The 58,597-nt window shown below is 37.1% G+C and overlaps 2 protein-coding genes and 1 long non-coding RNA gene across 5 annotated transcripts in view; 1 reads left to right on the forward strand and 2 right to left on the reverse strand.

The window, feature by feature from the left end:
• Positions 1-1,783: 1,783 nt before the first annotated feature.
• LOC121407592 lies at positions 1,784-20,562 on the reverse strand. 2 transcript variants are annotated; one of them, XR_005968932.1, is made up of 3 exons: positions 20,442-20,562; positions 11,443-11,644; positions 1,784-2,160 (listed from the first exon to the last, which is right to left on the reverse strand). It is a non-coding gene; the product is annotated as an uncharacterized LOC121407592 (long non-coding RNA). The 2 variants fall into 2 exon arrangements; XR_005968933.1 differs by having other exon boundaries at positions 11,439-11,644.
• Positions 20,563-38,347: 17,785 nt separating this feature from the next.
• On the forward strand, positions 38,348-40,697 carry LOC121407593 (alpha-(1,3)-fucosyltransferase 7-like). Its single transcript, XM_041598740.1, has one exon. It carries the CDS (start codon positions 38,860-38,862, stop codon positions 40,120-40,122), a length of 1,263 nt encoding a protein of 420 aa, XP_041454674.1. The 5' UTR covers positions 38,348-38,859; the 3' UTR covers positions 40,123-40,697.
• A 13,100-nt stretch (positions 40,698-53,797) lies between these two features.
• LOC121407594 (sialate O-acetylesterase-like) overlaps positions 53,798-58,597 on the reverse strand; it is a 14,408-nt gene continuing 9,608 nt past the window's right edge. For both annotated transcript variants that reach the window (XM_041598741.1, XM_041598742.1), the window contains exons 7-10: positions 58,463-58,593; positions 57,100-57,260; positions 54,880-55,075; positions 53,798-54,511 (exon numbers count right to left, since the gene is read on the reverse strand). In XM_041598741.1, coding sequence (XP_041454675.1) covers positions 54,221-54,511; positions 54,880-55,075; positions 57,100-57,260; positions 58,463-58,593 — 779 coding nt within the window. In that variant the 3' untranslated portion in view covers positions 53,798-54,220. The remainder of the gene's footprint in view (positions 54,512-54,879; positions 55,076-57,099; positions 57,261-58,462; positions 58,594-58,597) is intronic.

Here is a 58,597-nt window from a genome sequence, read left to right on the forward strand (position 1 = left end):
ATGTTTTGCCCCCTCCCCCTGCATTTTTTTTTCTGCAGACATCCATGTCCAGTCCAAACTCTCTATCTCTTTCTCAAATACCTTGGACTGATGGGGAGGGGGCATAGGCGGCGGAAGCGGGGGGGACGGGGGGGACGTGTCCCCCCCTAAATTTGAGGAGGGGGGACGGTCCCCCCCCTAAATTTGTTGTTGATGACCTTTTTTTTTTTTTTTTTTTTTTGCTTGTCAATTTTTTTACTACGTCCCCCCTAAAATTTTTGGGTGGAGAACCTTTTTTTTTTTTGCTTGTCAAATTTTTTTTGGTTGTCCCCTCCTAAAATTTTTGGCTTCCGCCGCCAATGGGAGGGGGGGGGGGTTGCTTTGGATATGAGAGTGACTGAACAGTTGAAAATCAGTGAAATATTTGGCTTTTTTTCTTTTGTTAGTATTATCTGTGCGAGTGTATCTTACAAACAGTTTATACCAATTTCATTATATAAGACATACAAGTATTCTGAGAAATACCAACAGAAACACGTGGAATGCCTTTGGCCTTCTCTCGCCTGCATTACGCGATTCGATATAGCAGTAGTACTGACTTTGAAAACAGCTAGTACATAATTATTCACAAAAGAATACTATGTCCATTGACCCAAGATGATTTTTGACCATGATCATATGACCTAAGACATGTGCAAAACAATTATTTATACTTGATTACCTTATGTCTATGTTTCATGAACTACATGTGTAGATCCATACACTTTCTAAGTTAAAATGCAAATTCAACAAATATACCCAACACAGCAAATTTCATTGACCCTAAATGACCTTTGATTTTGGTCATGTGTCCAGAAACAAGCACAAAATATTCAGGAATACATGGTTACTCTAATGTCCCATGAACTAGATCTATAAACTTTAAAGTTATGACAATTCCACCAATACCCCCCCCCCCCCCTCCACATTATCAAAGTTCATTGTCCCTACATGACCTTTGACCTAGATCATGTTATATGAAACTTGCACAAGATGTTCAGGGATACTTAATTGATCTTAGTCTAAGTTACATGAACTAGATCTCTAAAATGACAGTTATGACAATTCCTCAAGTACGCCAACATGGTCAAAGTTCGTTGACCAAAGTGACCTTTGACCTTGGTCAAGTGACCTGAAATTCAGGCAGGATCTTCAGTTATACACTATCACCCTTATGTCCAAGTTTCATGAACTAGGTCCATACACTCTAGAAGTTATGATATTTCAAATACTTAACCTTGGTTAAGATTTTGATATTGATTCCCCCAACATAGTCCAAGTTCATTGACCCTAAATGACCTTTGACCTTGGTCATGTGACCTGACACTCAGGCAGGATGTTCAGTAAGACTTGATTACCTTTACATGTATGTCCGAGTTTCATGTGCTAAGTCTATATATTTTCTACGTTATGATGACTTATGATTTCAAAACTCTAACCTTGGTAAAGATTTTAATGTTGACGACTCCGCCGTCATTGGAAAAGCGACGCCTATAGTCTCACTCTGCTATGCCGGCGAGGCAAAACCCCAGATTCTTCCTTATTGTCCAAATCCTTAAAAAAAATTATGGTAATTATGGCTCTTTCTATATTACCGTCATTCTTAATTCATCTTTTTTTTCTATATCAACAGCTCATTCTTAATTGTCACCTTGCTCTATCCTGTTCTATTCTTCAGTCAGCTTGCCATCATTCCTTCTTTTCACAAACTTTTTTATCTTCTGCCATTCTAAGTCAGAATGAATATACTGTAAGACATCATTCGCAACACATTCCTATTTAATGAATTCACTTTTGTTACATGCCCAGTGATAAACTATTTCAAATAATCAGAATGCACACAGTGTAAATTATTTGTTGTAAAGTTGTGCAAATTATGTTTGTCCAAACTTAACAGCAAGTACATGTGATCTACACTACAGGATTTCTGTGTGGTCTTCGGCCTCTTCTCCAAGTTTTTAATAACAGTCCATTATTGGTGTTAACTTCCACTTTACTCCTCTTGGACTTTCTGGTATTGAGTAGTAGTGGTCCTCGAGAAATGAAGGTGCTGAAGACTTTGGTACAGGTGTCTTTGCAGTATCTGGGAGGGTGTTTGCAAAATCGAAATTCTTTCCAGGAATTCCTTGGTTTGGGTCATTTCTGTACGAGACAAATTAGAAAAAAGAAACATTTAAGAAAAAAAAGATATCAAACAAAAGGGAAGGTGGTTATTTTCAAGATGGCGTCCAAGATGGCGTCCAAGATGGCCGTCACTCAGTATCCACCATAGAATCCCATTTAGTTCGATTTTCATGGTCTATGGGGTAAACAAAATTGTTGATACAGGCTAGAGTGAATCATACATGTAATCCTTCCAATGTGATTGGCAAATCCAAGATGGCGCCCAAAATGGCTACCATAGGTTAAAAATCCACAATTCATCTAATTTGCTTTTATTTGGTTCTTATTCAATGGTTTTAAGGGTGAAGTAGTACATTGGAACAAGTTACAAGGTCTGGTGTGTCCAAAAATCCAAGATGGTGTCCAAAATCCAAAGATGATCGATGGCTTCCCAAAATGGAGTTTAAAATGGCTGTTGAAAAATAAATTGGACATAGTTCTTTCATATCCACCTGGGACATAATGATTTTGGTTTCTAGACCAGGTTTCCAATGGTCAAATAAGACATTGGGATAAGTTACAAGGACAGTCGGTTCAAAAATCCAAGATGACTTCCAAAAATGGATTATAAATATTGCTGTTGCTACTTTAAAACAAGTGGAATGCCTCTAGCCGTCTCACCTGCATCACGCGATTCAACATAGCAGCAGTGCTGACTTTGAAAACTACTTAACTCGCACAAGAAGTTCAGTGATACTTGGTTACTCTTATTTCCACATTTTATGAACTAGACCAATACACTTACAGAGATAGGATGGTAATTCAACAAATACCCCAAGGTTGCCAAAATTCACTGACCTAACATGACCTTTGACCTTGATCATGTGACCTGAAACTTGCACAGGATATTCAGTGATACTTGATTACTCTTATGTCCAAGTTTCAAAAGTCAGATCAATAAACTTGCAAAGTTATGATGGTAATTCAACAGATACCCCCATTATGGCCAAAGTTCATTGACCTTTGACCTTGTTAATGTGACCTAAAATGCGCACAGGATGTTCAGTGATACTTGATTACTCTTATGTCCAAGTTTTATGAACTAGACCAACATACTTTCAAAGTTATGATGGTAATTCAACAAATACCCCCAATTCGGCCAAAGTTTATTGACCCTAAATGACATTTGACCTTGATCATGTAACCTGAAACTTGCACAGGATGTTGAGTGATACTTAATTACTATTATGTCCACGTTTCATGTATCAGATCCAAAAACTTTTAAAGTTTTGATTGTAATTCAACAGATGCCCCCAACTCGGCCAAAGTTCATTGACCTTAAATGACCTTTGACCTTGGTCATGAGACGTGAAACTCATGCAGGATGTTTGGCGATACTTGATTAACCTTATGTCCAAGTTTAATGATCTAGGTCCATATATTTCCTAAGTTATGATGACATTTCAAAAACTTAACCTCAGGTTAAGATTTTGATGTTGATTCCTCCACATGGTCTAAGTTCATTGACCCTAAATGACCTTTGACCTTGGTCATGTGACATGAAATTCTAATAGGATGTTCAGTAATACTTGATCAACCTTATGGCCAAGTTTCATGAACTAGGTCCATATACTTTCTAAGTTATGATGCCATTTCAAAAACTTAACCTCAGGTTAAGATTTGATATAGATGCCGCCGCCGCCGTCGGAAAAGCGGCGCCTACAGTCTCACTCTGCTATTATGCAGGTGAGACAAAAACGACAGTTTGCTCAATATCTAGAAATATGATTTTTCTGTGTCTATAACATGGTTAGATGGGTCAAATAATACATTGGGACAAGATACAAGGAAAGTCAGTGGTCTGTAATGTGCAAAAATCTGAGATGGATCCCAAAAATTAATTCTGAAACTGCTACTATTACTGAAAGCAGACATAGCTCATTTCATTTTGCCCTGGGAGTTGTGACTGTGATGTCTAAACCACTGGTTTCAATGGTCAAATAAAGTAATAGGATAAGTTACAAAGACAGTCAGTGGTCTGGTATGTCCAAAAATAGAAGATGGCTTCCAAAAACCGATCCTACAAAAAAGGCTGCTGATATTTAAAGCGGACATAGCTCATTTCATTTTGGCCTGGGATATGTGATTTTGTCTAAACCACTGGTTTCAAGGGTCAATTAATACATTAGGGCAAGTTACAAGTACATTTTGTGGCCTGGGTTGTCAAAAAATCTAAATTGGCTTAAACAAATTATTCTAAATTGACTGTTGTTACTTAAAGCAGACATTCATATCGGCCTGGGAGATGCGATTTTAGTGTCTGATTTCAAGGTTCAAAATAATACATTAGGACAAGTTATAAGAACATAATCTGGTCTGGTATGACCAAAAATCCAATATGGCTTCTAAAAATTGATTCTAAAGTGGCTGCTGATACTTAAATGTGACATAGCTCATTTTATATCCACCGGTGATGTATGATTTTGGTGTCTAAACTATGGTTTCAAGGGTCAAATTATATAGGACAAGTTACAATGACACTCATTGGTCTAGTATGTTCAAAATTCCAAGATGGCTTCTAAAAATGGAGTGCAAAATGTCTGATGTTACCTTTTTTTTTAAGAAAAGGACATAGTTTGTTCAATATCTGTCTGGGGAATATGAGTTTGGTGTCTAAACTATGGTTTAAAGGGTCAAGTAATACACCAGGGTTAGTTACAAGACCAGTCAGTTGTCTGTATGTTAAAATCCAAGACGACTTCAAAAAAAAAAATTGGTGTAAATTGACTGTTTTTACTTAAAAGTATAAATAGTTTATTAGAATTACACCTCGGAGGTATGATTTTGCCGTCTACACTAGAATTTTAAGGGTCAATTCGTGCATTGCGTTAAGATGAAAGGACAGTAAGGTGTCAGGTATGTCCAAAAAAGAAGATGGCTTTTAAATAGGGGTATTAAATGACTGTTGTTACTTAAAAATGAATAAAGAACATTACAAATACACCTTGAGTGTATTATATTCGTGTCTACGCTAGGGTTTTAAGGGTTGAAAATACTTTGGGACTGGTTACCATGAATGCAGTTATCTACATGTACTTTCCTTCTAAAAGTTGGCTTCAAAAATGGGTTCTAGATGAAAAAATTAAAATCCATAATTTATTGTTCAAAATAGACATGAAATGAAATACTCAGAAAATTTGCTTTGCCCAATTGATCATGGGCCCGGCAGCCACTATCCCTTTAATCGTTGAACGCCAAACAGGGTAGCTTGAACCCCCGACCTCCCAGTTGTGAAATAGGCGCTCTACCAACTGAGCCAACACACTGGTGTTGATGCTCATCAGGGCCGTCACCAGCTTTTTTCTAGGGGGGGGTGCTTTTTATGAAAAAAAAACAAAAACACAAAAACAACGTATTAACTCAATTTCATGCAGTTATATAGCCCGCCGGCCCGAATGGATATAGAAAGTACATACTGGTCAACATGCCTATTGTTCCTCAATGCAGTTTCGGTGTCTGTGTGTCTTTTTCTTTTTTTGGGGGGGGGTTCTGAAGGGGGGTGCGTTCGCACCCTCCGCACCCCCCCTGGCGACGGCCCTGCTCATAGTTCATACAATATCCACCTGTGAGAAATAATCTTGGTGCCTGCACTTATATGCATGGGGATAAGTTGTTTCATGAGTTGGTAAACATACCCATTTTGATGAAAGCTTAGAATCCACCATGAGTTTTGAAACAAATGGAATGCCTTTGGCGGTCTCAACTGCATCACGCGATTCTATATAGAAGCAGTGCCGACTTTGAAAACTACTATAACTCGCACAAGATGTTCAGTGATACTTGGTCACTATTATTTCCACGTTTTATGAACTAGACCAATACACTTAGAGATAGGATGGTAATTCAACAAATACCCCCAACGTGTCCAAAGTTCATTGACCTCACATAACCTTTGACCTTGAACATGTGACCTGAAACTTGCACAGGATATTCAGTGATACTGGATTACTCTTATGTCCAAGTTTCAAAAGTCAGATCCATAAACTTTCAAAGTTATGATGGTAATTCAACAGATACCCCCATTATGGCCAAGGTTCATTGACCTTTGACCTTGGTCATGTGACCTAAAATGCGCACAGGATGTTCAGTGATACTTGATTACTCTTATGTCCAAGTTTTATGAACTAGACAAACATACTTTCAAAGTTATGATGGTAATTCAACAAATACCCCCAATTTGGCCAAAGTTCAATGATCCTAAATGACCTTTGACCTTGATCATGTGACCTGAAACTTGCACAGGATGTTCAGTGATACTTGATCACTATTATGTCCACTTTTCATGTATCAGATCCAAAAACTTTTAAAGTTTTGATTGTAATTCAACAGATGCCCCCAAATCGGCCAAAGTTCATTGACCCTAAATGACCTTTGACCTTGGTCATGTGACGTGAAACTCGTGCAGGATGTTTGGATGTCCAAGTTTAATGAACTAGGTCCATATATTTTCTAAGTTATGATGTCATTTCAAAAATTTAACCTTAGGTTAAGATTTGATGTTGACGCCGTCGCCGCTGCCGTCGGAATAGCGGCGCCTTTAGTCTCACTCTGTTATGCAGGTGAGACAAAAATGAAATATTTACCATCCTTGTTACTTGTCCAAATATATTATTTGACCCTTTATACCAAATTTAGACACCAACATTATTTCTTATAGATAGATTATGTACAACTCTGACCATTGAGAGATATGAGTCGTTTTAGATGTCTTTTTGAAAACCATCTTAGATTTTTTATGCAAACTGGACAACTGCATATCAATGTGACCAGTCTAAACGCATAATTTTAAACATGAAACTTTAGTGTGGACACCGAAATCATATCTCCTTGGTGGATTTAAATGGACTATATCCTTTTTTTAAGTAACAGTAGTCATTTTAGACTCTGATTTTTGGAAGTCATCTCAGATTTTCGACATACTGGATGACCACAGACTGTCCTTGTACCTAATTTTCTGACTTTTAATACCATGGTAAAGACATAAAACCTTGGAGGATATTACATGACCTATGTCCATTTGTAAATGCCAGCGGCTAATATTATCTTTAAGGCCACCATGGAGTTAAAGACATAATTGTCCATCCATCATCCTTGTAACATATTCTTATGTATTGTTTATGTTTAACCCTATCTAGGCCGGGGTATTTTGGGAGTTCATATGGCCGGGGGGGGGGGGGGCCATGATCTCGGCCGTGGACCGTGCGATCGCGCCGAAAATTGGCACGCGGGGTTGCCTGGGACATAATCCCGGGGGGCACTTACATTGACGAGTGGATACCATGCACGACCAAAAAAACACGTAAAAAGGATGTCTTTTTCACGATAGGGCACGTTACGTACGTAACGTGATAAGGGTGTCAAAAACACAAAAATAATGAAAAAAGGGTATCTATTTCGCTAGGAAATTTACGTGTTTAGGGTCGAATTTGCGGGGATGATAAAACAAAATTAATTTGTTTTATAAAGGATATCCTTTTTGCTCCAACACTTCGTGTTTAGAGTCCGATTTGCGCGAGGTGTAGAAGTAAAGCCGAAGACCGAAGGACCTGTAACAATAAGACATTCCTGTACTTGTTTAGGGGTTCATTTCAGGGAATATTTGCCAAGAGTATCGTTTTGTTTCCAATACTTGTTAAGAGTAGGGTTTCACACGCCAATACTTGTTAAGGGGTGCATTTTCAGAATATGGAAATTACATGTTTAGGGTGCTTTTCGAGACCCCATGGTCGTGCATGGTATCCTCTCGTGAATGGAAGTGGCCCCCTCAGGGACATAATCTACTAGATTGTCTAGTAATTTATTTCATCCGAATCGCTATTAAGCGATAATGCTAATTTATGCGTAATTAGTATGCGAAATCATACTTTTTCCTCTAACTCCTTAAATAAAGCTCCAAATTTACTAATTTTTGGTATAGACACTCTTTGTGGTGTTCTTAGCAAGTGTACATGGAAACAAGTGGAATGCCTCTGGCCGTCTCACCTGCATCACGTGGTTCAATATAGCAGCAGTGCTGACTTTGAATACTACTCTAACTCGCACAAGATGTTCAGTGATACATGGTTACCCTTATGTCCACTTTTTATGAACTAGACCAATAAACTTACAGAGATATGATGGTTATTCAACAAAAAACCCCAACATGGCCAAAGTTGAGTGACCTTACATGACCTTTGACCTTGATCATGTGACCTGAAACTCGAACAGGATGTTCAGTGATACCTGATTACTCTTATGTACAAGTTTCATGAATCAGGTCCATAAACTTTCAAATTTATGATGGTAATTCAACAGATACACCCAATTCGGCCAAAGTTAATTGACCTTTGACCTTGGTCATGTGACCTGAAACGCACACAGGATGTTCAGTGATACTTGATTACTCTAATGTCCAAGTTTAATGAACTAGACCAATAAACTTTTAAAGTTATGATGGTAATTCAACAGATACCCCCGATTCGGCCAAAGTTCATTGACCCTAAATGACCTTTGACCTTAATCATGAGACCTGAAACTTGCTCAAAACTTTCAGTGATGCTTGATTACTATTATGTCTAAGTTTCATGAATCAGATCCATAAACTTTCAAAGTTATGATGGGAATTCAACAGATATCCCCAATTCGGCCAAAGTTCATTGACCCTAAATGACCTTTGACCTTGGTCATGTGACGTGAAACTCATGCAGGATGTTCAGTGATACTTGATTAACCTTATGTCCAAGTTTCATGAACTAGGTCCATATATTTTCTAAGTTATGATGACATTTCAAAAAATTAACCTCAGGTTAAGATTTCGATGTTGATTCCTCCAACATGGTCTAAGTTCATTGACCCTAAATGACCTTTGACCTTGGTCATGTGACATGAAACTCTAATAGGATGTTCAGTAATACTTGATCAACCTTATGGCCAAGTTTCATGAACTAGGTCCATATACTTTCTAAGTTATGACGTCATTTCAAAAACTTAACCTCAGGTTAAGATTTGATGTTGACGCCGCCGCCGCCGTCGGAAAAGCGGCGCCTATAGTCTCACTTTGCTTCGCAGGTGAGACAAAAATTGCGATATCAAATAATTTTCTTATGTATTTTATTGTTTTTTGCAATTTCTTATGTATTTTTCTTTTTGACCTTTCGTTTTTCATTGTTTTTTCAATGAAATTTATTGGGGACTCTTCTGTGATCATAAAAAGCAGAAAATAAATACATTTAGACCAGCAAAACTAAAAATAATCATACATTTATGAATTTTGCTTGAAAACACAATTTGCATTGACTTTGTACACGAAATCACGTTTTTGAGCAATTTTTGGTCCGACATGCACTTACAAAATGTTACGTAATTTCGGAACCACGTACCCGGGTGACTTAAAGTTGGTCTCAAAAGTTGCGCAAGACTTGAAAGTAAAAAGTCAGCGAGCGGCACGGTCAAAAAATTTTGCACAGCGAAAATATTGCGCGATTTGTTGAGGGGGAGGGGCCTCCGAGACCCCCCCCCCCGCCTAGATAGGGATAACCCATTTAACAATGGTATAGGCACAAAAATCATATTCCGGATATTGAACAAACTATGACATTGGGTTTTTTTTAAGTAGCAACAGCATTTCTTACTCCTTGGATTTTTGAACATACCTGACCACTGAGTGTTGTCCCAATGTATTATTTGACCATTGAAACCATGATCTAGACAACAAAATCATATTCGCGCCTAATACTAATTTGTTATTATTATTAGCTCACAAGCTTCAGATGAAAATTTTACAATTTTTAGAACTTTTTAAACTCAAACACAATTGAATAGGTTTACAGGATTTTGTTAGTCATGATTTTAATGCATGTATTTCACATTGTAACAACTAAAGGGAAACTGTGTTTTATGCCAACATTTTACTCATTTTTATTAAGATTTCTTATGTGGTGGAAGATGTGTTATTTTACAAACTGCGTCATTCTCCAAATTTTAAGCGTTCTCAGAATTGAGCAGGACGGTTTCTTGGGACGGGCGACCACTCAGCCCCCCCCCCCCTTGGTTCTTCTTCTTTTTTTTTATCTGTATGCTTAATGAGTGCAAGGTGTCAGGGGTGACTGCTGGGTTGGTGGGTGCAGTTGTTTGCTTTAACGTGCTTATGGTTGTTTGGATGTTTGGATGAATGAGGAGTGTGCTATGAATGTAAATGTTTTTTTTTTTTTTTGTAAGAGATTGTTTGTCGGCCCTATTAATGTAGTGAGGTTAGCTGACCCTAAGTTCCGCCTGAGCGATGGATTTGAATAACCAATTCCATTGCCCAGGTTGAATGGTGTTGTAGAGGATTGGCATTCCCTGGCTGGAGCTGTGCATTGAACTTGACTGCTCGCTCGTCCCCAGACACACTCCTGTCTTTAGTTCTTTTGTTACTTGCTTAAATCTACGTTTTTATTGTTTGAATTTGAGTGGCGATGTTTGTCAATAAGCATTCTTCCACCACCACCATCTTTCAGTCTTCTATTTGTTCTTTTGTTAAGTTGCATTATATTTTCTTAATCATTTCAAGTTTTGATGTTTTTAAATCAGCTATTTATACATGTATATACCTGTAAATTGTACACAATACAGCCTTTTGGCTGCAACGTGCAATGATTTCGAATAAAATCTTTTCAATTCAATTCATCTCACATGTAGATATGATATCAGCTATGTCCATTTTAATCATACAGCCATTTTAAACTCAATTTTTGGAAGATATCTTGGATTTTTGGACACACAAGACCACTGACTGTCCTTGTAACTTGTCCCGATGTACTACTTCAATACTTAAACCATTGCACAGAATTGAATTTAGAATTAAAGCCACTGAAGTAATAGATGAATTAGATTTTTTAGCCTACGGCAGCCATTTTGGGCGCCATCTTGGATTTCCTGGTACCTTGGAGTGCTAATATTCACTCTAACTTCTATCAATAAATTTGTTTACCCACTGGACCATGGAATATGAACATAAATAGGATTCTAGAGTGGATAATGAGAGAACTATATCCATTTTCAGTGAATGGCGGCCACCTTGGACACCCTCTTGAAAATAAGTACTTTCCCAGATGTAGATTTTGGTAGATTTTTAGTACTTTATTCCTGAGGTCAAATACTGCCAGAAACAGTTGAAAAATCATTTGTTGCAATTTGTTCCAAGTCAAACCATATATTGACCCGTTTACAAATCAAAGGGAGATAATATGGAGTACCGGGTATATTTCTTTATAACACATAATATGGATCTACTGTACCTACTTAAGACGAGGCGGGAAATCAAATATGGTTGGGGCAGCATCCTGTCTAAGACGAATCGTTTGCCCAGTCCAGTCAAAGCAAGCATCTTCAAAATAATCAGAACAGAGTACAGAGCTCTTGGAGGAATTCAATGAAGCTTGCTTCATATTGACCATCCATACTATGTTACAGTACCGGTACAGTCCAAAAGCTGAATGGAAATCTGCAGAAAATGTAAACACATGTCATAAAATCAATTACTCATGAGAAAACTCTAGGCCTACTCAGCAGTGGCCCATTTCTCAACAACTGGACAAGTTAGTCATATATCTTTATCTACCAAACACAGAGATAGTTCCAATCTTACCCAGAAGGATTAACTTGAATCCATTGATATCATTATATCAATACTATCAGTAGAAGGTACATAAGCCTAAGTCACATAATAGCATATAATTTTCAAAAAGTAAACTTATGATAAAACTTACAATTATTGTGATGAATCTGGAAATACATCCAATCAAAATAATAGCAGAGGCAAAATAGAAGGGGGTGAATATAAAAATAGTATTTCTATTTGAAAAAAATCAATTCATTTGATCACCTCCTAGTGTTTTATCATGTTGACCTGAGCATCCATGATTACAACTCATGCAGAAATTGTAACAAGCAGAACCAAACAGAATCAGTTTGCCACACTCAAATTAATTTGCATTGTTTATTTGTTACATGGGTCAGTCCATGTCATATCAACCAATGCTTGTCACCCAACCCACTTCGATTTTCTTTAAACTCGCACAAAATGTTGCCCCAAGTGTCTGACGGAAAAATCTGAAATATTTTGCCCCAAGGTCAAATGGTTGCTAAGATACGGCCTCCCATAGCAACCAATGCGCGCACAACAAAATTATTTTAAATAAAATTGCCTATTTTTGATTGACTACTGCAGCAAAGTTTGATTGATAGCAGTCTTTATTTTCAGTAAATTGGAAGAACTTTTTGGTCTAAACATGCAGAGTATACTGTAGCGCGGACCTGTCAACCGGATTTTGCACACGAGGTCACCGAAAATGGCGTTAAGCATCCGTGTCAATGATTTCAGAAGCATGTTTGGAGGCTCATAAATCCAAAACTAAATTAGCTTAGAACCAAATATTGTGCACATTAATGTACTTTCAGATACTCAACAGATTTACAAAAAATTGACCAAAGAGTATGTGTCGTTTTCCTGTAGGGCGCCGTCAAAGTTGGATATTTTCAAAAGATGCCAAGTTCAAGGTCACGGATCGCCTCCCGTCCCATCGAGGAGGGGGACCAATTTCTGTGTTTTGATAGACATTTACCCATATTTTCAAGTGTTACTTGAGAAATTTTGCTAACGGAATGTTTAGGGGCTGATTTGCGCATTCCAAAATGGTCGTAAACACCCTAAAATTGATGTTAATGACAATGCTTTTCCACAATTTTCAAATTGTGATAACTCAAAGATGAAGAGCCCAAAGACATTGATATCTTCTGTGACGATAGTCTGTAATTAGTATTAAAAGAATATATCTTCAGAAATAGTTTTTATTGTTGGCAAGGACCTTGAAAACACACCTAAAATTCAATAAAAACAGTAAATTTGCTAATTTTCCAGAATCATAATGGCATTCAAATGGTGTTTACATTGACTTTCAAATGGGTGTCATTTCAATACAAAGGGTGAGCTTAAGCCAAAACTTGAAAGACATGTTCAACTTTTGGTCTACTTTGGGCAACAACATATCATTTGACCTTGAAATTATTCCAAATATAGCCATTTGTTGCTCATAAGTAGCATATTCAAATCGCGCGTGTACTTTGTACTTTGCAACACATTTCAAAATGGATTTTCTCATAGAGAGAATACCTGATCAGGCTGATATTTGCAGTATAAGTAGTCTGTAATGGGTTCTTGGAGGATCTACAGATTAAGTACCTATTCTCTCATGACAATGACCTTGAAAATACAGCTGAAAATAATCAATAAATCATACAATTTTCATAAATAATCAAGTGTTTTTTATCAACTTTTCATTGTGTGTTATTCCATCTTGGATTGTGAGTTCATGCTGATAATTGCAAATCCTGTTCCACTTTTGGTCTACTTTCAGCTACATAAAATATTTGAACTCAAGACCATATCATTTGACCTTGAAATTATTCTAAATATAGCTATATGTTGCTTTATAAGTAGCATATTCAAATCGTGCGTGTACATTGTACTTTGCAACCTATTTCAAAATGGATTTTCTCATAGAGAGAATACATGATCAGGCTGATATTTGCAGTATTAGTAGTCTGTAATTAGTGCTTGGAAAATCTACAGTTTAAGTAACTATTCTATCAAGACATGAGTGGGTTAAAAACACTTGATTACTAATGAAAATAGTATGATTTATTGATTTTCACGATTATCAGCTGTATTTTCAAGGTCATTGTCATGAGAGAATAGGTACTTAATCTGTAGGTCCTCCAAGAACTCATTACCAACTACTTATACTGCAAATATCAGCCTGATCAGGTATTCTCTCTATGAGAAAATCCATTTTGAAATGTGTTGCAAAGTACAATGAACACGCGCGATTTGAATATGCTACTTATGAGCAACAAATGGCTATATTTGGAATAATTTCAAGGTCAAATGATATGGTTTTGAGATCAAATATTTTATGTTGCTCAAAGTAGACCAAAAGTTGAACATGTCTTTCAAGTTTTGGCTTAAGCTCACCCTTTGTATTGAAATGACACCTATTTGAAAGTCAATGTAAACACCATTTGAATGCCATTATGATTCTGGAAAATTAGCATATTTACTGTTTTTATTGAATTTTAGGTGTGTTTTCAAGGTCATTGCCAACAATAAAAACTATTTCTGTAGATATATTTTAATACTAATCACAGACTACCACCACAGAATATATCAATGTCTTTGGGCTCTTCATCTTTGAGTTATCACAATTTGAAAAGTGTTGAAAAGCATGTATGTGTCATCAATATCAATTTTAGGGTGTTTACGACCATTTTGGAATGCGCAAATCAGCCCCTAAACATTCCGGTAGCAAAATTTCTCAAGTAACACTTGAAAATATGGGTAAATGTCTACCAAAACACAGAAATTGGTCCCCCTCCTCGATGGGACGGGAGGTGATCCGTGACCTTGAACTTGGCATCTTTTGATAAAAATCCAACTTTGAGGGCGCCCTACAGGAAAATGACACGTACTCTTGGGTCAATTTTTTGTAATTCTGTCGAGTATCTGAAAGTACATTAATGTGCATAATATTTGGTTCTAAGCTAATTCAGTTTTGGATTTATGAGCCTCCAAACATGCTTCTGAAATCATTGACACGGATGCTTAACGCCATTTTCGGAGACCTCGTGTGCGAAATCCGGTTGACAGGTCCGTGCTACAGTATACTCTGCATGTTTAGACCAAAAAGTTCTTCCAATTTACTGAAAATGAAGACTGTAATCAATCAAACTTTGCTGCAGTAGTCAATCAAAAATAGGCAATTTTATTTAAAATAATTTTGTTGTGCGCGCATTGGTTGCTATGGGAGGCCGTATCTTAGCAACCGACCTTCTGGCAAAATATTTCAGATTTTTCCGTCAGACACTTGGGGCAACATTTGGTGCGAGTTTAAAGAAAATCGAAGAGGGTCGGGTGACAAATTGTCTGAAAATTGGTTGATTTGACGTGGATTGACCCACATACCTATCCCACTTATTATTACAAAAAATGCTTAGAATGACCATTTTTCGGGTCGGAATCTCAACAATTTTTAGCTCGCGCTTTGCGTTCTCACTATTGAAATATGTACTGTCCTCTAGAGTAAACAGTCCTTAACAGGTCCCTTTTCGATAATGCTCGAACACTTACTTAAAACAATTCTGCTCATGCTTGGCATTTTTAGTAATTATCTAGTTACATATGCATCTTGTTCAGGATCACAAACAGTACCCAGAATGTTGAATTTTCAGGACAAAATACATGAAATTCAAAAAAGAAAGAAAAAAATATTGGCTCGCACTTTATATAGGGCCTATGAGATTATTTCATATTGATGTTATTTTATAAGAATAATGCTAAGAAGTGACTGATCAGGGAAAATACAGATAATTTTGGGCCCCTTCCCGGGCCATCATCCCCTATTGGCGAAAGTCGGATCCACCCTTGTGACACACACACACAGAAGAAATGGTGCCCCCTGGCCCTGCCACTGAAAAAGCAAGGATCCCCAGTGCCCCCCCCCCCCGGAAAAATATCCTAGCTACGCCACTAGACTGATTTCTTCATCCCAAACCATTACAAGATTATTTCTATCCAGGATGTAAATCAATTCTAGAGAGGCATCATTCTGGGAGTCTTACCTCTGGCCGGGCAGCGAATATTTTTTCTGCATATGGAAACGCTATGGAATATGAATAATTCATACGTTGATTTAAAAAAAATGAAGTGCGCAGGCGCATGGACTTGGCAATAGTTCTCTAGCTTTATCAATTTGTACATGAACAAATGGACGAGCACACTCTTGTACATAAATTAATGGACTCCATCGCATCCTCCCCGCTTTCTCAAAGTTTTGATTTCTCTCCCTTCCTCTCTCTAATAGCTGGCTTGGTCACATTTGTCCTACGGCCGGCCTACGGCAGTACGGTGAGTCGAAAGCAGCAGTTTCTTTAATTAGGTGATCTGTCAATCGACAATAATAATGCCGTTTTTACATTATATATTAAGATCTAGGCCGGAATATCTTCAGCCTGTATAATTCATTACCATTTCAGATGTGCAGAAAAGACAAATCACCCTCCCCGGCCCCATGCTGTACTGACAACAGTACCGTACGCTGCCCAATTCTCGCTCACCCTCACAAGCGCGATGCGCACGCTGCTTATTTTGATTATCATTTTAAATTCGTCCCAAATTCCTTATTGTTTTGTATACTCGCATAATTAAGCACCCAAGAGGAGACCATTACATGAAAAAACAAAGTGTGTAAAAATAAAATTAATCCCTTCATAAATCATCGCGAAATATTGCGTTAAAGTGTAAAGTAACCCGATAACTGTTTGAACTTCGATCAATTGCACCGAAACTGCACCAGATTAAGGTTTTTTCAATCACTTTAAAAACTCCTAAAAACACGTGAAAATTGTTATATTTTTATATGATGAATGAAAATGTGTGATTCGCAGGTGAGAGAGAACCTAGATATGTCAACATGACAAATTCTAAGGAATGAATATTTTCTGTGTGAATGAATTAGCGAGGGCATACCTTGAAATAGAAGCCTGCCCTAACTCCGCTCACCCTGATTGTATATGATAATCATGATTATATAACGGAATCGTCATAGTTTTCAAGTAGACATTTCTTTAGAATCTGATATTTTTGTGTCATTTCCTTTATTTTGAGGGTGCTGAACCAATCCGCTTGTTGCCAGTTTTATACATGCCTCCTTCCGCCGTTGCCATGGCAACGGATTAATATGTTTAAAAAATAACATATTGAGCCTATATGGTATATTCCCCTGTCAATATTTAAATGGTCCAATCATCATTCTTAGCCTTCCAAAATCAATTTCTAGATATATGCCTATCAAGTCATCAAAGTATTAGTTGCAAAAGATCCATTGCCATGGTAACGGCTTATCTTTCTCGCAGAAAAATACAATTGTCTTAATGTCTGCAGAGACAGGGCGCCGCCGTCCGACGTCGACGCGAGGGCGGCGTCGTAAACATTGAAATCTTAAAACAGGATAAGGTTTTCAAATTCATAAGTTTGTAGTAGGCCTATTGATTTCTGTAGCTATCATGAAACTTACTATAGAAATAAGGGAGTCAGTGAAAATCCTATAGTGATCGAGTTCCGGTCATGCCACGGTCAAAGGTAATTTAAGGTCAATGAACTTTGGCCCTGTACGTACGTTGGGGGCATTTATTGAATTGTCATCATAAATCAACATTATGGTGGGAAAAGATGAATGGTGGAAAATGCAAAAATCTACATTCGACCAACTCCTTTAAATTAAATTTCGAACACAACAGAGTGTTCTGCATGGATAAGTTCATTTGAATGCATGGTAATGGTAAGTTGCCATGGTAACACCTGATTACTCTACTAATTCAACTCGTGAATCTAATATGAGATGAAAATTAAATGTAAACAATGTAGGAATGTCTGAATTTATTTCAGGTCATAATTCAGTATAGGCCTAGCTAGGGCATATTATAACTGCATATACGTGAATAATAAAGTAAGTCTTAAAAAAAGAGATCGAGTGTCATATAAATTCAGTCATGAACAAAATTCACAACGAGAGTATTATATTCAGAGAAAAAACGAGACATGTTAAGCACTGATGTTTTAACTTGCAAACCGAGAATGACTTGACAACAAGACATGAATAATGAAACAAACGGGCAATGCGTGCGCGAAGCGCGAGCTGAATAGTTATTTTGTTCTAAATGAAATGTATTTGTCGGTCCCCCAACTCTCATTTCGTCCTGCCTTCTTCCTTTCATTTTCCTTCCTATTATTTTTTTTTTCATTTTATTATTTTCCTATTTCGGCCTCGATTGATATCCCTTCCGTTGTTGTCTTTCTTGCGACGCGGCCATTTTGTCTTCTTTATACTCTTACATTTTCCTCTCTCACTTCTCCTTCAATTTTTTCTCCCCCTCTCTCTTCCGCTTTTCCTTTAGCTGAGGGTGACGGCAAATAAAAGCCCCTCGGTCGTCAACGATTTATCATGGAGCAGGCAGATAAGCTGACGTTTACAGAAATGTTGAAGGATAATCAAAAGAATTTGTCAATTATTTCAACACTGTTCACCAGAGGTATCTCGAGATTTAATTGTAATCATTGCCCGGGCCCAAAGTGTTTTGGAAAAGGTTTTACCAAAATTATCTTGCTCTATATTGCTAAAAAATGAGACTTCGATGTAGTCAATTTCAATGTCTATAAAGGCTATATTATCGATCGTTATGCTGTTTTTATGTGGCCTATTCATATTTTGATGATTATGATTACTTACTCTGAGTATGAAATTTAGGGATAATTTAATTGGAATTAAACAAGGATTTGATACACGTCACATCAAATAGATGTGCAATTAGGCCTTTGTGATAGCTTATGAGCCTAATGATACGTATATTTCATGTTATAGGCCCATTATCTGTAGGCCTATTCGATTCATATAAATAAAATAAAGAATTTAAAATGATTTTTTATAAGGAAAGGTTTCCCGCTAATATGCCTATAGAAGCCAACTCGGTCAGTAGTTTCCTGATTGTTTTGAATAGATGAAACTTTGTCATGTTTCTGGAGATTTCGTTTTTTTTTTTTAATTTAAATTGACCAATATATTTTGAACAAATCGAATTTTTTTGAGTGTCTTTTTCTCTCTCCGATCTACATTGACGGGAGTTTGAATGTGAACTTAAACCAGCGAGTTGATTAAATATTTATTGTTGTTTTTCAAGATGAGCTTTTTTTAATGAAGGTCAGTATTAGGGAATCCTCCCCCCAATATATATATATATATATATATATATATATATATATATATATATGTTATACAATAAAAGTTTTCATATATAAGCAAAATATCGTAAAAATATATAATACAACAATAAAAAAGTGCTATTCTTGTAATTGGTTCTAAAATAATGACAAAGAGTTGTGGATATGAGGGAGCTAAACGTAAAAGCAAAGCAAGGTGGTTGAAGCCGGCTCCAAATGAAGAATATGCAGTGAGAGTCCCATAAAATATCAATACCACAATATAAAAAAAGAGTAAACGAAAAGTAAACAAAAAAGGGGGATACACGAATCATAAATAATGAGTCAAGACAGTGTTAAAGCAACAAATTGGAATTAGAACCTAAAGGAGAATGCAAATAACTATTTCTAACAGTAAAAAAAATAATGGAAATCAATGGTAAACAGTATATCAGGGGGCAATGAGCAGAAGGGACGAAATGGGGAGGGGGGGACTCAAGTTGATTTCTTTTAATGGTGAATGTGCTAAAAAAGCTATGATAGCGTTTTATTTATAAGTTGTAAATTATCAATAATACGTTAACTTGACTATATTCTATTATATATATTGTTCTTTAAAGCTTTTTGTTCATGCTGACTCTTTTTATCCGCTTCCGATTTTATGTAAGAACTGGAAAGGGTCAAATGGTCTTTATTGACTACAGTAATTTATTTGATCCTATCAGTCCAGTGGGTGCTCAATCTATACTCTGATATGCCTACAATTATGTTCCACTGAATTTCATGTACTTTTCATTTCCGAAATAAATATAGATAATAATTATACACTCATAAAATTCATGAATAGATTAGAATCATATTCATATAATTAGACAATTTGTAATCAGTGAAAAAAATTTCGGGAAATTTTTTTTAAAAAATATATTTCATAAAAAAATACGGAGTAGTAGGCGTAGATCAGTAACAAAAAAGCAACAAAACCGTAAAAATAATTGCACTTGGTGAAAGGAACATTTTATACAGTGTATTGTACTATAAAACTTGTCAATAATATAGTTAATCACAACAAAATTACACACTTTTTCGGCTCAGAAGTGCAAGTAAAAAAGGTAGAAAAAAGAATAAAAATGCGCGTGCGAAGTGAGCGGGGTTAGGGCAGTGGTGAGCGGCAATGGGGCAGGCGCAAGGGGTGACGAGAACGGCGAATTACACAGCGGTGCTTTGAAGACATATAATTATTATCCTATGAAACGATATTAAAGTATTTTTTCTTTCAGATGACATATAGAAGTAAGGGTATCGTAGCTAATTGAATGAAACATAAAGGACAATACGTAAACTGAGCGACGATTGGGCAGCGTACGGTACATAAACTTGAATACACGGGACTAGCATTGTTTTTGCAAATGCAAGTTTGGTAACGATTAACGAATTCGCGAATTTCCCTTTTTTAACGTAATTTTTGAGTCGAAAACATTTAAGCTGAACTTACGAAATCAATGTCCATCCCAATCCTAGCGATTAGAGCAGTTGTATGCAGCTCATGTAGGCATGAATAATGTGAAATCTAAGCTAAGACAAGTTCACCAACTCGTAAACAACTACGTGACCGGCCCGACCGGCCGCCGGCCGGAGCTTTAGTAGCTGCAGGCGCTGGCAATCAGCGACCCATAGCAGACAGAGGAGACAAAATTTTTTTGTGTGTTTTGACACAAAATCATTTCGTCGACGGAATGATTTCGCAACGGAACGAAATGAATAGACAGAGACAAAATTTTTTTGTGTTTTGACACAAAATCATTTCGTCGACAGGATATCGCATCTGAACGAAATGAATAGACAGAGGAGACGAAATTTTTTTGTGTTTTGGCACAAAATCATTTTGTCCACGGAATAGATATCGCATCGGAACGAAATGAATAGACAGGGGAGACGAAAATTTTTTTTGTGTTTTGACACAAAATCATTTCGTCGACAGAATAAATTTTGCATCGGGACGAAATGAATTTTGTGGACGAAATTGATTAAGGGTGACACAGAATAAATTTCGTATACGAAATCACACTGCATCATGACGAAATGATTTTCGTTTGAGTGAAAAAACAAAGTGTGCATACAGAATTTTCCATTGGACACTTAGGGCGCCATTTCGTTAGATCAAAATTCATTTTGTACATACGAAATAAATTTTGTGGACGCAATTACATTTCGTCTCAACGAAAATTGATTTCGTCGGACGAAATTAATTTTATGTGACAAAAAATAAATTTCGTATACGAAATAAAACAGCGTCATGACAAAATGATTTTCATATGAACAAAAACAAATTTTGTGTACGGAATGGCGTGAATTGGACGGAATTAAACATCGGACATTTGGTGCGCCATTTCGTTTGATCAAAATTCATTTCGTATGGCACGCCAAATAAAGTTTGTGGACGTAATTACATTTTGTCTAGACAAAATTTATTTCGTGCATTTCGTCGAGACGAAATTAATTTTATGTGACAAAAAATAAATTTCGTATACAAAATAAAACAGCGTCATGACGAAATGATTTTCGTCTGAATAAAAACATATTTTGTGTACGAAATGACTTGATTTGGACGAAATATACTGGCGGACACTTGGCGCCCCATAGTTCCCTCCACGTTTCTCTTTCTTTTTCTCCTTTTCTCCTGTTTTTTTTGCCACTAGCCGATGGGGGGGGGGGCACGTGCCCCTTGTGTCCCCCCCCCGTAGTTACGCCACAGTATGGAGGACAAAATCAAATAATCGGTAAACGGGTGTAGATTTCAAGTATAAAGATATTTCAAGGTTTTCTATCACGCAAAATTTATCGCGCTCAATTTTACAAGAATTTGGTCATGATCGACAAATTCCTACGTTTGGTATTATTGCCAATACAGGAGAGTTTGGTTATGGATTATAATGATTCCAGTAACTTTTACACATGATTACAACTTTTGATTATAAATCAATCCAAACATTTAGATTAAATTACACTAGTGTATTTTTTTGTTTTGTTTATCAGCGTTATAAGTTTTTTCGCAGATGTACTCGATCTCGTGTAGAGAGATGAACCGCCACACGGACGAAATTGACTCGTAACTGCAGGGGCGGATCCAGCTTTCGCAAATAGGGGGGGGGGGATTTTTTTCACCCACATTTTCCCCGATCGGCAGCTCAAAGTTGAACTCTGTTTGTTTCTTTGAAGGGGTAGTCCTAGTAGTCACTTCTTTGAATTATTTAATAATCTCATAAGCCTATTTAAGTATTGCGAGCCCGATTTTCGTGGAAATTTCAAGTACTTTGTCCTGGAAATTGAATAGTGTGGGCAATGTTTGTGATTCTGAACAAGATGCATGTGTAACTAGTGATTACTGCGAGCGCGAAGTGCAAGTAGAAATTTTTAATATGCTTTCTGACCTGATCGAAAAGTTACCTGTTAAGCACTGTTTTGAGTTAGCCATGAGGGCGAAATTTTTTTCAACAACTGAATAATACTTTGCCTGAGCTTGAAAAAAATTGCAATTCCCACCTAAAAAAAGACATTCTAAGCACTTTTTGTAAACATGAGCGGGATATATATAACTAAGCAATTTACGCGAGCGCGAAACGTGAACGAAAAAAAGAGATTTCAGGGGAGCGTTTCATGAAGGGTTTTTGTCCGACAAGTTCTGTTTTATCCGACAATTACCATAGTAACAGTACCTCTTAGCCAATCAGAATCAAGGAAAGATGTCAGGTCTGACAACTTGTCGGAGAAAAATGTTGATGAAACGCTCCCCAGACCTAACAAACGGGACATTCTACTCGCGTTTTTGTAAATCATGAAGAGGATGAGTAATTTGGTATCTTCCTACATTAATAATGCGAGGGCGAAGCGCGAGCAGAATTGTTTTGATATTCTGATCTGAAACTTAATTATTTAAGCACGTCTTGGAGACCTAACTGCGATCTCAGTAATCATGCGTGCGCCGTTTTTTTTATTTTATAGATTTAGACAATAATGATAATATTGATTATCTATGTTCACTTTGCAAAGCAATCATTAGCTAAAAAACATAAAAATAAAATCATGAAAATAAATAAAGCGAGTGCTCACCTGCATAGCAAAGTGAGACTATAGGCGCCGTTTTTCCGACGGCGGCGGCTTCAACACCAAATCTTAACGGAAGGTTAAGTTTTTGAAATGACAGTATAACTTAGAAAGTGTATAAACCTCGTTTATGAAACTTGGCCATAAAGTTAATCAAGTATTATCAAACATCCTGCCTGAGTTTCATGTCACATGCCCAAGGTCAAAGGTCATTAAGGGGCAATAAACTAAGACCATGTTGGGGAATCAACATCAAAATCTTAACCGAAGGTTAAGTTATTGAAATGACAACATAATTTAGAAAGTATATGAACCTAGTTCATGAAACTTGGGCATATAAGGTTAATCAAGTATTACTGAACATCCTGCATGAGTTTCATGTCACATGACCAAGGCCAAAGGTCATTTAGGGTCAAAGATCTTTGGCGAAATTGGGGTATCTGTTGAATTACCATCATAACTTTGAAAGTTTATGGATCTGATTTATGAATCTTGGACATAAGAGTAATCAAGTATCACTGAATATCCTGTGCAAGTTTTAGTTCACATGATCGGAAACGATGTTGGTCCTGGGTATAGGAGAGTCACAACTTATGCACTTTAAAACCAATACATTTAGGGTTATGAACTTTGGCCAAATGAATTACCATCATAACCTTGAAAGTATATTGGTCTAGATCATAAAACTTGGACATACGAGTAATCAAGTATCACTGGACATCCTGTGCACATTTCAGGTCACATGACCAAGGTCAAAGGCCCATGAACTTTGGCCATAAGGGGGGTATCTGTTGAATTACTATTAACTTTGAAAGTTTATAGATTTGACTCATGAAAATTGGACTTAAGAGTAACCAAGTATTACTGAACATCGTGTGCGAGTTTCAGGTAAAGTACAAAGGTCATGTAAGGTCAATGAACTTTGGCCATGCTAGGGGTATTTGTTGAATTACCATCATATCTTTGTAAGTGTATAAGTCAGCACTGCTGCTATATTGAATCGCGTGATGCAGGGGAGACCGCCAGACCGCCACTTTTTAGTGGAATCAAAGGATTTCTTTCATACTTTTGGTGAATTTCGTGAAAATTTTCATCAAAAAAGGTAAGTTTTCAAATTTTCTGGGGGCATGCAAAGCCCCCCCCCCTGCTGCTTACGGCCATGCATGAATCAAGTGAGTATTGTGATTTTCGATTTGCCATGGACATCCATTAACAAGATTTTCTTTATAAACAGATCAATTTACATGAGAGTGCATGGTGAAGATGTGCTGATTGTTACAGCTTCTGGCATAACATAAATAATACGAAAGGATGATCTGACTGTGGCATTGGACTTGCAGACAAGATTATTAGTCTGCAGTCACAGACCCTGAATTGAAACTTTAATCAAGAAGTAAGTCTCGACGCAAAGACCAGCACATATAAAACTTGTTGTTCAATCATGTCAATTCTTGAGCGAGAAGGCTTTCAGAACAAAATACATTATATGATGCACAAGACATTACAGGATGCACATTCAGACTCTTAACTCAAGTGAAGGGTTTGCACAACAGTCTAGATGATTATTGGGAATAAAACGAATACTAGCAAGAAGTTCAAAATGGGCCATTTGACTCGTTCGGAGGTCGAATTGTTAAAAAAGTAAGTTTCCTAATATCTTCGTTCTTTCTTAAAATCTAAATCTATTAATGCCGATAAGCAATATCGTCACCTTCTCATTATTTTTGTCCTTACAAACTTCAAGTTACATTTTTTCTTGGGGGGGGGGGGTTACATTGTCAAACGTGTATAGTTTCGTCGAAAGAAAAACGACCAGTCACAAAGTTACACGCATAATTAGTGGACATCCGCCTCCTCGAAAATCAACTCCAAGCTTGTCGACATTTGTCGACCTCAAAACAAATCTGACGAAAAGTGAAAATAAAAAAAAAGAAAGGTCGATATATATGTTTATGGAATTTACTTTGTCAGTCCTAACTGTCCCTAAGCATTTCTTTTGATACTATAGATGATAACGAGACATGATAACGATAATTATCCATTTTTACCAGAGGGAAGTCCATTGAAGCAGCAGTTCGAAGGCATTCACGGTGTAATTACCTTAAGTGTCGATGGTTTATCATCAACTTATCAGCCTATATTCGTCATCCTCCTCTTTATCCTCCTCATGGAAGAACAACAAGATAAAGACAGCTCTACAAGAACCACTCAAGTCTTCTCTGACTACGCTGAAAGTACCAGTAAAGTCTGTCTCTCTCTTGACCTAGAAGCTATTTCTCACGATCATCAAGTTGGACCTACTGCAAGAAGTAGAATGATCTTCGGTGATCGGAACCATTGGACCACTGATCTAGTATCAAGGCGGAGAATCTCACACGAAACTAGTGCTTACCGTGTCGTTATGTCATCGTCATGATAAGGCAGTTCCTACCCTGGAAACATTCTGCAAAGACATTCTTCGTTATGCTTTACGTTCCTCGAAATATATTCATTACTTTATTAGTGATATCTGCACTTGTGGGAATGGTTTGGTTGACTATGAGGGTAAAGAAATTGCATGAATGGGACTGGTGCTGTGGCCCGGACTTTGTAAGCACTGTTAAAACAAAATATGCCAGATCAAGTTCCGTGATTCAACCGTTGCCGTCGATATTGGTGCCCTTTATGAAAAGCTGATGCCAGGTTCACTGAGTGAATAACTACTTGTCAACATTACAAGAGTAAGCAATGTAACGCTGAACATTGCGTACATATTTTCAGGTCTGGTTCTCCTATCCATTCCACCCATTATGATGTCAGATATGATGTGTTTTTATAAACCAACACTTCACTACATAACCCGACAGCCCGGCCACACTAACAAGGAGCTGATCACGAAGTTCTTGGTTGATTTTACCCCGCCTTATTCTCTGTATCTTTAACTCCATCCCTACATTTAAGGATGCTCACTTGGTTTCAGTGCCCAAGATATTGTGGTCTTTTGTCCTGCTTATCCAAGTGGCTATTTGGACATCCATCCACAAGCTTTCGCGACCATTTGTAATGCTTGTTAATAATAGGTTCTCTTGAATAACACTTAACACTGATGTGCTTCATGGTATTACTGATATTTCACAATCACAACCAGTTTATTTCGAACTTCTGGTTATGCTGGCACCTTTTTTAAATGAAATGTGGTTCCAGTTTCTCCCAGAACACGTCAAATCCCTGATGAAAGACACAAACACGGGTCAGTCTACCATGTGTCTAAAAACCATCATTCGACGTTCAAATCGGATCCCTTTAAGGAATTTTGAACAGAAGAAATTTTTGCCAAAACCTATCTGAATTATCATTATTCAGTAATAATATTGGGATGGAGCCCGTACAAAGCGAAGATTTTAGCAACAGAAAGAGCCATAATTTGACTTCAAGTTGCCATCGCCATCATGGCAAGACGCCAGAAACAGCGAGAGTTTTATCAATAACCTTGCTGTTATGTGTCATATACTTTGGAATAAGCAATCACCTGCTATAGCTGGAAACAATGACTTTTAATGCATCATGGCATCAACACCCAATGGTTGATAAAAATTGAGATTTTCGTGCCAGCGTTGTTATGGCGATTCTAAAACAGGCAAACTTATACAGGGCAGTCGAATATAAGACATGATGAAGGCCCTGACCGTAACCCATCAGAGATAAATAACATAATGCTTTTAATTTCTCTCTCTGGAGCATGTCTGTTTGATATGTTCTGTTTCGTGTCCTCTTTAGGGAACCTCGTGTCGGGTCCTGGACTATTATCCCATGATGAGATGGTTCTTAACCTGGTAAGCGTCTTCAGCTATGTCTTCGGTCTTCTTTGTAAATGCATCCAATCTACCTTTATCTTGAGGGTAGAGCATCAGCAACCCAAAGACTACCAGGAAATGAGATGGACATCCCTATGCTTATTGGCTGTAGGAGTGGTCAATGCTACACAGTGGTTATTGGATAGTTTGACTCATGAAGAAGAGTGGCCTGTCTTGAGTATGTTCTTTGAAGGAAATGTAGGACTGGTCATCTGGAAGATGTACAATTTCTTAATTTGTACGAACTCCATATTGTTATCATGGCATATGAAATTTATCAACACAAACGATGATAAATATCATGTATCCAATTGTCATAATATATAATCATGGTGCATTGTCAAGTGATATTTTGTGTTTAGGTGTATTATGATAGGGGTCATGTAACATAATTATTCATATAAGGCCTAATATACTCAAGGTTGTTCTTGAAAATCTAAAACTTCCTAGAGGCTTGATATAGTTACTCTTATAACATTTTTTTCTCTAGATTTTGTTTTACTTATGGAAAAATGTATATTGTACCTACCTACCTATATAACTGGGCCATAACAGAGCACGGCTTTACTCCTTCATTCTACCTCTCTCCTTGATCATCACAATCCTTATCTGAAAATCTCTATGAAATTTAGCAAATTTTAATATATATTGGAGAAACCAAATCAGCATAACATCTGAACATTGTAAATTCATCAAAATCGGGGAAAACAAAACAAAAAATTGTGACTTTTTGCTTTATTTCACAAAAATGCAAATTAAAGAGTTTATTTCATCACAGATTCGATACATAGACCCACATCATTGTCAAGTCGATCTCGACAAATAAAATGATTGAAGTTATAACCATACATTCGATCTCTGATATAGAATCAGGGACAACTCTGGAATAGTCACTGAGCTCAAGGGCCGTCGCCAGGGGGGGTGCGGAGGGTGCGAACGCACCCCCCTTCAGAACCAAAAAAAAAAAAAAAAAAAAAAAAACCGGAGGGGGGGGGGTAGGGATACTTGAGGGCTCTTTTGAAAAAGATCTGGCCGGCGGGCTATATAACTGCATGAAATTGAATTAATACGTTGTTTTTTGTGTTTTTTTTTTCATAAAAAGCACCCCCCCCTAGAAAAAAGCTGGTGACGGCCCTGCATATATTGTTCTTTTTTATGCATGAAAACTTTGGGATGTAATCACTCCAGTAAGGACTACATTTCATCTGCTTATATCACAGACCTACAGGACAAGGGTCCAAAATTTACAGAATAATTATGATATAATTTGAAATGTGAAAAAATCAAATCTAATCACTGCACAATGAGACTAGTATCTCTCATTTCATGAGAACAGAACCAGTGAGTCAATATTTGTTTGGGTAAAGATTTCCATAAACTTCCCCTTTTGCTTTTACAGAACAAAGAAAAGGGGAATTTCTGTTGGAATTGAGGTTTGTATACAAATCTTTTGTTTGGACATTTTAGTGAATCACGGACATTACGAAACCCACGTCACTTTGTGATGCCATTGACGTCATTACATGACTGTCTAAACAGAGAAGAGGTCCAGTTCAATGTTACACGTTGTTATTTTTAATACGCAAAGACAGTCGCGAATCCATTCCATGATTTTCATAAAACATTTCCATGCCTGCATTTCAGCATAAAGTAGGTCCATGATTTCAGCAAAGAATATAGCTCGAGATAATAAAACCAGTTGTATATTGTGTTCATTTTGATGTAACATCGAGTTCATAAATATGGCTGCAGCCTTGAAAAGAAGTGACATCCCGAAAGAACATCGTGATTATCATTCTGTTGGCTATTCCAGACGCAAAAACGTGAATGACACGGAAATCTATTTCATTTCCAGGAGCAGAAGTGAACAAGACCGTGACCATTTACTCGACCATGAAGAACAGGAGAGCGACCAAGTTGGGTTTAGACGCAGGACGAACATGCATACTTCTATGGTCATGTTATGTTTATGTGTGTCAATGGGTATTCTTGTTATCTGCGTCCCATTTCTACCAAGGAGAAACACTAATGGATCATTCGACCCAACGCCGTTCATCTGTCGTTCAGTTATCTTGGGAGTAATCGCTATACTATCCTTGATCGTTATAATAGTAATGGTGGTGAGAAGAGAAAGGCTACATGAAAACGGATTCGTTATTTGGCCTCGCCATTGTGAACACTGTACATTTGCCATGTCAATGATAGGAGGCAACGACAGGTCACAATCTTCTGCAAATCGTGTTCCGATGCATAAAGAAACATACAAAGCGTCCAAATTCAAGTCGACCTTGTACATTACTTATATCTTTTCCGGTATGTCCATCTGTTTTATCATCTTGACATCCGCCATTCCATTAATTTGTTTCAGGAACGATTCACCAAGCACTTCTTCTCAGACCGTCCCTGAGCTCATTGCAGGAGCTCTTCTTGTCACCTGTTTGGGTTTGGCCGTGTACTTTGTCGGTTTTAGATTCATTCCCGTCTATTCGGACGCATATCTTGTAGCTGTCCCAAAGCTTCGTTGGGCCATGGTTCTCCCCGTTGGAGGTGCACTTTGGATGGCGATGCTGAAACTCGTGAGACCATTCGCTATTTTCGCAAACGGTGACAACCGGATGGCCTATCCGTGTGCTTTGAATACGACTCTGGGTGAATTCTTGAAAGGTGTACATGATATATCCCAACCGTTTTACGTGGAGCTAGCGTTTATGATTGCATGGCAGCTGGTGGCAATGTGGTTCAGTTTTCTACCAGTGCATTGTCTGGATGTTTTTAAACAGATCAAAAGAGATCACTTTAACGATACAGCAAAGGGAATGTTGAAAGTTCATCCAGGTATTATTAACTTTTCAAGTATCTTCCAGTGTATAACCAAAAGGACCAACGATTCCAGGAACATTACTCCTCTCCATCAAAGATATTCTACAAGGTTTGACATTAGCCATATAGATGATAGGTCTACCCTTTATAATGAGGAGAATGCATTCGATACTGTTTTGTCACATAGAATCTTTCAAACAGACCCCGATGCCCGTGATAGAGCCAATCAAAATACAATCAATGATATATCCGAAACTTTCAACCTATCACAACAAGATACTTGTCTTAAAAGAACTCGTCAAAGAAATGGCAACAATTATTTTGAAATGTCTCTAGCTTTTTCTTTGGTTATTAGCGGAGTTTACTTCGGGGTTAGTAACTTCCTTACCACCCGAAATGATGAATACTTGGAAAGCTTTTTACGTGGACTGTCTGTTCATTACTTCTTAAAAATCCTGTATTTTCTACCCATCTTGATCGTACTAACAATCAATAAAAGTTTCACTCGAAGTTGATCACAACGAAACCAAAACACAATCGCTTTTCAGCCCCTCTCATGATGGTAACTACATGATCATTCTTACATTGACGGGAGCTTGCTTGTTTGATATGACTTTCCTTGTAGCATCAATTGGCAATCTTTCCACATTTTCATCACTTTCTGGTGATGATATTATCCTCAATGTTGCCAGCTTAGTCTCCAGTCTGATCGAAATACTACGAAAAAGCTCTGAAACAATCTTTCTTCTGGGTACCCAGCATCAGTACGATGTGACAACACACGATACAGTCTGGACCTTACTGTGTCTGTCCTATATTGGGGTTGCAAATGCAACGCAATGGCTTTGGGACAGCCTCATCCATGAAACAGGTTCCGAACTGGCATGGCCAGTCCTGTTAATGTTTTTCAATGGAAATATTGGCCAGGTTATCGGGATGTTTTTAGTGCCTTTTGTTCATCTTTACGGGATCCACACAGCCACGCTGGCCTTCGAAATCGTTAGGAGAATTCTATAACGTTATAAAGTCATTCTTTCCAAAGGGTTCCGTAGACATTTTTAATCGCCTTCTGTATTGTTTCTTTTATTTCTGAAACTGTAACAATATCTTTGTTTGAATTAGTATTGAAAATGGTCGTATACGAAATCTGATATTTTCCAATTTATGTGTGGTGTTTGAACACATTCCGCTATTGTTTTGATTTGGAATTTATACACAGTAAAAAAATACCATGCACGTTGTTTAATCCTGTCACTCTAACTACAAGTTGTTTAATTTGTTTGTGTTATTGTTAGAAAAAAAAATGTTTAAAAAGTTTTTAACAGTTGTTTTAAAAGTTTAAACAGTAGTTGTTAGAGAGACGGGGTTAAACAACGTGCTTAGAAATTTAAATATTGTTTTTACAGTGTATAACAATGTTATGTGAGTGAGTGCTAGCATGGGTGTGTGCGCGTGTGTAATTGATTTTTTTTTTACAGATGCTGTATATCAAAAATAAGATAATAGTACATGCAGTTCATAAATATAGATATTTGCTGGGTCATAATGGACATTGCTATACGTAATTTAATCATGAGAAAGATAAGGTCTAGTATATCTATGTAGATTATGAATTATAATTATAAGTTCTGTTTATCTTGTATGTATTATTATGAGTTGTAAATGAAAACATTACATAAAACTTAGGCCTATTGAATTTTCCTGTAAAGCTCTCATACAGTACTTTTCGACTTATGTGCCAAAATGAATTATATGTTAGTTTATGTTTTGTGGGCTTTGCATGCTCAAACAGCATGAAAACGTTATATCATTTAATATTGTGTGATCGACATCGGGATTTTGAAAGGGAGCAACGACTAGGCTGAGGAGTGTTTCGTGATCGGACGCATTATCCGACAAGTCCTGTTTTATCCGACAATTACCAGAGTGCTTCTCAGCCAATCAAAATCAAGGAAAGTTTATGATCTGACAACTTTTGGACAATACAGTGCTTCCCAGAAAAAACGAAACCGAGGTTTAGTGAAGATTTATCATAACTTAATCATAAATACGATAGACAAATAACTACCAATGTAAAGCTGAGAATCGATCTCCTCTTTCATCTGATATTCCTTAGATTAAGTAAAAGGTCAAGAAGTAAAGAAGTTATGATCCTTCGAAACAGTGCTTGTATTTCCATAATTTCATCAAAAAACGTGTTTTCACCGGTTTCCCACAAAAGCTATCGCACGGTAACAAAAGACTTAAATTTAATGCATGGCTGATCGTCAAAAAAAAAACGGATTGCCGAGTGAGTTTGAACGCAAGCCCGTAATACCTCATTTTATGAAATTATTGAATGTCAAGCCTTATTTCAAATAACCAGAATTTTTTTTTCTTGACCAATTTCTGCGATTGAGGTATTAAAGAGCAGATATTGAACTTTTAAAAAATGTGGTTTTCTTTTTAAAACCCAGATACAGCCCGCCAAGTGACTTTTTGGTATCCCCTTTTCAAATAGTTTTTGCTCACTCATGCGTGCATGACAAGTAATTTCAGATGAAAGAGGAGATTCTAAGCTTTAAAATTGTAGGTCATTTGTCTATTGTTTTTGTAATTAAGTTATAATAAATCATCGATAGATCTCGGTTTCGTTTTTTGTGGGACGCACTGTATAATGTTGATGAAACGCGCCACGAGTGATCTGTTTCAGCAACATTTTGTTGTCCAAAAAGTTGTCAGCTTTTTAGTGCTGCAAACAATCAAAGTGTTTGAACATAGAGCTATTCTGTAATATCCATGGTTTGAATGTGTTCATTTATCGCACAAAATTGGATCAGGTGGTATGGTCATTAAATTAATGAAATTGTTGTACTTCCAACGATAATTCATAATAAGAATACGCAACACTTTATACAGCGCTTATTAATGTTTCTAATACCCCTTTTCCACTAGGGCCAGGACAGCGTCAGGACAAGGCGCGGAATGTAATAATTGCAATCCGCGACCCTTCCGCAACCTGTCCGGACATTCCTGGGGGTGTCCGCACGCTGTCCTAAACCCTTCCTGGTGTTCGGGAAATCAAAATTTGTCCGCATCCAAATTTTGGTCTAGACCAAAATTTGGACGCGGATATTGAATTCCTGACACCTTCGGGACCCTGTCCTGACGATGTCCTGATGATGTCCTGCCCTTCCTAAACCCTTCCGCGTCTTCCGGAAACGATCCGCAATCAGGTCAGCTTCAAGAAAGAAAGAAGAAACCGTGCGGAATGTTTCAGGAACGTGCGGATTGGAATAAGAAGGCAAGCGGACAGTTTCAGGAACGCGCGGACAGGAATAAGAGGGCAAGCGGACTGTTTCAGGAACGTTCGGACTGGAATAGGAAGGCAAGCGGAGTGATTCAGGAATGTGTGGATCCAATGCTAATATGTATGGAACGAGAAAACAAGTAGCAAAAGCCATTTGTGGTTAGTGCACTAGATGGCGCAACGGGATAATACAAGACAAGAAAATTACAAAAAGTAACGAAGTGCGGGGTCAAGGGGCCTAATTAGTATATCACACTAAACAAACCTGAGAACTTAAAGGAGAATGAAACCATTGGAACAAGATAGCTTGTGTGAAAACAGAAAATTAAAAGAAACAGATCAAAGAAAGTTTGAGAAAAATCGGACAAATAATGAGAAAGTTATGAGCATTTGAATATTGCGATCACTAATGCTATGGAGATAGCAAATTGGCAATGCGACAAAGATGTGTGATGTCACTTGTGAACAACTCTCCCCATTACTTTAGTATATATTTCACTTGAATTGCCTCTATTATCACATCTATCATGTATTCATGTGTTCTGTCTACATGAGGGCATGTAATACATATTTCTTAAGAATACATCATGGATAAAGAGTTTGTATCATCATAAGAAAAAGCAAAAAGAGACATTTTGAGGGTATTTTATAGTCCACCAAAGGGAAAGTTGTTCATCAGTGACATCACACATCCTTGTCGCATTGCCAATGTGAGGATCTCCATAGTGATTGCAATATTCAAATGCTCATAACTTTCTCACTATTTGTCCGATTTTTCTCAAACTTTCTTTATTCTTATTCTTTGATTTTTTTTGTTTCTACACAAGGCTATTTGTTCCGAAGGTTTCATTCCCCTTTAATATTTCAAGCAGTGTTTTAACCATATTACGCGAGCGCGAAGCAAGAGTTTATTTTTTATTTGTTTATTTATTTTATTTTATTATTATCATTTTTTTTTTTGGGGGGGGGGTTCAGACTTGAAGGAGGAATATTTCAAGCATTTTCTACTGATCCGAAAGTGGACTTTTCAAATATTTCTTGCAATAGTTAAGCTGGCAGTGATGCGAGCAGATTATTTTGTTCTGTACTAAACATAAAAAGATGTTTCATGCAACGTTTCATGAACTAGATTATTTTAATGTACTCGACTGCAAAATGGGACCGTATAGGCAGCGCTTGACTTTATGAATAGGACAAATATCATAACAAAACTAATAATACAGATATAGATTTCAAATTGAAATTCAAGTTTATGTACTTTGTTTGATCATGAATGAGATGTCATTAATAAGAAATAATAATAATAAATAATAGCAAGTTTATAAATATCACTTTTCTCAGAACGCCTCAAAACGATTTACAGCAGGGGCAAAACGATTTACCTCAAGATTCATTTCAATCCTGCATGAAAAGTGCACAATTTCCACACCCTGGGAAGCATTCCTTGCATTCATCGCAACCTCTAAGTGGCGCTGGCAAATTCAATAACAATAATAACTTGTAATGGTAATGGTACCCATGTAGCACCTGGGCGGAGAGTGGCAAGGTGTGCAATACATCTTGCCAAAGTACGGTTTATAGACCGCGGTGGGAATCGAACACACGGCTCTCCGTTTACAAGGCGGGAGTCAGAACCACTGCACCACGACTCTTTACAAACAAATAGGCCTTCCTGAAAAAAAGTCTTGCACAGAACATGTTTCTCATAAACATAGAATATGAGCGCGAAGCGCGAAATTACTTCTTTCAAACATCAAGGACGAAAAAGAAAAGACGAAAAGACCTTTTTCGTAAAAAATGAACATGAGTGCGAAGCTCAAGTTTATATTTTTATCATTACATATATTTTGAGTTGGGACCGGGACATTTTAGGGACATTTTTGTCTTCATATGACAATGATGACTATCTTCCTAAGCGAGAGATGAAACTTATCGATATTCCATTCTGAAAAATCGGACAATGATTATTAGGAAATCATGAACATATTATTATCTTATTTATTAATCTAATAAGCCCAATGGGGGCGCAAAATTGATATTAAGGTCAGAAAACTGGACATTTCGTAATGATGAATAGGATATATGAGTTAATACATTTAAAAAAATAATGCGAGCGCAAATTGCAAGCCGAAAATTTTGATAAACTGTCATGAAAGAGGAATTTAAAATAATTTGTTACACTTGATACAGTTATACATAACTCCCCAATCAAAATGCAAGCGCGCAGCTTCAGCTGATAGTATTCAGACCAGCCTAAAAAGGGATATTTTTCACAAAAAATAAAGGAATACACAAATAGAATAGTTATTTGACAAATCAAATAATGCTAGCGCGTAGCGTGAGTGGAAATTGTTTATATATAGTTATTTTACGGTAAACTATAAAATCTATTTGTAAATCAAACGAACTGAAAACTTAATGTCCGAGAAATGTTTCGTATATTTACTTCAAAACTTGAAGTTTTAAGCTCAATATAAGTCTATTGAGCAAGTTATGTATCTCAGAGATTTGGCAATGCGAGCACAAAGCGTGAGCGAAAATTTAACATAGTGACATGAGATCCCCCCCCCATCTTATTTAATTCACTCATCTTTTTCCTCTCGTTTTTCTTCTTCATTTTCTCTTCTCTATTCCCTTCTGGTTCTTTTCCCTCTCTTTCTACTTTTTCTTTTTTGCTCGTTCGAAAAAAGTATGGAGGGGGGCATTTGATATCAAATGCCCCCCCTTTTCAAATGGTGAGGGAACGCATCGTCCCTGTCTCCCTGGGATTTCCACCAACATGACCAATGTATACAATTTGATTTTGAATTAAAAAAAATCCTGCATAGTCTTTGTAGTAAAAAAAAAACCCCAAATAACACCCCTAAATTCATTAAAAAATATATGAACGATAATTTTCATGGAGTATTCTCAAGTTGTCCGATTGTCCTAGTCCTTGAATTTACCACTCGTGACGTTGTCCTAACTGTCTCCGGTTCTGTCCTAATACGATCTGCATGCTGTCCGAATCGAACGCCGATAAATTTATTTAGATAATCTTGTCCTAGGCCCGGGGGGCCACTTACATTGACGAGTGGATACCATCCGCGACCAAAAAAAACACGTAAAAAGGATGTCCTTTTCACGATAGGGTACGTTACGTACGTAACGTGATAAGGGTGTCAAAAACACAAAAATAATGAAAAAAGGGGTATCTATTTCGCTAGGAAAATTGCGTGTTTAGGGTCGAATTTGCGGGGATGATAAAACAAAACTAAAATGTTTTATAAAGGATGTCCTTTTTGCCCCAACACTACGTGTTTAGAGTCCTATTTGTGCGAGGTGTAGAAGGTGGGGTCGTACTAAACCAAATAAGGTAAAGCCGACGACCGAAGGACCCGTAACAATAAAACATTCCTGTACTTGTTAAGGGGCTCATTTCAGGGAATATTTGCCAAGAGTATCGTTTTGTTTCCAATACTTGTTAAGGGTAGGATTTCACAAGCCAATACTTGTTAAGGGGTGCACTACAGAATATGGAAATTACGTGTTTAGGGTGCTTTTCGAGATCCCATGGTCGCGCATGGTATCCACTCGTGAATGGAAGTGCCCCCCCCCCCCTAGGACAGTTCCAGGAATGTCCTACGACAATACGCAGACAGTCCTGGTCGTGTCCTAGGACAATATCATTTGCATAATCTTTTACGGAAGTTGGTTACATGCCGAAATGACAAAAGTAGCTTCCGCAACCCTTCCTGGTCTTGTCCGCGCCCTGGTGGAAAAAAGCGGGAGGCTCCAATGACAATCGGGAATTCCCCGTGGATTTTTTTTTTGTTCGATCGTGACTGTATTACTGTATTTTGAGAAGTTGTTTATAGTGATGACTGTAAATTCAACTGAGGAATAAATTCAAGAATGACTGTACAATAATTACCCTCACATCGCATTAGACTTTATAATCTCTAACGCTTTTTATGTGTAAATAGAATTATGTGGTAAATTAATGACGTTATATTATTATGCAATCGATATCATGCGGACTCCGGCTCCCTGAATAATTATTACACGTTTCGTTTCAACAGTCCTAAGCTGCCAAAACCTGTAACTGGGGTCCTATAAATACCAAAGTATAGCTAGGATTAGTAAAGCATTAAGATATTCAAGCTCTTTTTGTATGCATGCATTTATCTCCTTTGAGAGTTAAAAGAAATAATAAATTCAACACGGAGCATAATAATCCGGTACCAGACGTACCATTGATCAAAGTGAGCTCGGATTTTACAAGAAACTGGCGTATATAGGTTCCTGTTCTTCCGGAACGAGGTCAGAAGGGTTCACAGAAAATTTCCGTTGTGGTAGGATGCTCGGTTAAGAAATGAAACTTATCCATAGGCCTATTCGACATGGCAAGACGTTCACTAGTGGAATGGAAAAAAAATGAATAGAGGGTTTTCACCCCCCCCCCAAAAAAAAGGGGATTTCGTTCACGAATAAAAATGACCTGCGAAATCCAAATTCTTGGGATTACGAATGTGGTTTTGTAAAGAAAGGAAATAAATCTGTTATTCTTTCTAATATTTTGAACAACTACTAGGCTAAATTAAACACAGGACTCGTCCGTGTATAATACTAGGCAGACATGGGTATTTTCCAAAATGGGGTCGCAATAGCACTCCAAATAAAAGGGGACAAAATAAATTATACACGTACCTCGATTATATGGATGAAGGTCTATTGGGACACAAAATCCTGACATCGAGGCACAAACTTGACCCTCAAAAAAAAGGAAAAGTTAGATCTCTATGTGCTATCCCTTTTATGAACAGAAATAACCTTGGCTAGTTTGAGAGAAAAAGGGAACACATCAATATTGAATGGAAAGATTACAGATATCTAGTAAAGGATCGAGTTAGGATTGAGCCAATTAATTGCCTTAACAATGCTGAACTTATTCAATCATTATTTTTTAAGAGACTTAACAATGTTTAATCGGGAAATTATGAATTTTATTAAGTAAACAATCAACAAACCAAGCATGTAACACAAACATATCCAAATGAACACAGCAATATGGCACAATACAAACGTATATGCGAGGAAACATTGTTGAGTATATTCACCTCATAATATACTAAAAAAATGTTTTCTACTATGAATATATTATGTAGATATAGATTGGGTATACCGAGATCACGACCAACATCATCAAAACTGCTCGATGCAATGGAAGAGAAGGGCGACATGGACCCCCCCCCCCTCTCCTCGCTATGAACACTATAAACATAACGCCACAGAGTCCCGGCACAGAGTATATCAAATATTCACACGAATAATATAATGGAAATGGTTGCATCGCAATTATGCTCTGTACAGTGCTGCTATTGATCATTGTCACTCATGGGTTGTAATGGCCCCCTACATCGCTTGCGATATCATAGAGAAGGATGTATATTATTTCATAATTGTGATACAATCAACCCCGGCCATCAACATCACAGCACGTGTGCGGAGTATATAACAAAACGATATTTCTCTCCGTTGCGGATCAGTGGTGGTGAGCGTTGAGACGCCACTGTTGGTTGTGTGTAACACACATTCGTGTGGTTAACGAATATACTGCAGTGAAACCATAGAGATATATACCAAGTGAAAGCATAATAGTAATGGCTTCCCGGCGATACTCTTCATATCTACAGTTGATGCCAATCATGCCATCATTCAGTGTGGTCGACGAACTGGATTATTCTATACATATCCCAGATACATTTAATTCAGAATGGCCGTTGAATAACACGCAGTAGTCGGCTCTTCAAATATGTGAACGTAATTATGTGGGTTCATTTTAGAATAATCTATGGTGATTGTACCTTCTTCATTAGCAACGAGTCATGGAGATAAAGAAGGCACTGATCGTTGGATTATCATTAACTCTTACATTGGTTATATGCCTTTATCTTGCTTTCGCCGAGAATCGTCAGTATATCCGACATGTTTCATCAATTATGCCAAACTTCAACATTGTGAGGAAAGCCTTTCGCATAGAAAGCAAGCCACTTAAAAATGGAGGCGAGGGTTCTTTACTAATGAAAGGGGCAACAGGGAATTTGAGCCACAGTCAGAGTGAGACTGCTTGTTATCGTCAAGTACAGGTGTGGGACGGCAGCAAACTAGCCCAAACACCGAGAAAATCTCAATGTCCTGGCCTCAAATGTGGAATAAGCTTTGTCAAGGATAGAAGTTACGTGACTATGATGAAGAGCGATGCCGTAGTTTTCTTTCATTTATCTCGATGGAGTTGGGCAGAAGTGCTCAATAGACGGCCATTGAATCAAGCCTGGGTTTTCTATTCCTTGGAGAGTCCTCCATTGACTGGTAGAAATGCATTGCCACCAAGAATACTAGACCATATTTTCAACTATACGATGTCATACAGGCCGTCTTCAACGATTCCCTCTCCTTATGGTATATATGACGATACCCTGCCACAAATACCTCAGGACCAAAATAAAAATTGGGCCGAAGGGAAAACTAGATTAGTGGCCTGGGCTTCATCCAAATGCTTTGGACACGGTGGGATCCAGTCTTGGAGGAGAAGAAACTTTGTAAAGACACTTTCAAAGCACGTAAGTGTCGATATGTATGGCCAATGTGGGGACCAAGTTTGCCCGAGATATTCACAGGGGTGCTGGACCCAAATCAAAGCTCACAAGTTTTATCTGGCATTGGAGAACAACGAATGCCGAGAATACATCACGGAGAAGTTCTGGGTAAACGCCCTCCGTAACGACATCGTACCCATCGTCTACGGACCCCCGAGGGAAGATTACGAGCGAGTTGCGCCACCAAATTCGTTTATACATCTCCAGGACTTCAGGAATATGAGTGAACTTGTGGATTATATTAATCTTCTTGATGCTAATGATACCTTGTACAATCAGTATTTTGAATGGAAGAAACGGGGCTCAGTAAAGTTTGTTGGAGAATACAAAATCTTGCAAGCGCAGTTCATGTGTAAAGTGGTCTCTAAATTGTTGGATGACGAAAATACGTTAAATGGTAATTACCATGCACCAAGAGATGCGAATCCTTCAATACATGACTATTGGTCAACTTCATGTCCCAAACCAAAAGGATTTCCTCATGATTTCTAGAAAGATGTCAATACTAAAGTTATTTTTTTCTTCTACAACTATATATACAAATGATTGGTAATAGAAATACAAAAAATTATAATTCTGTCCCGAGTATCATTAACGTAGTATACAACACTGAAATTGAGTTTAAATCAATTGAATTTGACAACAATCAGTTGGATCAATTTTGTTGTTGTTTATTATTCAAAATAATCAAACATTGATATGTATGGAGGCTGCATATATAAATCAGTGGGGGTATCCAAACCGGAGTATGAGAAAAAACGTGAAGGAGATGGGAAAATCTGCATAATCGACTTTCAAAGAAACCTCGCATACAACTGATCGAAGTTTCTCTTTTTACAGGGCTTTAATTATTGTCAACACCCTCTTCACGGATTTATCTAATTTTTATACTTCTTATGTTTAAACTGTCTTTGTTTGTTTGTTTTATTTCCGTATATAAAATACAAAGTACATATACAAATTCCTATAACATCAAATGATAAGGTCAAGGAAGAAAGTATGGTTTTGCCAGTTAACTTGCAAAAAAGGCTATGATTACCGTAATGTACAGGTAGTTGACCATCAAAGATAAAAGTGAAAATCATTAAAAACAAAGAAAAAAATATAACCTACACCTACCCCCTTCCCCGGTACAAATCAGTGATTAAATTTCAATTAGCGCTGATATAATATCAAAAAGGTATTTTTAAAAGAATTGTAAGTGGTGACATTACACACGTACTAGGGGATTCTGTTAAATTCAGAGGCAGCTCTGTAAGAGAAAGATATTTTACATCAGGTTCTAGGTTTAGGCAATCATATGATATTTTCATTTCTAAGAGGGTAGCTTTTGAATGAAACATATTTTTCGTATATTCAGTTGTCATGTTGTTATTAATCTTATACATGAATAATATCAAGTGAGTATATTGTCTCTTTTGAATAGTGTCCCAACCCAGAATAGAATGAATTTGAGAGGTAGAAGTGAATGAAAAGGGGTAAATTTTCAAGATCATTCTTCCAGCTCTATTTTGATTTTTTTTAAGTTGGTCAACCAGAAATTTGTTTGCAGATTGATAATGTCACCATAATCAAAATGAGGTAAAATTATTGAGTTATGTATTAACTTTAATTCTGACAAATTTACAAAATGCTTTAGCAATATAACCAATCATTCTCCCCAGTTTTTTTACATGAATAATTTATGTGATAGTTCCGCTTCATGTTTGCATTGTCGGATTCAGTTGGTCGCTACGCTCCTCGACATATCTTTTGTGAAGTCGACACTATTCAGTCACCTTACACCTCACCTATACAGTATCATCAGTTTTCATTTTTGGTCCCAAGTTTCGCAGCTGAAATACCAACCATTCTTGCCCATGTGCTGAGATTACTCGCATAAAAATAAATGATACCTATTTCAGGAGATTTTAGTATTCTTTTATTTGCTTCTTCCAGTGAAATTTAACATTAACTGGCTTCATAAATTTCATAACTTCATAAATGATACATCATATGTAATCAATTAAGTAAAATAATCAAACAATCAATTCCAGTAGTACTTTATAAACATATAAATAAATTTATATGTTAATCTATTCATTTTCCAATTCACTGAAATAAATCATTAGATGACTAATAATCCGTCATCCTGGTATCCATTACCCCCGACCCCCTTCCCATTTAAAGTATAGCTCAAAGGCATAAATCAATTGGACGAGCTTGATTTAATATAATGTAGTTTAATTATTGTATTGTTAATCAATGACACCCCCAATTTTAAGATCAAGGTGGACCTACACCACGGCTACTCATGCTATTACTACTACTTCTACTACTACCTTTTCTAGGGGATCCAAACTTTATAAACAATGCATTTAAGTAGATCCCTCCAGTGGTATCATCAGTCAAACATTTTGAGGGAGCACCCAGTATGGCGTGAAGGACAAACGTTCTAACAAGTTGCGAGTGAGAGATGTTTGCAAGCATAAATTTTGACCTTTCAAAAATGAAATTTTGTGATAGCTTTTGAAGTAATGATATCATACTATCACACTTTTCTTACAATTTATCATTCTTTCTTCCTCTTTCCTTCCTAATTGGTCCTGGAAGTTTTGCCGGCCAGTGCTCCCTCCCCACACACAAAAAAGAGTTATACCTAGAATGTACCTCCACAATTGTCATTTTGTTTTAATATTATTCTCTTTACCTATTTATAATATATTTATCATATAATTTATTTCTATTTTGTATCGCGCGGATCGAGGACCATTTTTTTCGTACTGCTGAATGCTTTTTTGTGTGTTCATTATGTCTCATTTTACCATGAACTCTCTTAAAGAGGATTCGTCAAGTGTTGGTGAAAATGTGTCGGACAAAGATCGTCAAAATCAACCAATTTATTGGTTATGATCTTCCAGCATAACTATGGTTGATATTGACACTTTTTATCGGTCAAACAAAATCCAACGGATTGGTCACTTTGACCAATTCATTTTCAGTGTGTGTCTGTGTATATATTGTCTTGATTTTATACATTGAAACTGAAAATAAATGCTACTTCCACGACTTTTTCTTATCCTGCATACTTCTGTTATCACCATGACTTTAATACCGGTTTCATTCTAGTATCAATCATGACCAGTATGGCATGTTCCACCCATCACTTTCTTGAAGTAAAATGTAAAACAAAGTATAGCATAAAATATTGAAATTACGTTCAAACGTGTGTGTAAAACAACCATTATCTCTCCGGTAAAATTATTATTCAAGTGTCAAAATACACTTCAAATGTTATAAGTCTAATATATATACAGTGCGTCCCAGAATAAACGAAACCGATATTTAGCGATCATTTATCATAACTTAATCATAAATATAATAGACAAATGCCTACCAATTTAAAGCTTAGAATCTCCTCTTTCATCTGATATTACTAAGGTTATTTCTTATTCACGCATGAGTGAGCAAAAACAATTTGAAGAAAGGATACCAAAAACTCATTTGGCGGGGGTATCTGGGTTTCAAAAAGAAAACCACATTTCTGAAAAGTTCAATATCTGCTCTTTAATTTGGTACCTCAATTACAGAAAATGGTCATGAAATAAAAAAGTTCTGGTCATTTGAAATAAGGCTTGTATTTCCATAATTTCATGAGATAAACGTGTTTTCACCGGTTTCCCACAGAAGCTTTCGCATGGTGAACAAAAGATTTAATGCATGGCTGATCGTCAACAAAACGGAGTGTTGAGTGAGTTTGAAAGCCAGCCTGGAGAACCTCTTCATTTTATGAAATTATTGAAATTCAAGCCTTATTTCAAATGACCAGAACTTTGTTATTTCTTGACCATTTTCTGTAATTTAGGTATCAAATTAAAGAGGAGATATTGAACTTTTCAAAAATGTGGTTTTCTTTTTGAAACCCAGATACCCCCCGCCAAATGAGTTTTTGATATCCTTTCTTCAAATTGTATTTGCTCACTCATGCGTGAATGAAAAATAATCTAAGTAATATCAGATGAAAGAGGAGATTCTAAGCTTTAAATTGGTAGGTCATTTGTCTATTTTCCTTATGAATAAGTTATGATAAATGATCGCTAAATCTCGGTTTCGTTTTTTCTGGGACGCACTGTATATATATTGTGAAAGAAATGGATAAAGAGAATAAAAAAATGAGTTATGAGTTGTTCTCTTCATCCATTTCTTTCACAAAATATTTAAATAAAAGAGTTGCCAAAGCTATTGTACATGTATAATTTCACAAATTTATATATATATATTTGATATGATTCTATCTTATTTCATCTATTTTTAGGAGAGTGGGAAAGCGGTATGGATTCCTAAATGTTATATTTTGTGTTGCACCTCTTTCCCTCCGAAAACAACCCAAATATATCAATCTACGGGTATTTGCCTAAGGTTGAAAGGTTGTCTGAACTAAATCTCATCCCAACCACTCCACTCAGTCAGACAAGAGGCCAAATTATGTATGAATCTGAATTCTCGACCTCTTCATTATTATTTTTCACTTCGTGTGTATTTACGAATTTCAGATGCCATGATGGCAATATGGAGTTCGTACAAATGAAGGAATGGTACAAATATCATCCCGATGACGAGTCCTACATTTCCTTCAAAGAACATACTCAAGACAGGCCACTCTTCTTCATGAGTCAAACTATCCAATAACCACTGTGTAGCATTGACCATTCCTACAGCCAGTAAGCATAGGGATGTCCATCTCATTTCCTGGTAGTCGTTGAGTTGCTGATGCTCTACCTTTAAGATAAAGGTAGATTGGATGCATTTACATAGAAGGCCGAAGATACAGCTGAAGACGCTTACCAGGTTAAGGACCATCTCATCATGGGATAATAGTCCAGGACCTGACACGAGGTTCCCTAAAGATGAAGAGAAACAAAACATATCAAACAGACATGCTCCAGAGAGAGAAATTAAAAGCATTATGTTATTCATCTCTGATGGGTTGTGGATAGAATCTACACAATGCCTTTCCTCGATTCGATTGTCTTTTTTAGTCACTTTGGCATGTTTAATAATCACTAGCAACAGGGGTGTGAAGAAGGCAATTTTCAGCAACCATTGAGTGTAGATGCTATGATGCGTATCGTTTTGAGCTGAGAGGTAATGGCATATGCCAAAGTACATGGTACACATCAACAAAGTCATTGACAGAACCTTCTCAGTTTCCTCTCTCAGAGTTTTGTCGCTACCACGATAACTACTAGTCAAACAACTGTTTGTACGTGAATCATCACTCCGAGCATTCATGGAAGTGACACACTCCATCTCAATATCATTTTCGAGTAGTAAAGAACGCTCCGATTCACATTGTGAAAGATATCTTCTATTCAAAGTTTTGTCGGTGAAGTCTCTCAAAGTGATCCAATTGGACTGTGGAGTAATGCATTTGAAATATCCAGCGGAACGACCGATATCATTCATCATGGATTCGAAACGCTTCGGAATATTCTGGGACAAGATCTCGATCATCAAAAGTGTTACCATTACCGGAAGCTCAGCTGTAAATGGTTCCAAGATGTCTGTGATACCATGAAGCACCTCGCCTAAAGTGGAATTCATCGGACAAGGGTAGGGTGTGCGGTTCTCACCATTCGCAAGAATTGTAAATGGTCGCAAAAGCTTCTGGATGGATGTCCAAATAGCAACTTGGGTTAGCAGGACAAATGGCCACCAGATCTTAGGAGTCGAAACGAAGTGGACATCCTTAAAAGTGGGGATGAAATAAAATGTAAAAGTATAGACGGACGCGTTAAATGTCAATATATTAAGTAATCGCATGATCAATTCCTCGTTTGTCTGTGCTGTGAGGTTATGTGGTGAGTGTTCGTTAAAACATAACATGGTGACAGTCAATTCAGGTATAAAGGATATGAGAGTCAAACCACAAAATATGTAAGTTATGTTTAGTGTCACATTGCTGACCATATTGTTGTCAATCATTTCTTTCATCGAGGAAATGTGAATCATATTTCGTGAAGCAGCATTAACTGTCGGATAGGGGAATTTGACCTGAAGAAAGACGTCCGAACAGTGCTTACATCGTCGAGGCCAGATCATCATTCCCAATTCATGCAATTTCCCTACTCTCATAGTCAACCAAATCACGCCTATAAATGACGATATCATTAGTAAAGTCATGATGACGTTCCGAACTATGTAGAGTATGGCGGTGAAGGTCTTCGCAGAATTTTTCTTAGGTAGGAATGGGACGTACATGACGATGAGTCCTGTAGCTGCCATGACATACATAACGACACGGTAAGCACTTCCCTGGGAGATTCTCTGCCTTGATACTAGATCAGTGCTCCAATGGTTCCGATCACCACAGGACGTTCTGGTTCCTGCATCAGGTTCAACTTGATGATCCTGAAGATCAATTACCTCTGGATGGAGAGAAAGACGGTCATGACTGATAATTTCAGCATCTTCAGAGAAGTATTTGGTGGTTCGCGATGAGCTGTTTTGGTCTAATTGTCTTTCGATCTCTGTGAGCATGGTGATCTTAATTTGACGAGGACGATGGAGACGTAAGACTCAGATTGACTTAATTGATGTTCTTATCTTGAATACATGCATCGTTCCATAGAAATAACCGATGGCAACCTAACTGTTGTATTAAAAGGAAATAAAATAATTTATCAGAACCATTTTGTTACATTGTTAATGTTTCACGCGAAAAAGCTAGATATATACAGACAGACATATACATCAATGGGACGCGGGGGAGATCCGTCCGAATGCGAACTCTTACCCCGGCCCTCCCTCTTGCTGATCTCCCGGGGGGGCACTCGACAAAAAAGTGGTGGGGGTGTACGTGCCGCGGGCGAGTCAAAAAACGGGGGCCTTGGAGCGGGCTAATTGTAAAAGGAGGGTCCTTGGAACGGGCTTCGGAACTACAAATGTTTGTGAAAACGGGGGTCCTTGGAACGAGTCGCCTGCATGTGAGTGCGTACATGCATCCCTATGGAACGGGCATACGTGCATGCAGCTACCCCGGCGGCACTGGCGCCGGGTGCGCTAGCACATAGAGGCAATGGTCGGACAGGCGCTCAGCGGCCGCTTTTCACCAAAATATTATGACTAATTACATAGCAGATCAATGCGATCGGAACGGCGTAACGGAAAATTATCGAAGCTTTGGAGCGGATTTCGTTCTTTCTTTCTCACGAGAAGAAAATGTTCAACAATATACTCATTTAAAGCCACTATTAAAAGAAAAACCATTGAATCATATGCACCCCCCTCTTCAAGTTAATTATTCAACTGCCCTTTACTGCACCCGCACCTGCACCTGCATTGCACCCACTTGATCAATGAAGAAAGAAATTTATGTACCATTTTACGAGGCCGCCATCATTTTCAAGCTTAACCGCTCACGATGGCGGTCTCCTGCATTCGTTTAAACTGTTATTTTCTTTTCATTGAATATTGCTACTTTTTAATATTAATTTTTCATTGCTTTGTTATGACTATTTCTTAAATTGTTTTGTAAAACTTAATTGTATCACCAAGATGTTATGTTGAATATTTATGCTGAGTGCAGAAATAAGTTCAAATCAAAAAAAAAAAAATAATAATAATATGCCTTGGAGCGGCTTTCTTTGTTCTTTTTCTCAATAAGCTTAAAATGCTATGCCTTGGAAGTTGGAACGGAAATTTGAGTGTATAAAAATGGGGGTCCCCAGTGGCACATACCCACTATGCATTATATACTGAGTGCCCCCGCCCCCCAGGCTATGATCTTGAAAGGAACATTTTCTGTCTGATGGGATTATTCTCAATTTTACCCAGCTCATAGCAATAATGTCTACACAATATCTCCTCGAAAAGGGTGGGAGTTAGTATACTAGTTGGTGTAAGATTATGTTCCACGCACAAGAAAAAGCTTTATAATAAAACTAAACAAAATAAATCATCGTAGACTCGTTACTCGTTTTTTAACCGTCAGTCTACAAACACAATAGAAATAAACGATGCTTAGAAGATGTTAGATTACTTACCTTGTGAATCGGGAGATTGAATGAAGGCTCATCCACAGTATTCATGAGGATCGAATGTACATTATTATACGTAATTTGATCTATCCACACAATACTAGCAGGAAGTAATTACTCGAAATTCATTCATTCAATTCAATTTTTTGAATGGTCAAAGCGAAGCTGGATCGATGGTACATATTATAATTTTTAAAGCACAACATAAACCCCTCAAAAAAAAGTTTTGCAACTCAGTTTTGGGGATGATATCTTTTTGGTTAATGAAGTATAAAAGATGAAACTGGTATCATTGGAAAGCTAAATTATTCTTCTTTACAATGACATGCCATTTGCTGTGATTATGTAATCATGGAATATGCAATCACCCCGAACATCGAGAAAAGTCAGAAGTGAAATGTTGCAAAATGCATTGATTTCTAACAAGAGTCTCCATTTCTATAGAATTTCTACCATGCAGCTAGGCGACAGTGAATGCGCTCGGTCCATCCTCGAAACAATTGGAAATTCGCTATTGCAAACGACGCAATTTGCAATATTTCATGTCTAACATTGCTGCGTATTATCATGTCTGTGTATTTCATTATAACACTAGCATTACAAATGACACATGATTGTAAAGAAGAATAATCATGCTTTCTGGAAATATCACTTTTACACATGATGATGGCACATTAAGAAATTTATTAGCACTCAAACTTGCAGTTTGAGTTGCAGAACTCAAACATGACGTGGCAACGAATTTTGTAACATTTCATTTTTTACATTGCTGCATATTTATCACGTCTGTGTATTTCATGATAACACTAGCATTACAAATGAAGCATGATCGTAAAGAGGAATAATCATACTTTCCAATGATACCACTTTCATTATGATGATGGCACACTAAGAAATTTATTAGCACTCAAAATTGAGTTGCAGAACTTATTTTGAGGGATAGGCTGAGATCACAAGACGTTAATGGTTTAACCTGAATCTAAAGTGCTCTGTAATCTTTTAATGATAGACATGTTTATTATGAGTGAACCATAAAGGAATTTCCCATCAGATTTTCATTTCAGTTTCATTTTCATTTCATTTATTTCAATTTCAACAAAATATAAATCAAATAAATACAATCATAGCAAGTCAACATCATAAAAAATATACCTATGTCATAAAATCAACTTGAGAAAGTAACACATGTTATAAAAAAATTACATATAAAATAATCATGTGTAAAGGAATTGTGATTTATAATTTGTGAAAATGGATTGAAAGACAGGAATACAGATTTTCTTCTAATTTTCAGTTCTTGCAAAGTAAATGAACTATATTGATTTTGTATTGTGGAGTAATATAATCTGATAATATGACAATATTGGTATATTCCCCGTTAGTGCGATTTATCTCAAGTTAATTCTATATAGGACAGGTTTCATCTGCATGGTATTTCGTAATATTTGAATAAAAGAGATAAAGAGCCGGAAATCACCTATGTCAATGTCCATCACATAAAGCTATAATATTATGTAACATGTAATTTTGTGTTCTAGCTTTGCACTGAATTGCTATGATGTTGAGTTATTTGTTAAACTGCAGGGCGCCTTTAGTTTGGAAAGCAGTTTTGCATAGCTGGACAGGCCTACCCTTCAGTATAAAATAAAGAAAATAAATGATGAAATAAAAATAAATGAATAAAAAAACTAAAGAAACCCGATAGGAGTGATTAATACGGACCGAAGCTTGACAAAATTACGGTGATATCATGAAATTGAATAAAATGTCGATGTGTTAAGAATTGGGAAGAAAACCAGAGTGATAGTATTAATGAACTACGATTTATGTTTCTACCTAAATATTTTATACCTCAGTATACACTCTAATACCAAACGGCGAATAAGTGGAAATACTTTTACACGAAAATTAATTACCCAATAACTAGAAATGATGACATTTTAACATTTTAATCAATGCCTTCGAGTGATTAAACATTTGTTGAAAAATAATGATTAATTGCTAAGTATGTACTTGTAGGTGTGAGTCATGGAGTTATGACTTGGGCGTATCTTAGTCGGTATATGTTTTATCAAATAAGTTCATGAATGGACAAGTTAAGTATATACAACTACAGGCTCTCTTACTTATCACACCTATAGGGGCGAGGCAATACTTAAGATGGATGTTAATGACCCATGGGCGGAAATCTGTCCCCAAAGGTAGGGGGCCAGGGCCTGGAAAATTTGACAAGCAAAAAAAAAGGTTATCACCCAAAATGGTAATGGTAAGGTGATTTTAACCCAACAAATTTGACAAGCAAAAAAAAAAAAGGTATCACCCAAAATGGTAAGGTAAGATATGCATGACTCAATCGACCAACTGTTTCTCATTTATATGTGAATAATTTTTTTTAAGTGTATATACAATCTTCAAATGTAAATAATATTCAGTGTAAATTTTGCACAATTAGTCTTCGGACTACAGCATTGTATTCTGTTTTATATCTAATAAACCGAATTGAATTGAATTTAAAAAAAATTATAACCTAAAAAAAGGTTTTCACAAAAAATGTAAGGTCATTTTTAGGTCAAAACATGTATTATTTCAAAGGCCTATGGTGCAGGCAAGCATGGAAACGAGGTTTTGTTCAAGCCTTCTTTTGATTAATGAGGTTTGCACGATCCAATTATTTTTCAAGGTGTCTTTTTAGCGGTAACAATGATAAATAAAAAAAACAAACATTAGGCTTAATATCTTGGAGAAAGTGAAGTAAAGGATTAAGCATGATATTTGCACTTTTTATGGTAAATATACTTAATCTACAAAATCATTTTAATGGGGTGGGATTTCCTTTGAAGGTTAATTTTCATTCATTATAGATTGGTATTTTTGTTCTTTTCATATCCTTTAATGGATCTATCAACCAATAGCATTCACATTCGCAAAGGATTTAGCCAATTGTTTTTAAAATACAATCGAGGGAGGGAATTTTCAATTGGATTTCGGTTTATGCCGTCCATCACAGATAACTTATGTATAAACGCGTGAAGAAATCGAGCAAATATGTTTGAAGTTTTTTTTTTAATACGTAGCAAAGAGACACTAGAAAATTGAAGATGTTTAATGTGACTTTGTTTAACTTATTTGATGATGACACTACCGGGTATTTGTTTGGCTAGCATCGATTAGCATCTTCCTCGTTTGTTAGGGCTATGCCTAATGTTGATTCCATCAGATGACAATTTTACTGTAAATATATTTGAAAATGATATTTGGTAATATTTTCAAGTCAATCCAATTCAAATTCTAACGTTATCAATATTTCAACGTATATTATGCGATTAGATTGCCGGTTAAAAATAAAGTTGCTTTAAAGTATTTGCCTTTTTAACTAATGTATTTAGGCCTACATCTATTGTGTGCAACAAGCTTATCCTGGTAATTATCTCTTGTGCTAATTTGATTTGATCAAGTAAATGTGTATCAAAAGAGGAAGAGCAACCCGAATAATTAATTGCAAAACACTGATGGATGTCAAGGGGTAATGGGACGGTGACACGTGCCGGGCTGGGGGCAAAGGGTTTAGAGTTTAGGGTTATAAAATGGAAAGAAATGATGGAGGAACTTTAATCTCACAAATGACCAAAAAAACTACTCGTGAGAGCCTCAGTGGCTTCCATCGTTCATGACTTATGCCGTCGCGACGCCATAGGAATTAAGGTTTCCATGTCCACACCGGCGCCATATTGAAAGGGACGCGATTAACTTCTCCGATATCAGGGGTCCAACTTATAAAGACTTGTAACGATGGTAATTTTGTCATTATGGTAAAGAAAAAATTTCCTTACATCGCTCACCCTTTCTCTCTCACACACGCACTTCATCACACACCCCTTTTCACCCACACTCTTTTTATCGTTCGTTTTTCTTTAAGGAACACAAAAACACACTTTCTCCATATCGCCTCTCTTTTTTTTCTCTCTCTATGATCTCTCTTTCACTCACTCACGTTTTCCTTATCGGCACTCCCTCCGTCTTTTACTCATACAAAAAACAAACAAACAAACAAAAAACACACACACACATATATACCGCTAATAGCCTCTCTCTTTCCTTTTCAATCACACACTCACGCTTCTCTCTCTTTCACCCACACACAAACGCATTCACCCCATTCTCCATGTCACATCTCACTCTTTCTTTCTTTCTTTCTTTCACACACACACCCTTTTTATTACCCTCCCTCTCTTTCATTCAAACACAAACACACACTCTCCCTTTCTCAATCACACTCTTTGTTGCCTTATCACTCTTTACGCACACACACACACCTTCACCCACCCTCACACACACATGCTCCCTCACTTCATCATCCCTGCCTTTCTCTCTCTTTCACACACATACACTCACACACATGTTCTTTATCTCTCTCTCTCTCTCTTATTCACTCACACACAAACACACACACACACCTCTCATCGACCCCCCCTCCCTATTCACAAATCAACACTTGCACACATGAATTAATCAAAAAGGTCAAGATGAATATAAAAGTGTAAAATCTTCAATCGGCCTTTAATTATAAAAATGATAAATGCAAGAAAGATATAAATGGCCTTTTAAAGTCAGGTATATATGCAGAGTTCTAAAAAATTGCTTATTATTATCGGGATTTTGACAGGAAAATAGTTTAAAAATTCATTCAATTTAAATGTATATCTTTTATGATTGTCAAGTGATAAAAAAAGGAATGGAATCGAATGCTCTTTCGATTGGCCTGACCCCTCACATTTGCCTTGGATATTGGATGCCCTTTTAAAGGTTTCCCATTTATACTGTAATATCAAACTGTTCCATTTTTAAAAGATGCCTTGCCCTAAAAATATTGAAATTCAACACAAAGATTAAATCTACGATTGCACTGCTTTCTACTTATACAGAAGATTTTCATACTGCAGAACTCAGGACATAAAGATGGAAATTACACATGAATGTAGTATTAATTGGACATGATTTAAGCATTCAAAAAGAATAATCAATAGACTCGAATGAGATTTAAAAAATCAGAGGTAAAATTATTGCATAATATAGAAAAATCTGAGAAAAATTTAAATTCCACAATAAAGAATAAGCCTACATGTCATCTAAACTAACCTAATATTGCAATCACTGAAAAGTGGGATTTCAGAATAGTTTTGAGGTGTCTTGTGAGTAAAATTCCACAAGTTGGCAGCAAAGTCTTAAATGTGAGATGTGGCTTGTTTTCAATAATAATAATAATAGTGAACAGTTCTTGTAAAGCGCATATCACAATTATGAATAATGTCTCTATGCGCTTCCAAAGGACTTGGATATTATTACCCCAGCTGTAGCTTGGCAGCCGAAATTACAAGATTACAGCGCACACGCATTTCAAGGAATAAATTCCTGCCAGGTACCCATTCACTTCACCTGGGTTAAGTGCAGCACAATGTGGATAATTTTCTTGCCGAAAGAAATTACGCCATGGGTGGGATTCGAACCCACGACCCTCTGTTTCAAAGTCTGGAGATTAATCCACTGGGCCACAACGCTCCACAAGTTCATCAGCTGGTTTCTTAAGTATCAATTTAAGCTTTGATCATTTATTCATGTCGAGAAAAAGATTATACATAATGATTTCACAGTTTAGCATTTTGTGAAGTGATTGGTAAATAATTTTTCACTGAAAACTGTTAAAAGATACTGAAAAATCCTTGCATACCATACAAATGGCTGATAGCAATTTTTTGGTATAAATTTCTTTCTTGAATACTTTCCTGATTAACCAAAATGATGACTGTATATGCAGTCAACCATATAAATATATATATATATATACAGTTGAGGCCAAAAGTTTAAATACATCCATGGAATTAATTAAGTGAAATTTGTTCGCTTGCCAAACATCGTAAAGTTTACTATATCTTCAGAAATACAGATACTCCCATGATGAATTTGGTATCATAATGAAAGAGGGTATTAAGCTCTTTCACATGAATGGGAAACCGTTGGAATCAAAGTTTATTTCAGGTGGAATCTACTTTGAAGAAAGAAGTTATATTTGTGTCAAATGTATTCTATTGTTTGTTATTATATTTTCAAACATTGTTTTAGAGAAATATATAAATGTCGAATCTATGATTTATATTACATTTTCTATCATGATATGTCACCACTTAACAAAAAAAGTGTAATCTGAAACATTTTTGTTGAGAAGTAACTAGCCCAAATATGAAATGCTTTTGGAAGTTTTTTTTTAATTTGTCTAAAATATGAAGATTTTGGGGGGAGAAATGACACCCAATCGTTTTTCAGCTCCTGATGACAAAGCAATATGATGAAGGGGCATGACATACTCATTTGTTTGATATCAAATTTGTCATGATAGCACAAATATTTTATAAGATACCGTGAATTTCATGTTTGGCAAGTATCAACTTTTTTTCTTTGAATTTCCTGGGTGCATGTTAATAATACATAACAAAAAACTTTATGTTGAAATGGTTTCAGACTTAAGAAGGCATCTGTGGCAATTCCCACATAAATTATATAATCAAAGATTAAATACCTCAAGGAATGAATTTAAGTTTAGGATTGCGAAGATGATTATCTTCAACAACCATTCGGAAGGGTGGGACAGGTAGATTTGAGCTGGCATCATAGAGCTGACATTTCTTGTAGCCAGCACATGGCATGTCGCGCCAGCTGTAACGAACTACCGAAGCCCTTTCTCCAATGGCGGCACAAGGATCTTGAAAAGAGATGTGTGCTCTACCGAGCTCGTACCCTGACGTGACTGGTTTCCATGGTGATGAAAGGCCTGCTAGAGGGCAGTCTTCAGCAGATGAATTGCAACATGCCTGAAAATTCAAAGAGACAGTGCTCAAGCTGTTAAATGTTATTGGTTATTTTGTTACTTCCTTACTGCCATGATAAACGCTAAGAAGCCTCCCTCTTTCCGTGGGATGAGCAGGAGTACTCTTTTTTCTAAATTTTTTAAAGAGAGATGGGGGAACTTCTGAAAACATTTCTAGAAAGTGATTATCGTATAACTTCCCAAATATCTGGTAACAGATTAAACATTTTCTGATTTCTTTTTTTTTTAATACTAGTGAAAATCTGTAACATAATTTAATATTTAATATCTATACTTGATCATTTGATCCGTGAGAAGGGGAATGCTGTACTAAGTAAGAAATGACAGTGGGAAAGCAAAAAGACTACTTACATCAAAAGAACTTGCATTGTTCATCCTAAGAACATCTTTGCCATCGTCAAACTCAATAAGAAGGTCTGACGAAGCGATGCGTATGACGGTAGTAGGAAACGGACCTTGGTACACCACACCCTTTTCTCCGTACGCAACAGCTCGTGCTCCCAAGGTCAGTCTATTGGCTACATCCTGCTTATAACGTGGATGGACCCTAGAATTACAAAAAAGGAGAGTTCAAATCGATTGTACCTTAAATTGTTGAAGATGTTCTTACAATAAAATAACCATGAAGTGCTGAGCCCTGCTGCATAAAATATATACCACTATGGTAACTCTGCCATAAAAACTGGCAAAACATATGAAAAATGTCAAAGTTTAGCATTTATTCTGTCCAATAATAGTGAAATAAGGTTTTATTTTACTTGAGGATAAAGCCCGGGGGCCACTTCCATTCACGAGTGGATACCATGCGCGACCATGGGGTCTCGAAAAGCACCCTAAACACGTAATTTCCATATTCTGAAAATGCACCCCTTAACAAGTATTGGCGTGTGAAACCCTACCCTTAACAAGTATTGGAGACAAAACGATACTCTTGGCAAATATTCCCTGAAATGAACCCCTAAACAAGTACAGGAATGTTTTATTGTTACGGGTCCTTCGGTCGTCGGCTTTACCTTATTTGATTTAGTACGGACCACACCTTCTACACCTCGCGCAAATAGGACTCTAAACACGTAGTGTTGGGGCAAAAAGGACATCCTTTATGAAACATTTTAATTTTGTTTTATCATCCCCGCAAATTCGACCCTAAACACGTAATTTTCCTAGCGAAATAGATACCCTTTTCTCATTATTTTTGTGTTTTTGACACCCTTATCACGTTACGTACGTAACGTGCCATATCGTGAAAAGGACATCCTTTTTACGTGTTTTTTTGGTCGCGCATGGTATCCACTCGTCAATGTAAGTGGCCCCCCGGGGATAAAGTGGCTCAATCTTCATAGAAAGAGCAGTTTTGCAATTCATGAAAACTTTGCTTGATTTTGATTGGATGAAAGAACAGGCAGGTGTCTGACTATAACAACTGTCGGATGAAACAGATTTTGTCTGACTACACAGCCAACAAATCCTTCATGAATCACACTCCCCAGGAGAGTGTTTCATAAACATTTGTTGTCTGCAAACTTTCCTTCATTTTGATTGGCTGAGAAGCACAAGTGTCTGACTATTACTACGTCTACTATCACATAAAACAGACTCATATGATAAAACCGTTCCATGACACTTGATCCGGTGAAATTTCTCTGCTGTAAATTCCACACACTAATGGAATGGCCAAATTCAACCCTGGATTTAACACTACACCCTATCCTAAAGCTAACATAAAACTCTATTACAACCCTAACCCTATATATTACACGAAAAAGAGCCCAGAGCAATTTGCAGGAGCAAATGTGATGTCACCGGATAAAACAGACAAGGGGGCCGTTTCATAAAGCTGTTCGTAAGTTAAGAGTGACTTTAAGAACGACTGGTGATCCTTTCTTACACGCTTAACCATCGCCTATGGTGTATACCATTTACCAAAAGAAAGGATCACCAGTCGTTCTTAAAGTCGTTCTTATCTTACGAACAGCTTTATGAAACACCCACAAGATCTTTCACCTGCACCTGCATTGCACCCACTTGTTCAGTAATTACCAATCATAGTCACGAACCCTTTTTATGAGGCCGCCATCAATTACAAGCTTAACCGCTCACGATGGCGGTCTCCTGCGTTCATTAAATTTTGTTAATGTTCTTTTTTTATTATTAAAATGTGAAGTATATGCCCACACCATTTTTTTTGTAATGATGTATTATGTTTATATTGTATACATTATGAATTATTCGCATATTACAAACAATGTAAATAAAAATAAAACAAGCAAAATACTTCACACTGTGACAACAAATAATAGTCCATTCCTTGGTATTAAACTGACACTCGATGACCCGTATTCTGATAGCAGGTTTAACTTAAACTCGGGTTTAAAGCTGTGGTTTAAGTACGGATAGCCAATTGTTACACAATGAAGAGGCTCGATAGGAAGTCTACTTACGCTCCATACGGCGAGCTGGTATCTGGCAAATCAATAGCAAGTTTAACTTAAACTCGGGTTTAAAGTTGTGGTTTAAGTACGGATAGCCAATTGTTACACAATGAAGAGGCTCGATAGGAAGTCTACTTACGCTCCATACGGCGAGCTGGTATCTGGCAAATCAATAGCAACAGCCATGAAAACATTGTCCTGTTGAGGATTAGGAACGAATCCATTATCTGCAGTCTGGTGCCACCTCAGGACAGGATAGTTCTGTGATGGTTTGGTAAGTGGATTCTCTGATGTACATATCTATTAAAAAAAAGGAGATATATTTTTCCAATTAATGACATGCTCCTGCTGCATAATACTTTAATGGATTTTACTGGCGCAGGCCTACGTATCTATAGTATTTACCAAGATATCAATATCTTTACAGGAGCCCCGTTTCATGAAGAATGTTACAAGTCCGCCTTTGCCAATCAAATAACACAATATTGGTATATTAAAACAACAATTGTTACTATTAAGGAGTTTTTGAAGGCAGGGTTGGTTGACTAGCGGGTTCCTGTTGAATAATAATTACCCTCGAACTGCCAACAACTAGTAAAACTAACTTTATTATCAAATGGTAACTACCATGGCAACAATGCTCACTAGCCAATCAAAAATCAGTAGATTCAGTTGTAAGGTCATGAGTAACTTTACAGATTTATGAAAGCATCGTCCAGGTTTGAATACTACAAGACATGTTGGCTCGGTTGGTCAGGAGACTGCCCCCCCCAAAAAAAAAGTGAGGTTTGGGTTTGAACTTTGGCTGAGTTATACTAAATAATCATAATCTTCCATACCATCACCATCATGCTCATTTTCATGCTCATAATCATGGTTATCATCATCATCATCATCACTATCATCATGCTCATTTTCATGCTCATAATCATGATTATCATCATCAATATCATCATCATTATCATCTCATCATCATCACTATCATTTATTATCATCATCATCATCATCCGGGGGGGGGGGGGCACTCACATATATTGGTGGTACGGGGACATGCCGTTTTGATGGATCCCTTTTTCAGACCTAATTTTCAGTTCTCTAGATGCTCCGAATGACAAAAGTTCAGTTCAGAAGCCGCCCAGCCCCGCTCACAAGACCCCAGTTACAAGACATCTCAGTTCTCCAGCCCTGCCAAAATTGTCAAGCACGAGCACCGCATGCAAGAGGATGCACATACGGCTTCCCAAATCCCTACATACAACTAATAGCCACCCCATGCATGGCTAGTGCATGCACAGCGCCAGGATTCCGTTCCTAGACCCTGTTTTTCACACTGCCCGGTATATATATTTAGTTCCAAAGATCCCATATTTTACCCTTTTAGTGAGTTCCTTAGACCCCCATTTCAGAGTTTCGTGAGGCACCACACCCCCATCAAAAAGTAATTTGGGTTCCCCCCCCCGTCATCATCATCACCATCACCCTTATTACAGAAATTGATTTACCTGAACGAATCCAAAAGGGAAAGATGGGTTAGTCTGTCCACCTGTACCCTCAGACCATTTAGCTCGCCAATCTTCTATCATGGCGGGGAAGAGGCACTTATAACTCGCTGGAGATGGAGTGTTGGCTTCACCTGA

The sequence above is a fragment of the Lytechinus variegatus genome, chromosome 2 (assembly GCF_018143015.1).
Source record: "Lytechinus variegatus isolate NC3 chromosome 2, Lvar_3.0, whole genome shotgun sequence".
NCBI classification, from domain to species: Eukaryota; Metazoa; Echinodermata; class Echinoidea; order Temnopleuroida; family Toxopneustidae; genus Lytechinus; species Lytechinus variegatus.

Coding starts and splice junctions, on each gene's coding strand:
- LOC121407593 (XM_041598740.1), top strand. CDS start 38,860: ATGGAGATAAAGAAGGCACTGATCGTTGGATTATCATTAACTCTTACA.